Genomic DNA, 71,767 nt, shown 5'->3' on the forward strand with positions numbered 1-71,767 from the left:
GGACCCGCTCCTTTGGAGGTATCAAGAGATTTCAATTCTTTACAAACTTGTTCTAGGCTGAACTGTAAACTGTCTATTAACAACTGGTTACAACTATCGCCATCAGCCGGGCTAGCATGGGCAAGGGATAAAATTTTTATCCACCCATTATATCCACTGACTAAGGATATAAATCCACCCGTCATAGCATGACCACAAGGGAAAGACAAATTAATCCCCGATTGACATTACGCGTGGAGATCTTTTCCTCGACTATGGCATATGGAGTGGATAAAATGATATACTTTGGGACTTTTGACATTTAAACGCGATAAATTTATCCCTGTGAAGTTGATGTGGGGATAAAACTTTACTTAAAAAATTAATTATGTCTCGCATGTTTTGGTCTTTAACAATTGCTTCGCAATATGGGGTAGAGTAGGGGTAGGGTAGCGGTAGGGTAGGGGTGGGGTGGGGGTGGGGTAGGGGTGGGGGTGGTGTAGGGGTGGGGTAGGGGGGTGGGGGGGTGGGGGTGGGGTAGGGTTGGTGTAGGTGTGGGGGAGGGGTGGGGGAGGGGTAGGGGTGGGGTAGGGGTGGGGTGGGGGGGCGGGGGGGGTAGGGTTGGTGTAGGGGTGGGGGAGGGGGGAGGGGGGTAAGGGGGGAGGGGGAGGGGGGTTAGGGGCGGGGTAGGGTTGGGGTAGGGGGGGATAGGGTTGGTGTAGGGGTGGGGGAGGGGGGAGGGGGTGTTGGGGGAGGGGGAGGGGGGGGGGTTTAGGGGCGGGGTAGGGTTGGGGTAGGGGGGGGGGTAGGGTGGGGTAGGGTAGGGGTAGGGTAGGGCAGGGGTAGGGTAGGGTAGGGGTAGGGTAGGGGTAGGGCAGGGGTAGGGTAGGGGTAGGGTAGGGGTAGGGCAGGGTTAGAGGTAAAGAAGGGTAGAGTAGGGATAGAGAACAAGTGCACTTATGTCAAAACGAAGCTTGACCGGGTCCGCTAGTATGATAGATACTATAGATACCTACTACAAACCACCGCAAAAAACAATCACCAAACAAAACAATGCCAACAGAAAACAGATAAATAATATGCACAAAAAAACCAAATATTATCAAATTTACGTTTATTTCGGACTATTAATATACCTAATGCCAATTTATAAGATATATACAAATGGGTTGACAAGTCTTTCCCTCCGTTTATCCACCGGGAATATTATATCCACCGACGTGCCCATGCGCGGTGAGTGGATAAAACGAGTGTGGGGGATAAACGTTTTATCCTCTCCCCGTGGATAAATTTCTCCCTTGCCCGTGCTAGCCCTGCTGGAGGGGTCCAGTTCTCCAAGCATAGTGATGATGGTTCGTAGACGGATTGAAAGAACTCCGAGAACATATTACATATGTTATCTGGATCGCTAGATTGTGTGGACTTATACTTCATTGTAGAAGGTATTCCAGATTTACCTTTGCGGTTGGCAACATATGTGAAAAAATACTTGATATTCGAACGCACGCTATCCTCCACCGACTTTTTATAAGTGGCAAAGCATTTCGAACACTGGGTACTAAATCTTTTCCTGAAGATTGAAAATGTTTCATAGTCAGAGATATTGTTGTACTTTTTCCATTTTATCCAGGCATTGTTTTTATTTTTAAATATACGAATGAGTGAAGGAGAGAACCAAGTTGGATATTTGGCACGAGTTACTTTTAAGGGTACGTGTAATTTTATAATACTATAAATTTGTTCATAGAAAATTTCAAGTATTTTCTCGGAGTTCTTGTCTAGAAATAGTTCCTCCCATGGTATCGCTTTGATATTTTCGTTGATGGCTTCAAAATTAGCCTGTCTATAATTATAACGGGGAACATTATTCTGAATGATAGGAAGGCCTAGTTCGGCTATTTTTATTATGAGCGGTGGATGGTGAATTGATTCATTAAGTAGGGGAACGTCAGGTTTTTCAACGGTACAATCGCTAGATGATAAAACTAGGTCTAGGATTCTGCCTTGGTTATAAGAATTGCGAATAGTATTGTATTGAGCGGCGTTTAACGTTGACAAAAAATTCAACATTTCTAAGGGCATAAACTGCGTTACGCGTGTGTACGCACGTGAGCACGTCGCGGGCCACGCTTCTGGTGCACGCACGTGAGCACGTTCGCGTGCTTATGCGCGGGCATCGGCGCGTGCATCCGCGTCGCAGTTTTCTCAGTACAATTTTGACGTTGGAGGTGTACAGTCGAGTAATTATGGATAAATTAATGTTGTATTATTTATCAAGACGACGGCGACGACGAATTGCCAAAAAAAGACGCCAGCCAGTAAGCCCGTACGTTGAATCTAGGTTACTGTGCGGGGAATTCGTGGTGAAGTTTGGTATATTAAGAGAAAATGAAAGGTTTTTTTTCAAATATTTTAAAGTTTCATTACAAGTCTATGATGAATTATATTCAAAACTGGAGCCCTATTTGAAGACTAACAATCTACGATTGAAATCTACGTCAATCGTATCACCAATGGAACGATTTGCAATGACATTGCGGTAAGTAAAGACATTTCGATATTAATAATCATCTTTATTCATGTAAAAAACAGTCATTATTTAACAAAAGTTTAGAACACTCATATTTTTTTGCCAATTTATGTAAGTCACATTACTGTTTAGCCACATCAAGCAAGAAAGAAGAAGAAGTTCTTATTGTTTCGGCAGTGACACCTGAATATGGCTTAAAATGTTTTTCTTGATGTGGTTCACTCTGTTCTTAGGACCGAAACACATAACCGCACACTTATTAATCATCATATTAATCACAGTTTCTTACATTTATTAATTATATTTTGTTATTTCTAAATTACACAGTTTTATCGTTTTCGTTTTTTGTTTTATCTATACCTACTTATTCACTAATTTTTTTATATACTTAATCACAACAGTCATCACAGTGTCTTGCATAAACGCTACGTTACAATTAGTTTTTGATTAATCATTTGAAATACACTAATAAAATCACAGGTTCAAGTTTAAAATAAAAAAACACAATAACAGTTAAAACAGTACAATAAGTCTAAATGTCTTAATTATATTAATATACCTACCTTACAAAGTATTAATTATAATGACGCATATTGATTGCAAGTTTTTACATATGAATATTTCCCTTATTAATTATTCCCTTCTATTACTAGATCGGGTACTAATATTATTTTAAATTCTTATTTATCATCACAATCATAATCACAGTTTACTACATAAAAGATTAAATTTAAGAAGAGGACATATGAAGGAGCAATGTTATGAGTAGGTTCAAAAAAAAGGTCCATTAAGTAAAAAAGGGGTCTATTGATACACTTTTTTATTTGACCCCAAAATAGGGTTTAAGATAAAAGTGTCCGAATCGACCCCGTTTCTTTCCTTATGAACATTACACCTCAAGGCTTGTAAACTTTTGGCGAATGCCCTTGCATATCATAATAATTGCACGTGAGACCAGAAAAATATAAATATAAAATTGCGCTTTTTACTAACTTAAATAGTTCTTCATGTTCTTCTCTTTCTTTTGTTCTTAATAATTAAACAGTTTTAATCAAATCTTCAAAGTCTTTCTTGTTACCTATTTATTCATTGTTCGTATCTGATCTTACATTTAAGGATTCTAAATCATTCGTTACCGTATTTTGCGTTAATGAAAGGTCATCAATGGTAATAATCATTTCTTTTTCTATATCAATCAAAGCTTCTAATACTTTCGTACGAAATAATAATTTTTTAAAGGAACTCAATTTTTTTACAGTTGGTAATAATGACTTAAAAAAATTCAAGTCTTCGTCCATATTATCTGCAGTGTTATTCTTCACGCAATTTAACAACTCTAATTCGAAATCAGTTGGCGATTCGCACTTACGTTTCTTGGAAGATCGTGTTTCTTTGGTAACGCTGGAGCTGGTGCTAGGTATATTAATCAAATCTTCTTCAATAATCGTATTATTTTGTGAAGTTCTCGGTGACGCGTTTTGCTCTACTGACTGATTAAAATTGTCTGCCGATTCTTCTCCTTGAGTATTCGAGTTTGAATCTAAAAATGACAGCATGTCATAGTAAATGTATGTTTTATTTGCCCTGGAACCGGAGCCTGATTTAAGTTTTTTTTTAGTAGACCTCACTCTTATATAAGTGTCTCTTGCAGTTTTCCATCTTTGCTGCAGCTTTTTCACTGAAACAATAACACAGGTATTTTATTTTATTACAGATATTTAGTCAGTGGACATACCTTCGTCGATATTCATCTGGCGTATCATACAGGACTAACCACGGTCAGAAAAATAGTAACAGAAGTTTGTCAAATTATAATTGAAAGGTTAAAGGAAGAATGTATACCAAAATTTTCCCGTGCGCTATGGGAAGAGACTGAAAAAGGTTTTTTAACGCAAGCCCAGTTTCCTAACTGCATAGGTGCAATAGACGGAAAACATATACGCATTATAAGACCTCCACATAGTGGTTCCCTCTATTACAACTATAAGCATTACTATTCTATTGTACTGCTTGCAATGTGTAACGCCAACTATGAGTTTACCTATATAAACGTGGGAGTGCAGGGTAAAGAATCTGACTCCGCAATTTTCACACAAAGCCGATTGTACGAACAAATCAACAATGACTTAATAGATATTCCTCCTGCCAAAGCATTGCCCGTAATACACAATGATAAACCAACAAACATTGCTGCAACCGCAGCTTTGCCCTATATTATTGTAGGAGATGAAGCATTTGGGTTATCTAGCCATGTCATGCGGCCATATGCTCGAGCTCTCGATTTAAACTACAAAAAAAAAATATTCAATTATAGGTTAACGAGAGCGCGACGTTATATTGAGTGTACATTTGGTATCATGGCTAATAAATTTCGCATACTCCATCGTCCATTGAACGTTGGAAAAGACAAAGCAATTTGTTTTCTTAAAACAATTTGTATTTTGCATAATTTTATAAGATCAAGAAGTCAAATTAATGACTTTCATGATATTGTCATTATACCAGACCATATACGTTCAGTTCGGGGGTTAATTGGAAATACCCACAGAGATTCGTATACATTACGCGATAACTTCGCAGATTATTTCGTTGCAGACGGACAGCTGTCATGGCAAGATCGCAGTATTTATTGAAGATAGTTGGCTTTTTTAACCGACTTCAAAAAGGAGGAGGTTATCAATTCGTCGGAATCTTTTTTTTTTTTTTTTTATTTTTTTTTTTTAGGTATGTTCGGAGATTACTCGAAAACGGCTGAACCGATTTGGAAAATTCTTTTTTTGTTTGAAAGGGTGTCGTTTCTAGTTGGTCCCATGAAAACCAGGTTGCGATCTGATGATGGGATCCTGGGAAACTTGAGGGAATCTTTTTAATATTATAGGTACACTCGAAGCGATAACGATATTTTCTGAAGTAACTTGCATGATAATGCAATTTATGAAGATACAGAGCTGATCTGATGCTGGATCCGGAAGGTGGCCATAGGAACTCTGCAATAAAACGAGATAGCTCCAACAAATTTGGGCTCGTTTGATTCGTATTGCCGAGCACTTTTACCCTATATGGAAATCAAGGAATATTACGAAGACATAGCTGATCTGATGCTGGAGCCGAAACATGGCTATAGGAACTCTGCAATAAAACAAGATAACTCCAACATTTACGTGTACCTTTTTTATTTAGAACACTAAAAAGCAAAAAATAAATTATTTTTAAGTAAAAAAAAACCGCCTTCAAAAAACGAAGAACTAAAAAGCAAAAAATAATATTTTTTAATTATTCACTTATAAATATGATTTACAAGCATAAACCGATAAAACAAATGTACTTACTTTATACCTAGTGATAAGCACTGACACATTTTGGAGTCGGTGCCAATGGGGTGCTATTTGAACGCACTTCAATGTTTCATTTGGCACTGAATCCAAAATGTTTAAGTACATTTGTTTTATCGGTTTTTGCTTGTAAATCATATTTATAAGTGAATAATTAAAAAATAATTATTTTTTGCTTTTTAGTTCTTCGTTTTTTGAAGGCGGTTTTTTTTTTACTTAAAAATAATTTATTATAATTTATGTACATTCAATAATTGAATTTTCACGGTTTTTTACCACACATTTTTTATTAACATAACCGCGTGGCCGAAAGCAAGAACTTTGGAATCTATCGAGCAATATAAAACCATACCAATATTATGGGACATTGTTCACACGAATTTCACAATGTTCAGAAATACGCAGTATCTCTGCACTAGTTTTGAATATAAGCATGATTTTATATTTACATAGGTAAATTATTGTAAATATTCCGAGTTTTAATTTTATAGTTGGATTAATTGTTGAAAACATTTAATTGACACAAATAAAATTGAAATAACTAATTATATATAACTAATTGCATAGATTATTAAAAATAAAAATTTGGCGCAAAGAATAGTTTACCTAACCTACGTTATTATAAAATAAATAAAGAGTGTAGGTACTTACCTTGTATGTTTTTTTCTGCTTCACTCCAGTCATCATAATTTTCAAACAGTACTTTACAAATGTCTAGCCATGCTTTTGATTTAGCGTCCCGGTCTTTAAATATTTCGCTTGATTGGTCCCATATGGCAGGACGACACTGAACTTCAACAATTACCCTTTCTGTATCAAAATTTGTCATTTTTTGTTATGGGCCGGGCACGCGCGTGCGGTCGGTTCGAGATAGCGCTGTCAACTGAACAAGCACGCGCGTGCACCCGCTAGCGGGCTTCGCGCGTGGACCCGTCCAACGTGATGCGTGATCACGTCGCGTGCATGCGTGCCCCATTGCACGGAAGTATCACGCGACGGGCTCACGAGCGTGTGCACGCGCATGGGCACGCGCGGGTCGTTTTTGTATGGACACGCGAGAGGCACGCTTAACGCAGTTTATGGCCTAAGGTTACAGGAGTGACACCGTCACATAACAGCCCATTACCCTGTGAATTCGGAGTCCAAGATGCGTGAGGTAGGTTGAAGTCACCGATAATGTAAAATTTATCCACATTTACTTCATTCATTAGATTTGACAACGATTCGAAATAGTTTTTATATGCTTCTATGTAGGAACTAGGTGGAATATATACGCCTGAAAAAATAATACGAGCAAACATTCTATTACCAGGAATCTCCACGTTAATGCATTCCAAGTATCTGTGCATGACGCAACTACTCGGTACAGTAATTTCGGATGGTCTTAGGTTCTTCAACACCGCTACTAAAACGCCTCCTCCGTCCGCCTTTTTAGTAGCCGCGCGATCGCGATCACACCGAAACACTACGTACCGCTGGTCAATGAATTCACTATCATTGATCTCGGGTACCAGCCAGGTTTCGGTTAGGATTATAATGTCATACGAATTCGATAGAATATTCATGTACAGAGTCTGTAGTTTACTACGTATACCCCCACAGTTCTGATAGTACATTATTATATTTATGTTACACACTGCTATGCCGTCGGTAATAAATACACATTAGTAAAAGAATTATGCTAAAATGAGTAAAGTAAATCAATAAGTTTATATTACATAGTATATTAAAGCGGGTGTTATATTTTTTAAGATATAATATTGCAAGTATAATTACAATAGTTGTAGGTATTGAGAGATATGTACTCGTAAGGTGACATAGCTTAGGCAACAGTATTGCATGTTTACGAATACTCATGTCCGGTTGACTTAGGAAAACGAGCGTTATTGTAATACGAATAAAGCCTTTATTTGCAGTTTTGTAATAAGTAGCACATGTGACCAAATATTTATTAAAAAGTTGAGTTACCCTGAATATGTAATAGTATAAATGAAAACAAAAACAAAAGTTCACTGTTAAAAAATACATACAATACATTAAAGAAAATGAGAAAGAGTTAGTGTCAATTAGTCCATACAATAGGTTTTTAAGTTTCCATTCGGGTGAGAGAACATTTAAATTTAACAAAGTCATTACAAGATCGTACAGCAAACGCTGGAGAATTGTCGTTTTGTCTGACGAGTATTGTGGCATTCTTAACCCACACGTATTTATAATTACATTTTTTAGCTTCCTCACGGCACTGACGAAAAAGAGTTTTATTTTTTAACGTGAGGTGTTCGTTTAGGTATATATCTTGCGAGTGTCCCGAGATTCCTATTTGATCGCTTCTTACCTTCTTCATTTTACGATATGCGCTTAACACATTATCTCTAACGGAGCGAGCTGAAAATTTGACGATTACGTTTTTTGGTTTATTGTTTTGCTGATGAGCGTGGGGTACCCGGTGGATAGAGACGACATCTTTTTGTTGGATAGGGTATTTAATAACAGAGCCTATCGCATCTAGTATTGTTATGAGGTTTTCATTTCTCTTCTCGGGGACGTTGACGATCTCGACGTTGCACTGCCTGGCTTGCTGTTCCAGGCAGTCGATTTTATACTCGAGGGTTGAGACAAGGCTATGAGATTCCTGCGCGTCTTTTTTGTGACCTTCGAGGCTGTGAACTTTTTTTTCTAGGTCGTCGTTTTGCTTTGATAAGTATTGAGTAGATGATTTCAGCTCGGCAACTTCTTGAGATAGATTGGTGAAGCCGCTCTTCAAGTTGTTTTGATCTGTCCTCAAAGTCTGAATTTCATGCTTCATATCGGATAAGGCGCTTTTGATGTCGTTACTAATTTGACTTAAAGAACTATCAATTTCATTACGCCACCCATTAAGCATTAATTGGAGCTCTTGCGTGAAAGCACGCCAGTCTTGGTCTGCATTAGTACGATTTTGTTGTGGTAGTGAGGCGGTTTCTTCCTCAGAGGGGATTACAGAACTGCGCACAGGGGTATTTTCTCGGTTCCCTCTGTGACGATTTGAAACATTGGAGCAAGCAGGGCACTGCCAAGAGGCCAGGTACTCCTTAGACATTGTTGCGAATTGGTGCAAATTTATATTGAGACATTCACAGTGGTACGAGGATTTACAGAGATGACACTGCATGAGGGATTGCCTGGTCACGGGACGTCCGCACCCACTGCCGCACTCAATATTTCGAGGCATTTTCGGCCCTTTTGTGTGTAATAAATGTTGAAAACGCAGGAACAAAATACGAATAAACTGGCGGTTGAACAACAAATCACTTGAAGACAGTTCACGCGAAATTGACCCGGCACACTGTAGTTATTAAGTCGCTAATCGCGTAGCAAGATCACTAATGACAGACAAACTTGCCACAACAGCTGATTCACTTAATTGCAAGCGGTTTTTATCACGATTACTTCTTAATAATATGTTAAGTTTCAGTCGATATAACACTTTCAACTACGAATTTACACATTTAACTCTGAGGATAACACTGTGAATTGCGAATATTTCTAATATTTCAATTATAATTCGATTTTAAATACGGAGACAATGTAAGTATGTTTTGTTGACGCCAGCGCCTCTGACAAGATGTCATGAAATAGACACTACATTATTATATTTGGGCAAATCACTGGATTTCGCACCAAACACGCCTTAATTCAAATACTTAAAATCCCGCTGAATGTCTCACGACAGATTGCCGGAATATTTAGAGACTAAATAAAAAAAAAAAATATTTGTAATCACTTTTGACTGCCTATAATAAAACCAACCTTTAAATGCTTCAGGAAATTGGTAGCAGAAGTAACACTACCCTTTATCGCTTTCGAACATACATTGCATACTGCAGATACATTCACATCACTTTCATCCTTGTTACGAAAAAAATATTAAAAAATATGAAATTTTATCATGGCAGTGACGAAATAACGGGCCAGTAGTAGTAGTCATAGTAAGCTATTATGGCATTCTCATCATTCTTCATTTTCATTAATCATTCTATTAGGTTAACATATGTTCAATTTGACTCTGATTCGGTTGAAACTTATAAATTGTATATTAATCAATTTACTGACAATACTCAATTTTTCTTTACAATGTAAAGAATAAAAAAAAGAATAAAATTTAAATTATAACAGCGCACCATTTCATAAAATTCTCGAATTTGAGGACAATGATCGAGACAACGGTTATGGGTCACTTAAAAACTTGAAACTTTGCAAGCACCCGCAGTATTATTAGTAACTTGATCAAGTAATTTGATCTAGTAATTTGATCAAGGACACGAACGTAACTGATTGATTCAATTCAATAATTTAAAAAAAAGCCGCCCTCGCCCCTCCTACCGAAACCGTTTGTTGTCGGCAAGACGAAAAGGTGCGATAATTTTTTTTACACGTGGGACAGTACCTAGTTACTAGTTTTGACTAGAGACAGTTACCTACCTACCGACCGCTTCCTTGCGATCGTGAGGTATCTTTACGCGGCTGGATTTTGCAGTAATACACTGTGTCTATACATTGTGTATTTTCATGGAAAATTTATTTCAATAAATGTCAAAACTAAGGAGGGCGTAGATTATCGATTCTAAACTATTTCTGAAATTATTGCCAGTTTACGAAAATTAACCCTGTATTATTGAACAAGCATAATACCACATTTATTAAGTCTTCTTTCGATTAGCCACTCATTTTTGCACATATTTTAATTCTAAATTGCACTTCCGAGAGCTCATTTGGATATCCTTTATTTTGCTCTCCAAAACTGCAATGTCCAAAAACTCAACTGCAAAACTCCAAATTGTCTTTTTTGACTGGATCTCGAGTAATTCGATCTTGTTTTTGAAAAACTCATTAGAAAAGCAATGGACCTCTCAATACTGGAGTTTGTTTCACGAATTTCTGTCATTACCAAGCTGATTTTTTAAATTTCTCTTTCCTAGTTTTGCAATAGAGAAAAAATAAAACTTTTCATATCTGAGGTGTCTTCTTCATCATTTCTTTTGCGGTTGTTACGAGCACCACTAAAATTTGGCGGCAGTTTATACATGACGGCACTTAGATTTAAGTCAGATTGATATCAAGGTTACCATACAAAAAGTCTTTCCGTCCAATATAAGTTGGTCCCTCAGATTAGATTAGTGCTATCTTCTTTTACTTAGAGGGTTATTGATGCGAGTGAGCGAGACGAGAGTCAGATCACGTAACATTGGTGTGTAAGGTAATAATTGTATGTCACCATGCTTGTGGTTGTAATACTTGACCAATGCAGCAAGTCACACTCTTGATATCCTATGCACTCCCATTATTTTGTTTCACTTTTTGTTTAATTTTTTAAATAGTTTTAAATTGGAAGCAATAGTGGTTTTAGACACGTTTACTCTTGACAGATATCCGGGGGATGAGGATTATATCTGGCAAAGTTTAGTTTTCCCTGAATTGACTGACCATTTACCCATTCTTGTCTATCGAAAATCCAGAAAAATCTAAATTTAACCATAATATGTTAGCTAAATCCAATACGAACAATATATGACTATGATGTTATTAGTAAGGACTTGGTTAGGACGTTTGTTCTTAACGATGTCCGCATTCTGGCGGATATGCTAGTAAGCAAATTGCAGTCGATAATTGACAACAATACTATTCTAAAAACCATATCACACAGGAGTCAAGCCTCTAATCCTTGGCTCACATATGGAATTGTCAAATGGCTTTGATTGTTCAGGCTCGAACCCCAGGATGCATAGTTCGTCTTCAATGTCTGAGGTTTTTGTGTTCACTGGGATTCTCCTAATCGCCACCTTCAGACTCCTGTCTTAGGGCAGCGAATAGAATAAGAATAGTTTATTTGAAAAAACTCAGTACACTTTCAAATGACGTCCTGGCCCTTAGGCCGGGACTCCACCAAAGCAGAGATGTGTGCGGTGTGCTGTGTGCTGTGCGAGAAGAGATGTTTTTCAGCTCGCGGGACTCCACCAAAGCGGAGATGTGTGCGGTGTGCTGTGTGCTGTGCGAGAAGAGATGTTTTTCAGCTCGGGTGCGGGGCGTTGAGTGCTCAGTACGCATTCTGACACGAAAGGTAGACGATGTCGCTATTATTACAAAAAAAGTATCTTCTTTTACTTGAAGAAGAACTACAGTCTGAAGAAGCAGAATTGATAGCTTTATACTACCTAAACAAAAGAAAACATCGGTTTTGGAAAAGAAGTCACTTGTATTACCATACCAGTCATGGAGAATTTTTTACTCTGTTTAATGAGTTAGATGATGAAAGTTTTACCAAGTCCTACAGACTACCGAGGAATATATTCTACGAACTACATAACTTAATTAAACCACATATATTTAAGCAAGATACTAACTACAGGAGATCTATCTGTACCCAAGAGCGGCTAGCAGTATGTTTGAAGTAAGTACCTACCTAATTATGTTTTTGTTAATGTGTGTTTGTGTTTATGTGTGTTATCTGCGTTTGAATGTGATCAGTCTTTTTTGAGTGTTTGTTTTTTTTTGTGTAAAAGGGCTAAGTGAGAAGTACTCAAAACGAGAATCAAGAAGTACGAGAATACATGAAAAATATTATGTAAACTGAGGTATGTAAGGATTACGAGAAATCGAGATCCGTTGTCTCTTTCTACCCCTCCGGGAGACTGGAGTGATGCATATTATGTAAAAACCAAATATATTTTTATATTATCTTATTTATTCATAAAGAAAACAAAAAAACCAACTGCCTTTCTGGCAGTAGCAAAAAAAACGTAAGGTTATATTAGAAACATAACGTACAAAAAAATTATAACAGTAAATCACATGAGACATATTGCTTTCTTTTCCATATAGTTACAAATTATCATATGTGTCTTCTTCGTTTCTGAATGCTTCTATCTGTTCATCGGTCATGTGCGTATCTTCCAAGCTTGGAACAGGTGCCTGTGTCGAACTTGGACCCGGTATTTGTGTTGAGCTAGGAACCGGTGCCTGTGTTGAGTTAGGACCACCGGCCTGTGTTGATGTAAGAACCGGTGCCTGTGTTGAGCTAGGACCCGGTGTCGAACTTGGACCCGGTGCTGAAGTGTAACCGGGGGAATACCAATTATTTTCATTTGTGTTATACCATGTGTTTTGTAGCTCAAGTTCTTCCAATTCTAAAAGAACATTGAAAATTTTACGTTTAGCCTGAAGCTGCATATATTGAGAAAGTTTTTTTACACTTTTTGATATCGACAGAAAAAAAGTGTCCATTTCGTCAAGGGTATTATTTTTCTCTATCAATGATTGTATTTCTAGTTTTTCTTGGCGTATTCTTTCACGGTTTGCATGGTGCTGTATAAGTAAATTACTTATTTCATCCGATTTTCTTGTTGCATTTCTGCATGTCGAGGCTGAGACGCTTGATGTCGGTGACGGCGAATGTTGTACAGATGGACGATCTTCTGGAGTGCTTCTTGTATGATTGCTTGATGTTTCAAAAAACTCATCGGTTACATTACTTTCCAATGAATTTGTTTCCTGTTCATTTATATTTGTTTGTGAGGTATAATTTGTAGTCCTGTTTCTATTCGTCATATATGGTATCAAAAATTCCATTACCTTCTCATATTTCCATTCACGAATTTGTTTACCACTCTGTCCACTTCTAGTGGCATTCTTCCTTTTTAATGCGTCCCGGTGGCTGTCTCTCAACTTTTTCCACTTAGATTTAGCCGTTTTTACTGAAATAAAAATAATTGAAATCATTATAAATATTAAATGTTGACATTGCCATAGTCAAAATATACTTACCGCATTATCACTCATGCAGAATTTATAACCATTATAAATATTTAAAAAATACCAGAGTTTCAAGGGAAACCAATTTATTAAAAAAAATATCTGAAATCAAACAAACAAAACGGATTGTATCTCTCGTACGTGGTCGCGGCAGACGGCGGCGTCGAAATTTGAAATGTTAATAAATAACGAGTGATAAATCCATTTTATTTGTTTGATTTCAATGTATTGTGCTAGTGTGAATCTTAGACTTTTAATTGTTTCTTTTCTATTATTTAAAAATGGCTATAACTTTTGAACGAGTGAAAATTCTGTAAATACATAATTTCAGTAATGCCTAATCTTTTATAGTTCCGGAAACAACACGACACTGATTAAGATATTATTTTGAAATGACCCTTCTATTCTAACTGAAACCACGACACATAAATATAAATCTATATTATAATTATTACAGGTATTTGGCGACTGGTTCAAAATTTTCACAAATAGCTGAAAATTTTAGGATTGGAAAATCGACTGTTCCAAGAATTATAGAAGATGTCTGCGATGCCTTGTGGACAGTATTACAACCTTTGGTTATGCCAGAACTTAACGAAAATGATTGGAAAAAAATTTCAAAGCAATTTGAAGAAATCTGGCAATTCAAAAACTGCGTCGGGGCCATTGATGGCAAGCATGTGTACATGTTTGCACCCCCAAAATCTGGGTCCTCATATTACTGTTATAAACACAGGTTTTCAACTGTAATGATGTGCGTAGCCGACGCTACCCGAAGAATAATTATGGTAGATATAGGTTCAATGGGAAGGTTCAGCGATGGTGGTATTTTTGCTGATAGTATATTCGGAATTCGTTTGAGAGAAAACAGACTAAATCTACCACAGCCACAACCCTTGTACCAAAATGGAGAACCTGTACCGTTTGTTTTTATTGGAGACGAAGCTTTCCCTTTGATGACTAACTTAATGAGACCATATCCACGCGATAATTTAAATAACGAAAAACGAACATACAATTATAGACTTTCAAGAGCTCGTCGTATTGTGGAAGCTACATTTGGTGTATTATCACGGAAATGGTACGTATACCGTAAAGAATTTGAATGTAAAATAGAAACAGTGGAAAAAGTGATAAAAGCAACGTGTGTTCTACACAACTTTTTAATTGACAAGATGCCTGGCTATCTAGATAATAATGAAACGGGTTTGGCCACGACTATGTTTAACGACACAAACGTGGAAAATCTATTATCGAATGACAATATGGATGCCTATCAAGTTCGAGAAAAATTCTGTAGTTATTTCAACAACGAGGGCGCCGTTCCATGGCAAGACACTCGTATTACAATATTACTTGAACGAAATACTTAATATAATAAATTGCACTTACCGTCAGATAATTGAGTTTCTTTCAAAACGTTCTCCCAAGCTGCATCTTTGACGTCAGTAAGTTTATAGGTATCTATTGATGTGTTCCATAGACATGGATATTTTTTTACTGATTCAATAAATTGTTCATCCATTACGTTTTATTTAAATTAACTAATTGTTTACGTTGAAAAATACAAACTGCACAAATTATTCACGATAAAAGCGTGTGCTCGCGCGCACGGTACTAGCAAGATGACCGGCCGGCGCGCGCGCGGGGTTCTGCGGGTTGCTAGCGGGCGAGAGGGGGGAGGGTGACATCGCTCACTGCACGCCGCTCACGTCTCTCGTCTCCACTGCGCGTCGTCCGCGCACAGCTCACATCTCCGCTTCCATCGCGACATACAAATATTAAACATCTCCGCACAGCGATCTCCACTGAAGCTGAGCGGAGAGGAGACGTGTCAATAACTCAATTCTATTGGTTGTTTAAAAAACATCTCCTCTCCGCTCGTCTCGTCTCCGCTTTGGTGGAGTCCCGGCCTTAGACTAGGTAAGTCCCTGTCTTAGGGGCTAGTGACTTCCCTAGGTACATATGCATAGGTACAATGACACAATAGATGTAATTAACATAAAATATCCAAATAGTTAGAATTATTAAAATAATCTAAAATACAATACTTAATAAAAAAACATTTTAGTTAGATATTTTGTGTGCATGTGCGTGTGTGTGTGTACCAGCGGCGAAGAGTCCATACAGGCCGATTCCCGCCGGGTTACCTTTTATAAATCAAATACATATATATTCATTATTGTAATGAATATACATACTCCTATTAGAAACCGGAGTTTAAATCAAGAGGTTGTACCGAAATGGTACCACATATTTAAAAATTGCAAGTAAATAACATAGAAGCGAGTAACGTTACAATCCTGCGTGAACGCAGCGATTGCGTCATCCGCTCCTTCCCCGCGCGGGCTCTGCTCGATGCCCGTCGGGTTTTGAACGACGAGCAGTGTGTCGCTCGCTATTAGAGTGGACGCACGTTCCGAATTATAAAAATTAAAACCCCGAATTATAAAAATTAAAACCTTTAAAGTGAACTCAAATTGTTCCTTAGTAAGTGCAGTGCGATTCCCCGCATTAGGGTAAGTTTTGAATGGCACATTAAAATACTTTATGCAACGTAATATCTCAATGTCACCTTCATCACGGCTTCTTTGTTCATTACTTCTTTGTGTGTGTATTTTATTTTTCTCTTACTTTTAGCTTACTTACATTATACTAGAAGAATTGTATCTTTTTTATCATAATATTAGTGCAATAACCATGAACATTCGGTAAAATTAATTATTAGTCACATATTCTAGAATGTTCATACAACTTTTTCTTTGCTGACCCGCAATTCGAATAAATCTTCAATTTATTCGAATCATTTAACCTTCAGCTTATTATATACTATTTTGTTTTAAATATTACTTCGTTCTGGTTGTTACCACCACACCGGCATTTCTTCTATGTGTAAGTACAAACCTGTTTCGCACATCCGCCGGTCAGTGGTCACCAGGACGAATTGATATAGCTACCGCTAATTAGGTACTGTATCGATTCCAGGGTTCGTCGCCTTCGTCGCCTTCGTCGCCTTCGACGCCTTCGACGCCTTCGACGCCTCCGTCGTCATTCTTCGTCGTCGTCGTCTTCGTCGTCGTCGCCGTTGCTCTTATTCTTCGAGGCACGGATTATACATCAGGATAATCAACGAATCGAATCATCTACGTGTACACGTGTCTACGCATCCGACGTGCCCTGAACCAAATGCCCGTCGGGTTCTCCGCGTCCTGGTGCCACCTTACATCTCGGCATCACAACAGGGGAGTACTTCATACAGCAACATCAAAGATTAGCAGATAAAATACGGACTACCACGACCCTACAAATTTCGTGTGCCTACCGCGAGCTGGTATTTTAGATTAAATTATTGAATACAAATTATATTTTTATCTCACCGGATTTTATTTAATAATATCTCCGCCCAGCTCTTACCCGGTCCCGGTGCAAGGTGTGAATTTTTTTTCTTTGGGACGGCTTTCCTTTGCCAAAATTTCGTCCTTCGCCACTGGTGTGTACCTATGCGTGTGAGTTATAACAATACTTCTTTAATCTTACCTTTACTTTTATTAATTATATACTGGTACTAGTTTCACAAACTTAATTTTATTTGTGGACTAAATATGTATTCATTAGATTTTCCTTACTATCGTAATTGAGTGTGGTTAATGTGAATTTTAACCACTGTTTTAATGTGTGTCTAGAAATTTCCGAGATACTTTCCTTTCTGTTCATGTACCTATACAGGTATGGAGCTAGGTAATTGAACTGACTTTTGGAAGTAGTTTATGTTAGGAGTAGTGGAAAGCACGTTTATAGGAGAACCAGGATATGCTCTCCAATTTCTCCAACTCGGTCAGGTACCCTTCCCAAACGGCCGGCAATTTAGAGCTCTGTTGAGTTTGTTTTTGAGCTGTTTGAGGTGATGGGCCCAGTTCGGCAGCTGCTCTACCAAAAGAGGTAACGTTTGTGCGCTGGTTGTGCCGGCGGAGCTGGGCCGCCATTAGTAGAGCTGGTAGAACCGGCTTGTTCTTGGGCTCTACCTTTTCCTCCATTTTGTGATCGCGCTGCGTCCGCGAACCTCCTCCTTCCTCGGTATCCATCTCTATCGTCTGAGTCGCGCGGCTTCTGAGGCGCGGTCATCTCGCTCGCAAATCCGAATCCGTTCGCTGTCTTTTGAGAGTCGTGATGGGTATTGGAGTTTGGTCCGCAAGTTGGTAGACCTCCATTTCCTCATCTGTTGGTGTCTGGACTCCTACGTTATCCACTCACGTTGTCGGTCGTTGAGGTGGATGGCCAGGACTGCTTTGCGTTCGGCCGACCCCAGGCCCGACTTGTTTAATCGGTGTACTAGTTAGCGGTCGACTTCCAGTCTTGATTTTGGCCGTTGGCTTTCTTCTTTAGTTTCGATACTCAGAGCAGGCTTAGTGGCGGGCGTGTTCCTCTCTATCGTTTTTTTTTTTTTTAAATTTATTTAGTACCAATATTAGTAAAAAGAAAAACAGTGGACAAGGAAACACTTATCTCTATAAGAGATCTCTGCCAGTGACCCTTGACAGTGGGAGAGATTTTAAACAAAAGAAATGGATAAGTACAACAAAAAAAAAGTGAGGAAGCATATTATACTTAATACTTAAATAATAAAAGTAAATAATATTAAATATATCAAAAATAACACTAATAAATAAATTAAAATAAATATATAAATTATAACATACACATATATAATATAACGAATCTATGATGATAAAGAAAGATAGTGTTCATGAAGTCGATGTTTAAAGGTATCAACTGATGGTTTTTTTTTTGAAAATGGTGTCGTCCGCGTCGGGCGGCTTCGGAGGCGCGAGTCGAGCTGTGGCAGCGCGCCTAGCGGAGGTCCGTTGAAGTTTCGGATCGGGGTGCAAATCCGTAGACGTAATAGCCCAGTGGATATGACCTCTGCCTCCAATTCCGGAGGGTGTGGGTTCGAATCCAGTCCGGGGCATGCACCTCCAACTTTTCAGTTGTGTGCATTTTAAGAAATTAAATATCACGTGTCTCAATCGGTGAAGGAAAACATCGTGAGGAAACCTGCATACCAGAGAATTTCTTAATTCTCTGCGTGTGTGAAGTCTGCCAATCCGCATTGGGCCAGCGTGGTGGACTATTGCCCTAACCCCTCTCATTCTGAGAGGAGACTCGAGCTCAGCAGTGAGCCGTATATGGGTTGATAACGACGTAACGACGTGCAAATCCGTTTCCGTTGGCTGTCTCTTAATAGATGTGATGGGTATTGGAGTTTTACCACACATTACATTATATTTTATTTATTTATTTTTTATTCATTTATTTAGGAAGACCAACCGCAGAACATTGTATCGTGTATACATATTTATTACATACGTTGTGCCCAATGGTGAATGTTCAACTTATTACAGATCTTCACAACGTTTACAATATTTAAAAATATAATACATAGTTTATGTTAACTAACTACAATGTATACTTTAATTCTAAAAATTAAAAAATATTACAAACTATTTACAATACTACAAATTAAATTAAATTAAAAACATAAATACAAAAATACAAAAATACAAATTGAATTAAAACAAACAAAAAATAAAAAATACTGTAACGCAAAGACTAGTTCCCGCATCGCATACTAGATGGCGCTGCTAGTGTTTTAGCCCGCGCTAGCGTTTGTCCGACACATAAAGCATATATGGACTGGAGACTTATGTACTTTTGTATTTAGTCGTACCTCGGTGTGCACGGACTACTGGGCCACCAAGGATATCGGCAGTGTCCGTAGACGTGGACTATATGTGAATGTGCAGAATATTCTAACAAAACGATTAAAAACGGAGCTTGGCAGGAGCTGGTGGAGATTTTTGGAGAAAATGAGGATTCTTTGGAAAAGAAGGTTCTTTTTGGTCAGTAGACATTTAATTATACATTTTACCAGGGTAGTTTACATGTTTTGTAATAGACAGCCCACCCCAAATAACTGAAATGTGTATTACGTTGTTTGGCGGTACGTAACGAGCGCGGGAAAACTATCACGTTACCACAGTAACGTATAGCTATTAACTGTAATATGTACAACCCACCAACGCGACGCGCCATCTTGAGTTTAGTTATTTGGCGCGAACTGTAACAATTTTAATTTCATATTTTCGTGTCTTGCCATTCTACACGACCCTCATTCACAAAGTAATTAGCATATTTGTCTCTAATGTTTAATGATGATGGTGTACCCCTTCCTGCATGTAATGTAATAAGATTACTCATTGGCGCAGTATGTAAAGTATCTTCATACTGTATACCATCTCTAGTTCTAACAAAATTGTGTAGCACGCAACAGGCCTTTATTATGTCTTCGGCAAAGTCTATATTCACGTTTATAGGCCTATGAAAAATGCGCCACTTGTTTGCCAGAATTCCAAAAGTGCATTCAATAAAACGTCGAGCTCTTGATAACCTGTAATTAAATATTTTTTTTTCGTATGATAGCCCTTTACCTGCATAGGGTCGCATTACATTTTCGGATAAACCAAACGCTTCATCGCCAACTATGACGTATGGCAATGGTTTAGGATCTGTTTCAGATATTGGTTTAGGTTTTGGTATGTGTAATGACTTTTCTATTAACCTTTTATAAAATGCTGAATTTTTAAAAATTGCAGAATCACTACTTTTTCCGTAAGATCCGATATCTATGAAAGTAAAACAATAGTTACTATCACAAAGTGCCAACAGTACTATGGAAAAAAAAGTTTTGTAATTATAATACAAAGAACCCGAATCTTTGGGTTTTGTAATCCTTATATGCTTGCCATCTATGGCGCCTATGCAATTGGGAAAATTTGCATATTTTTCAAAATCTTTAGCTATTTTCTTCCATATATCTTCGCTGGGTTCAGGCATGACGTTTTTTGTGACTTTTTCCCACAGAGCTTCACATACTTCACGGACAATTCCTGTGATTGTAGATTTGCCAAGACGAAAGTTGTAATGTAGTTCTCCAAAGGAACAACCAGTACCCAGATATCTGAAAAATAAAATATTAATCTGTATCGTTTTGAAAGTCTGCCGGGTCCGCTAGTTAAAGCATAATGAGTGTCTTGAATTACCTAACCGCTACTGTATTTATATTTGTTAAAGATAGTGATTTCTGTTCCAGGTGTATCATTACAAAAAAAATGGAAGAACATCCGTGATGCTTATAATAAGGAATTCAAGAAAGGCAAATCAATTCCTTCTGGTTCTGGTGCATGTAAAGGTTCAAAATACATGTATTTCGACCGGCTTTCTTTTCTTCAGAAGACGATAGAAAACAAAGAAACTATCACAAACATAGATGAAGCCAAAAATGAAGAAATTCGGAACATTGACCAAAAGCTAGATAATTTTGTAAATGCACGTGAAATACAACCGGTACCCAATAAAAGGAAGAAAACTAAAATTACTTCAGAAGAGCGATTGGCTGACATATTAGAAAATAGTATTGAATCAAGAGATAAAATACAAAGACAAATACAAGAAAGTATGTCAAAGCAAGATGATGATGATAAACTTTTTTGCATGTCATTGTATAAAGAGTTAAAGAAAGTTCCAGAAAATAAACGATTGGCTACTAAAATTGAATTGCTCCAGGTAATACAGAAAGGGCAGAAATTACCATCGCCTATTCATATCACGAGCCAGCAAAACACGCCTAATGCAGTATTTTGGCAAAACCAACAATATTCAAACCCACAAGGATATTTCACTGGATATTCTACAATAGTACCAGGAGAGTCTCCATCGCCTTTATCATGCAATAGCACTGACGATTCACAGTCTTCTATAGTACAAAATATATATTCTGACGTATAAATTAAATATCTTACCTTAATGTGATCACGAGTTTTTCTTCTGGGGACACGCTTGACCTCATATGGGTATCATTAGATTCAATTTGTTTACTCATCATTTCTAATAATTCATCAAATGAATTTATCGACATTCTCAAATAATTGAAGAATTTTGGTTCAAAACTTCTTAATTTTGGATATAAAGTCTGAAACTGACCATGAGTAAACCGATCGCGTAATATTGGATGCACCCAATACTGCCGTTTCTTCTTTCTTTCTTTTTTACGGAGCAACAAGTACACACATATTGCTTCTTCGACTTCCATGATTGGACTGTCACCCTATGCGAATAACGGCACTCCGCATGTACATCCGCGCCTGTCTGAACACTTGCGTTTAGAACCGCGCGATTTGCATCCGCGCGGAATCCGCCATGTCTGAACTACCACTAATTGTTAAGTAAAACACAATGGCGGTTGAACTCAGACTGACTTTATTGAGTTGCTTGCATACATTTATTATTGAACTACCTACAATACATTACACTTCCCCTCTAAGAAAAAAAATATTTTGAGGTAGGTAGTATTTCTTGACTAACATAAAATTTTAGTTACACACTATTAGCCCTACTTATTTCAAGCAATTATCTAAATACATGTTCGTTGTTTTGTACGCCCGTACCACCTATATATCGCTTAATTTAAACAAAATTTACATTTCCATTTAGTTTTCATTTTAATTTTACATTGCTTTCCGAATCAAATAAACCAAATCAAAAATTTAGATAATTTTACATTTTTGCTAGGTAGGTAGATAATTTTGAAATTGTAGTGAGTATCTTATTTGACCAATTTTATTTAATTTAGGTATGGATAGACCACCATAATGGCTGACCACTGTTACATCATGGACCAAATGATTAACGACACAACACATTATATAATTGATTTCGTTTCAATAACATATTATTGGTATAGCGGATCGCGACCAATCTATCTAGCCTAGCGATTACCTGAACAAATTTTCACATTTTATTTTGAATTCTTCTTTACTAAACTTTCTAATTTAAGAAAATCCCTGTAGGTACTACCATGAGTAAACAATCCTTGTCTTTTCTTTTATTCGCTACTGTTACTTTTAAATATTGACCTACTCACTGACTCCACTTTTGCAAACTGAAGACAACCGTTGGAGGCAAGTCATAAACACATAGTATTAATCAATCAATAATTTATCAATTTATTTAGTAGTAGTTAGGTACAACATTCCCTTGGTCAGGAATTCCATGAAATGCCTTGCCTTCTTATAATACCAAAATCCTAAGTAAAATGCTTTGCAATTGGTGTATTAGGCATATTATATCTGCCATACTATGTGTAATACATTATGTATAATGTACACGTTATAAACAATAAAAAATAACCACATTCTAACACAATTGCAATACATTCCTACCTAAGTACATAAGATAATTATTATAATCATTATTAGCCTATTTTCACGACGAGACAGGACCCAAAGCCTAGTCTCGCTACGATGCTCATAAGTAAGTTGGCGGGCCCAATACCTACCTTATTATATTTTATCTATTAGTATAGTTAGGTATAGGAATATTGATTTACTCAAATCATTGGTTTACACGGTTCCCAGTAATTTTAGTAAGTACTGAGTAGGTAGACCTGATAGAAATATCATCACTACGCTAAGCTAAGCCACACAACCTACCTATTAATTCCCTACAATACTTCCCATTAATTTACATTTATGTGATGATGCTTTTATACCTAGTTCAAAGCGACTTTAAACTTGCATCCAACTAGGGACCTATGTACCTTTTTTAATGCCATCAGTGCTTACCCTACAACAAAACATCAAACAGTGCTATCTCGCTTCCACGCACTAGTTACACGTTGGAGTAATAGAGAGAGATAATGCATAATAAATATTAATTTATATTTACCTACGCAACAATGGATCGATGCATGGCATAAAAAATCAAACCTTATTTAGGCATTAACGTAACACCACTTAAACTTGTCTTATTTTATAATAACAACATTTTTACAATAATAAAACTAACTTATACCTAGTATTACTTATCTATCTACCCATTTCATTAGCATTTACCTACATTGATGAGCCAGATCATAATAAACACATTTTTGACATTAATGCCAGATTCCACATTTCTTATCTCTCGACGGAATAGTTATTATTATGATGTATTAAAAGTAATTACTAAAGTTTGAATTTATTACCCTCTGATTAAATTATTTTCAACAACTAAACAAATAGGTAGTAATAGGTACCTTCAACAAAAGTAAAACTTTACAGTAAGTATGGGTAGATATGCAACCAAGGTAAACCTATTATATAAATAATAGTCAAATAACTAAATCAATCAGTAGATCTTTTAAATAAGTTTAATTAATAATAATTATATTGCTAACCTTATGTACAAGTATGAACGATCCTTATAGTTTTATTTCATTGCCAAATCTTATATCATTTTACCATAGTGGTATTCTACTTAATTACCGATTTTCGTAACTTACTAGTAATACCTACTAAAACACACATTGAACACAATTTACTTTACGATACACTTTATATTTTCTTTCATTTATCTATTTACTTTTTTGACATAATTTCTCAGGTAGGTAATGAGCATTCCTTATTAAGTAAGTTAATAAATAAATTATTACTAACACTGTACCTTAAAAGTAAGGATCTTCCTTATTTACCTACTTGTTTCACTAACACATGTGATGCTTCGGATGTCTCATTTTAACAACATCATTATATCTTCACATAGCTAACTTGTCTTGTAATTCACAAAAACATTTATTAAATTCAATTTCAATTAGCTCAATAGTAGGTACACTTTTTCTATTTTCACTACCTCTTTCGCTTTTTACATTTAAAACACTTTTCGCTTTTTACATTTCAATCATTTTTCGCTTTTTACATTTGAAACACTTTTCGCCTTTTACATTTTAAACACTTTTCGCTTTTTACATTTTAAACACTTTTCGCTTTTTACATTTCAATCATTTTTCGCTTTTTACATTTGAAACACTTCGCTTTTTACATTTGAAACACTTTTCTCTTTTCACATTTGCAACACTTTTTGCTTTTTACACTAGCGACTCTTTTCGCTTTATACATTTGCAATACTATCTACACCATCACTTCTCCGACAAGCAGACAACTGCCCTCGCGCGCTTGCCCGTGGTGACCACCACAGCTGCGCTGCGATGCAGTCTGTCTTCGCCCTGCCGTAGTCCATGGTTACACCTCCGACCAGCAGACTGCTGCCCTCGCGTGCTTGCCCGTGGTGACTACCACAGCTGCACTACGATGCAGTCCTTCTTCGCCCTGCCGGAGTCCTTTGTTACACCTTCGACAGAGTACTGCACTCGTGCACTTGCCCGTGGTAACCACCACAGCTGCGCCGCGATGCAGTCCTTCTTCGCCCTGCCGGAGTCTTTTGTTACACCTCAAGCAAGCAAACAACTGCAATCGCACGCTGCCCGAGGTGCCTACCACAGCTGCCGCGCGGTTCAGTCCGTCTTCGCCCTGCCCGAGTCCTATGTAACATGTCCTGCAAGTGGACTTCCGCACTCGCGCGTTGCCGGCAGATACAACTGCAGCTGCCCCGCGATGCAGACTGTATTCCACTTGCCTGAGTCTTGAGTCAAATGAGCCCGGCGTTCCACAGGTACTAACACACGCCAGCTCCACCGCCATCTTGTTGTTTTGCGTAGATTCCGCGACAGAGCCTGAACTTAAGTCTTTATAAATCTTTACCCGTCGCCGCTGTCGAAATCTGTACAGCCGAGAGACTTGTGTTTGTAGTATGTAATGCATTCAAAATGCTTTGATAAACTCGAGTCGCGACCACATAAGTATGTCATGTCACCGACTTGTCCCGCCAACGTGGCTGCTCGCAACGCACCGCCGTGAGATCAGAAGTGCTGTTGGCCTCCCAAATTACCAACATAATATTTACTGCCCATAACATCAATAGGCAGAAAGTGAAAGGAATAAGCACTAATATGCAAACGAAAGCAAGCTTGACCGATTATAAGGTTCACTTCCTAGGGCACGATTATTCAATCAAGAGGGCCGACGTTGATGCAATGTGGCTTGCAGTGACCAAAGGTTATGGTCTGGAATACAAGAACTTCCAGATGGACAATGAGGAAAATTGGTACGGTACCATGGGACCCTATTTAGACATGTTCGCTGCCTTCAAGCTGAGAATGGATGAGTTAAGACTGGGTCACGGTACAATGCCAATAAGAAAGAAAGACGGAACACACACTGCTTTTCAGGTGTCCAAGTATGGCTTAACTGGTGCGCATCACATCCTACTAGAGGGGAGCAGCTTCCCACCAGAGAGGAGATCTTCAATTGTGCAGAGTTTAGGACCGATGACTGCATTCCTATGCATGATCAGGACTGAAGGAGTATACAGGAACAAGTTTTCTGCTGCGGTGAAGAGAGCAATGGCTCACATCCCTGCTATTGATGACATAATAGAGATTACTAAGAATGTAAAAATGTCATTTGAATTGTCCACACTAATAAGCTTGTTGGCAGAGATATTATTGATAACCACATCAAGACAGGCAACAAGGATGTGTTTTCCTCTAAATTTCTTCGCAGTAATTGTGGAAGAAATGAAAAAGGAGGAGAGAGAAGATTTCTTGGAGTTTTTCAACACTACAGGATCAGGAGGATGGCTATTGTACAAAAAGTGTGCAGAGAAAGTATGGGCTATGCAAGGATCAATGACTGAAGAAGTTGCATCCCAGATATTGTACCATTGCATTTTTGGTACATACAAGGAAGATTTGAGCATTTTAGCACAAATCACTAAGACTGGCAATTGGTACACGAGAGAAGAGATAGGAAGCTCATTCCGAAACATGACAGGTGGCAATGTAGTGAACTTAAGACCACCAATTCAGAAGCTCTATGCAAAAATGTCTTGTGCCAATCAAACCGGATTATTGTCAGGGGTATACAATCAAGTGAGTTGTTCTCCTTGTTTTAGTGGGCCTAGGATTCAAACTTTTGGAGAAGATTTCTTCGAGCACATAGAGAGGAAGAGGATCACTGGCTCCGGAGGAAAGAACCTGCAACAAATAATATCAGGATTGACTGCAACTTTGGAAGAACTACCTACAATACATTACACTCCGATAAACCTTAAAGAGTTGAGAACCTATCTGCAGACTTGCTCTTGGTTTCGGAAGTTTATTTCTCAGTTCTCTGAGGTTGCACGTCCACTTACTAATCTTACAAAGAAAAAACGACGTTGGCACTGGGGGGAGGATAAGTCGAATGCTTTTGAGCAGTTAAAGGTACGACTTACTTCTAGCCCGATCCTCAGACAACCGGATTATAACGAGCCTTTTACTCTCCGTACGGACGCGAGTGCCTTTGCTTTGGGTGCCGACTTGCCTCACAAGTCGCCTGATAAAATTAGAGCCACCCAGCTCGCAGATCCGGAAATTAAGATAATGATTCAGGATTTTGATAATGATGCTGTTCGTCTGCCAAAGGTAGCTGATCGAGTGAAGAGGCAACAGGAAAGACGCAAGGCTATAGCTGATAAACATTGCCGTGAAGAGCCTTCATACCAGGTAGGTGATCTGGTCTTATTAGAGAACCACCGACTTAGCTCTGCCGCTCAAGGGTATACGGCAAAGTTCGGTCCCCGTCGGGATGGACCATATCGCATTCGTCGTCTTGTTAGCCCTACATCATTTGAAGTGGAAGATAAGAATGGGGTATTGTTAGGGAACCTGCCTGCTGACATTTTCACCACCAAAGCCTCTTCCTCACCGAACTACCTTCACCAGACCAGTCAGTCTCATCCCGGATTCCATGCCAGACGGTTGTTTAAAATTAATTCATCTATTATTTCTTTTTTAAAAAGGTCTAACCAGGTTCCTTCTAACATTTGGTGGCAGCGTAAAGGGATTTCCTGGGAAGTCCCCGGTATAGTCTTCGTATCCGTATATCGTTTTGTGTTGTAAAAGTAAAAGTGAAAAATCTGTGAAACAAAATTGTGTTTTGTGAGTGAAATTCCTGCAAGATCCTGTGCTTTGCCAAAGGCCCTTTCTGCGCACTGCTCGTGCTGTAGCCGGCCTTCTCCATTGCAGCTGGTATAGCGCCGATTAGCAACAAACACTGACTTCCTTTTTTTTCTGTCTGTCTGTCTGAGTAGGTGCCGATAGCTCCCTGCGGAACCACTATGGCGTCACTGGGGGGATTGGGCGAGCGCAGAAGCATCGCCTGATGTGACCCGAAGGCTGAAAGAAAGATAGAGGACGGAACGGCTCTCTATGGACGTCCCCAAGATCGTGAGTTAGAAAACCCACGTCCGGATGACTTTAGGTATCGGGGACCTCATCTTCGCCGAAGACGCTGAGTTGCTTGTGATTGTGTTGCGTGGGAAGCATTGTCGGTTGTTATGTCATCGTCTGGATCGTAATGGACGTTCTTGGGACGCCTCTGCTTGCAGTTAGCGTTTAGGCTGGGAGTGTAATTGCAGGCCTCAACTACTAGTTGGTTGGGATGGATGGCAGCTCTGTCAAAATAGTTTTGAGAGAGCTGTTTCATGTACTTAGCTATTGTCGGTAAATCTAGATCTTTATGGAGGTCATTATTGCGTAAGAACCACGGCGCGCCCGTGATTTGACGCAGAAAACGATTCTGTAAGGTTTGAAACGGCCTAAGGGTCGCTTTGGGACGGTGGGCAAACACTACACTAGCGTAAATTAAGATCGGACGGAGCACAGACTCCGTGAAACGTCTCGCACACCGTGTACGATGATAATTCTAGTTTTGTCAGCACTCATGATACTGGCCCAAGGACAACAATATGTTCATCCTATCAACGCAAGCGCCGGTATTTCAATCCTATGGGCGCATTCAAAATTAATAATGGCCATCTAGATGTGGTCACTCCTTTCGATATCTCACACATCGAGCCTCGTTTAAAAAATATTAACTCTGTCTTGGGTACAACACGTTTCTTGTAATCAGAATATCAAGACAGGGAGCCGCAGCAGAAAAAGCTGAAACCGGTAAGTGGCTCAAGTATGCCTCTCTGATAAAAAAAACAGAATATTGGACTGGCTTGTAATTTTCATAATTCTAACTGGCTTGTAGTTAAGATCTTAACAACAAGCCAGTTAGAATGCCATAATGCATTAGAACCACTGACTGTCAGGTATAATGATATATCATACATGTATTCTTCCATTGCTCATCTTATGGGTAATAATAAATATAAACGTAGTGCCTGGATTGGTGGAATAGGTTTATCCAAAACTATTTTCGGAACTTTAGATGAAGATGATGCTGTTATGTACGATAACGACATACAAAATTTGGTAATAAATATGGTAATAATGAAACTTGGTACTTTATAAAAAATAGACTTATATTCAATATATTGAGAGCACGAGTACAAAAGAAAAAAAAATATTGAACTTAGAGGACACTGTGTGTCGCTATGAGTACGCAGGCAAAATGACAGAGGTCAAGGGCAGTTGCACAGAACTATATTGGATGTTCTATCAAATAATACAGAGTAATGTGTAGACAGAGGCGTTGTTTATACATTTCTTAACAACAATGAAAAGAAAATAAGCTCATTGGTAAAGGAAAACATCCTAGTCACAGCCTCTATCTTTTCCAAATTCAAAAATTCAATTCGATCAATAACAATTAACGAAGCCAGGCGCAACGAAGGCCTAGACGTACTTTCATTTAAATAAAAAAATGTAACAAATAATTATAACAACTTATTAGTAAAATCAAATGTTGACGCTATCCTCCACAGTTTGGAAACCTCAGTCCTAACTGTATCATTTCATTTAGAGGATATAATGAACGCTATCATGCTTAGTAGTCAAAACATTCTACACCCGTCCATTTTAACTCCTACGCAACTGTATCAAGAACTTGTTGATAATTTTAATTATAATTTTATAAATTGATGGTCTTGCCTTAAATTACCCGTAGCCTTAGAATTAAGTCGTATCCATTTATTAATGAATGTATCGAATGTTATTTGTTATAGTCTAAATAATAAGATCATTTTTGTATTAAGAATACCTTTAGTATCTTCTAAAGAATATAGCTTGTATCATATATAGCATTACCTACACCCCATATTAGTTTTAAGCCAGATACGTTTATTTTCATTGTACCTAGTAGTAAGTATATCGCATTGACAAAGTATAAAAGCGAATATTGTAACCTCGAAACTTTGAAAGAGTGCAAAGTAATAACCCCCCAGGAATTTTTATTGTGACGTCAAGACAGTTTATTCAACAAGTGCAAATCCGAGTTATGAAAGTGAACTTATTTCTAGTGTTGTTAGCACATTACCCAATCATTGTCAAACCGACCTCCTATATGGACATTTAGACATTTGGACTTTATAATAACAATTGGATTTATGTACAATCGGAGAGTAATAAATTATACACAGAGTTATTTCTAAAAGAATTTAATATAATTGGTACAGGAATTGTAAAACTACCTAATAAGCAAAAGCACTAGATTAATACCTAAGTTTAATATTATAAGAATTAATGTATCTAATTTCCATAGTGATTTCATTATTATAAATGACTCTTGTTGTAACCTTAATAAATTTAAGGATCAATTGAATAGCCGCGTACTGACTGAGCGAGCAGCCTCGCGAGGCAGCCGCGCGAGGCAAATCCTCGGTCGGTCAAGACGCGCCTCGGCCGAGGCAAACGCACGCGCTGCCTCGCCCGAGCGTGCCGCGACCCGAGCCAAACGTTGTCGGTTTTTGTCCATGCTCAAAGGCGCCTCAGTACGTTTGCCGCGCGCACTCAAGACGGTCGTGTTTTGCCTCGCTTGTTCGACGAATACGGAATAGAGAACATAAGTATAATTATATTATCATGAATAGAGAACAGTGTCTCAAATTAATACATTTATATGGAGAATATAAACTACTTTGGGATGCGCAATGTCCTAATTATACCAACAGAGGACTAAGAGAAGATGCGTGGAATAACATAAATCGTGAAATGAACATTCCAATAATGGATTTAAAAAAAAAGATGGAGTCTTTGCTAGGATCCTATAGGAGGGAAAGGTCACGTGAAAAGAAAAGCCGTATCACAGGATCAGGTATGTTTATGTTTATTATTATGTTTTCGTACAGTCATTACATATTTATAGTCAGTCGTACAAATTTAATTAATTTATTATTTATTACAGGTCGTGGTGACATATATAAATCAAATTGGTACGCCTATGAAGCTTTCAGCTTCCTGGGCGATAGAAACCATCCAGGAAATACTCAAGATACTTTACCTGAAGACGTGAGTATTTACTGATAATTATTCTGCCAAGCAATTGCTCCATTTGTAATAAAATGTCTCCCTAAATGTGAACGTATTTCTTTTAAATCTGTTGGCCCTCGCCGTGGCATAGCTCGAATAGGTAGCATTGATGACATTTCTGTATCCTGCCGCCATCGCCCGGGTATTATTGTTCCTTCAGCTTCGACATCAAATGATCCCGGGGCAGTAAACCTTTGAGAGGCCTCTTGATCCCTTCGCAAGTAGTTATATAAGTATATAGTAGTTAACACGACTTTTGTAGCTTTTTCTGGTTCCAATAGTATGGGCTTCCTCAATACTCTGAACACAGAACTTAAAATGCCAAAAGCATTTTCCACAACTCTCCTTGCTCTGGACAGTCGGTAATTAAAGATCCTTTCCATTGAACCTCGATTTGGAGTACCTTCATAAGGTTTCATTGTGTACTCATCCAATGCAAATGCTTTATCGGCCAAAATAAAATACGGCACTGCAGTTTCATAAGGTATTTGTAAGATTTCTGGCGGAGGAATATTAAGTTCCCTTCTTTCAAGTTTTTTATATAAATTGGTATTTTTAAACACACCGCCATCTGATATACGACCTTTGCTACCAACATCTACATACAGGAATTTATAATTGGCGTCAACTAAAGCAAATAGGACTATACTGGGAAACAATTTGTAACAATCGAAATCATTGCCACTATTTATAGGCGATTGTAATATAACATGTTTCCCATCCATTGCTGCAATAGCATGCGGAAAATTCCATTTTGTCTCAAATTCTCTTGCTATAGTAAGCCACTCTTCTTCGGATGATGGTATCTGTAATTAAAATTATGATTTTTCACCCTACAGAATGCATGTCACAGTGAAATTCAAAATGATGGAAGTCAAAGTAAAACTCGAAATGATGGCAGTGAAAATGAAACTCAAAATAGTGGCAGTCAAAGTGAAACTCAAAATCAAGTCGGTAATGAAAATACAGTTAAAGAAACCAGAAATGAATATACGAGAGCAAAGAAGAGAACTAAAAGAACTGAGCCAAATGATTTAACTGATAATGCTATATCAGAAGCCTTAACACTATTACAACAGTGTGCAAGTGATAGTGCTGCTTCGGAAAAACATGACTCCTACGATGTTTATGGGCAATATGTCGCAAATGAGTTGCGAAAATATGACGCTTTTACTTTAGCACATGTAAAGCATGCTATAAATAAAATTATTTTCGAAGCGGACATGGGAGCATACCCATCATACACTGGTTATTATACTCAATCATACAGTGGGCTAAACAGTTCCAATAATACGTCTTGTCTTTCTTCCTCACCGATGCCTCCTCAATCACCGATGCCTCCTCAATCACAGATGCCTCCTACCTCACCGATGCCTCCTACCTCACCGATGCCTCCTACCCCACCGATCCCTCCTACCTCACCGATGCCCCCTCCGCCTCCTCATCCTCATTGTTAGATAAGTACTTGTTTAATTAAGCGTTTCATATTAATTGTCTTTTTGTCTATTTGTCATGTTGTAATAATTAATAAAAATGTACGAAAAATGGAATAAAATTATTTTATTTTACCTTAACATAATCCCTTAGCACATCGATTAACGCATCACAAACTTCATGAACGATTACTGATATTCTTTGTTTTGATATACGAAACAGATACTGCAAACTGGTATAAGAATCTCCCGTGGCCAAAAATCTTAACGTAACCAACAATCTTTCCCTTGCGGTTATTGCTTCTCGAAAATTTGTGTCCTTCTTGCTTATTTTGGCGTTTATAAGAGAGTACAGATGTTCAAATTCAATTTTATTCATTCTAGTGAAATTGCTTTCTGCGTCATCAAAGCACAGCTCTTCAAATATTCTGTTTCCAGCTTGAAATCTGTTTTTGTATAACGTTTTTATCCAAAAATGTTTAGATTTTTTTCTTTTCTTTTTTTGTACAAGTTGATGAATCAGTATAAAGGCAGTGGTGGCGATAGCCTTCCGAACGCACGGCCTCATGATAATCTTAATCTAAACTGAATATGCGCTACTCGCGCGTGGCTTCTGTTCGACTTGTGAGTAACTACTGAGCGTTCGAGTCTTTTGCTCAGCCTCGGTCTGGCTCGGCTTTGCCGCGCGCGGCAGTCTCATGTGTATTAAATTACAGAATGAGGCTGCCTCGCGCGGCAAACGTTGCGAGGCAAACGTCCGAGGCTGCCTCGCGAAGCTGCTCGCTCAGTCAGTACGCGGCCAATAATGAACCTCGTATAAAATTACAAAACTTTGACTTAGACATTTTCACCCCTGAAACTAAATCGAAACTAAAATCAATATCCGCTGAAGCGGACAAAATAATAAACAAACACTCTTTCATCAATTACGAGGCCCACTATTCCATCGTTTTAATTTTAATAATATGTAAAATTTTCTTGTTCATTATAGTTAAGTTGTCTTTTATATATAGAAAAAATTATCATTCTTTGAATGTATTTTGTAAGTTCAAGTATTAAAAAAAAGCATTGTGTCGAAGCATTACTCTGTGATTTTTATAGCTCTGTGCATTGTGTCATTTTTAAAAACCTCAAAAAGAAATTATCTGTCAATGTCATTGTAACAAATTTTTCATAACCTAAAGCCATGCGTTCAAAGTAACATCGCTTTGTAAAATTGTATTTAAATTCACAAAATCAAAGTAAAGCTGAGTCTACGTTTATTCCGGTCTTTTATTTCTTCGTCATCAAGAGCCACGGCCGGAACACATTGTACCTCCTTTTATTTGAACAATAACTTATTAATTTATTGTCTATTAATATTCTAATTAATAAACTTATATCTATAATCTATTAACATTTACAGATTTACGGAAAAATTTGGATTTCCTGGGGTAATAGGGTGCATTGATAGCACTCATGTGGCTATAGTTCGACCTACTAGCCAAGACGAGGCATTTTTTAATAGAAAAAATTATAATTCATTGAACGTATTTTGTAAGTTTTTTGAATAAAAACATAGTACCTCCTTTTATTGCAACAAAAACTTATTTATTTATGTGATGCAAACTTACAAATTATATATGTGGATGATCGATTTGGTGGTGCATCACATGACTCTTATGTCTGGGACCAGTGTGCTATAAAACCACTAATGGTGAACCTACCTACCTACCTACCACTAGAGAGCGCTGTTGGTTGTTAGGTAAGCTGTTGCTTGGGTAAAAAAAAAATCAACACCATCAGTACAGTCAGCCAACTCTCACAGAAGCAGTGTCGTGGGCTAAGTTCCAAATTATTATTAATAGGGTAGTTAACTCAATGCACCCTGCATTGATGGCACAATGGCTATAGTTCGGCCGACTAGCCAAGACGAGGTATTTTTTAACAGAAAAAATTATAATTCATTGAACGTATTTTCTAAGTTTTTTTAATAAAAACATAGTACCTCCTTTTATTGGAACAAAAACTTATTTATTTAGTCTTTTATTAATATACAATTGATTTGTGATACAAACTTACAAATTATATATGTGGATGATCGATTTGGTGGTGCATCACATGACTATATGTCTGGAACCAGTATGCTATAAAACCACTAGTGGTGAACCTGCTGCTGTACCTGGCAGCAGTATTGGAGGGGATATCTAGTCAGTGGCGATCACAATAGATCGGTAACGGTCAACGTGATACAGGACCTCAAGAAGACCTGCAGAGCCACGACATCAAGAAAAAGAAGAAGGTTAATATTCAGTGAGTTGATACTATGCTAGAAAGCTGTAAGGTAAAATAAGGAAGTAAAATATGTTGTGTATTCATTATTAAGGAAGTAAAATATAGTGCGCAAATGTTATAAGTGTTTCATTTCACTTATATATATTTTAAATTGATTTATTTCTTCCAGCACCCAGCACTTCAAGGTAAAATGTTCAAGATTCTTAAACTGTTAAAAGAAAACATATGCTGGCTAGAAGACTAACAAAAACTGACGCATTTAAAATTATTTCTAAACACATGTGAAGAACAGCAACAATATTTTGCAGAATGCAAACCTTTCAAAGTAGTATATAGAAAAAAGGGAGGAGATTCTCTCTAGATGAAAAAATATTCTTGAGAATTAGAATTCCTAAAGATTACTCAACGAACGCCTGTGTTTTGGCTTCACAGACTGAATGAATGAAAACACAGACGTTAACCACAAGCCACGGAATCATAATGGAGTACCAAATTAGAATTGTTTCACCAGGACATCAAGTAGACACGCACTAAAATACCTGGGATATGAATACGATCGACCGCAACCTCACCATGAAACCTCATATAAAAAGTGAAAGCCACAAAAATAAATAGTTTTGCTTTAGACCACTAAACTTCAAAACCGGTCAATAGACCCCTCTCCGTCTTTCTACAGTTAAAAGACCATAGTTTGGTAAATGATGAATGAATAAACAGGATACCACGAAGTGTCAATATGAATAAACGATTTAGTGAATTAAGTGATAACCAAGAATTTAAACGGGAGACAAAGTCATTTCGAGCCTCTAAATGCTGTCTCTTCTGACAGAAACGAGTTATAAGTGCAGGTAACCTAACTATTTACGCGTGTACCAAATTCTTTAAGCTCGAAGCTATTACGAAGAGCATATTAAAAACGGGTCATTGAACGGTCGACTTTATTGAAATATACAAGGAATCTACACTATATCCCAACGATCATGCTTCATGACTTCTGACGGGAAAAATACAATCTCGTCATGTCTGTAACCGAAAATTATTTGGTGTACATTTTAACGGCTTTGTCCAGCGTGTCAAGGGGTACGATTATGTGAAAAAGCTCGTGGCAATTCCGCTAGTAAAAATTACGAATTGATTTAAAACAGGATATATAACGAGTTAATAAATAATAAGTCATCATCAATCATGATGCAATGTGTTTTTTTTATAATTTTCCATCTTACCCCCAAAAATGACCATTATATTAATAAAACGATCGTGCCATGAATGATGCCATATTAGAACATTATTGTTTATGTATCCTTGCAAAACGGACTCCGGGGTGTTGTTCCCACGTTATGGCCATTATATGGTATTTAAGATGGGGGCGATATCAACAAAACCTTCCCCAGTGCAGTTTCTCGATTCAACAATAATCAGACATAAAGTTGAAAATAAAGCTCCACTTTGTTTATGTAATACAAAATATAATGCAAAACTATTAAAAATGTATAAAAAAATTTTTTAACTATATAATGAAAATGATTGTATCTGGTAGCTACTCGTATATTACTTTGTTTTATAAAATGTTACAGATTGCACTTATTTTTGGGATAATGGGTGCTTGCCGAAAACAAGAATTGTAAAATTGAAAAATAAAGAAGTTTCAGAAGGTACAGTTTTAGTTAAAATTTACAACGCAAAAACCAACTTGGACTGCACATTTATTATAACAGGCAAATATTACAAAATATGCAAACAATACATAGAATTACCTCCACGCTCTTGCAGGAATTCTTGTTTTTTGTTTCATTACATTTCCGGGAAATATACTCAACAGAGTCGACATTATTAGATATGGTATATTAGACGAAACAGTCGCAAAGTATTTACAACTTCCTAACCCATGTTCACAGGAAATTTTTTTTAGGAGAACATCAACTACGCTATTAGTGGACGCTGGAGGTGACATTACAACTTTAGACAACAGTGGAAAATGGAAGTCTACTTCTGTAGCTGAAGGCTATATCAATCATTTAAAAAATAAAATCACAAATTTTAATTCCATATTAAAAAGAATTGAAAATAATACCGCGTACCTCAAATACAACAGCCAGCCTGGTAGTGAATAGCCGCGTACTGACTGAGCGAGCAGCCTCGCGAGGCAAATCCTCGGTCGGTCAAGACGCGCCTCGACCGAGGCAAACGCACGCGCTGCCTCGCCCGAGCGTGCCGCGACCCGAGCCAAACGTTGTCGGTTTTTGTCCATGCTCAAAGGCGCCTCAGTACGTTTGCCGCGCGCACTCAAGACGGTCGTGTTTTGCCTCGCTTGTTCGACGAATACGGAATAGAGAACATAAGTATAATTATATTATCATGAATAGAGAACAGTGTCTCAAATTAATACATTTATATGGAGAATATAAACTACTTTGGGATGCGCAATGTCCTAATTATACCAACAGAGGACTAAGAGAAGATGCGTGGAATAACATAAATCGTGAAATGAACATTCCAATAATGGATTTAAAAAAAAAGATGGAGTCTTTGCTAGGATCCTATAGGAGGGAAAGGTCACGTGAAAAGAAAAGCCGTATCACAGGATCAGGTATGTTTATGTTTATTATTATGTTTTCGTACAGTCATTACATATTTATAGTCAGTCGTACAAATTTAATTAATTTATTATTTATTACAGGTCGTGGTGACATATATAAATCAAATTGGTACGCCTATGAAGCTTTCAGCTTCCTGGGCGATAGAAACCATCCAGGAAATACTCAAGATACTTTACCTGAAGACGTGAGTATTTACTGATAATTATTCTGCCAAGCAATTGCTCCATTTGTAATAAAATGTCTCCCTAAATGTGAACGTATTTCTTTTAAATCTGTTGGCCCTCGCCGTGGCATAGCTCGAATAGGTAGCATTGATGACATTTCTGTATCCTGCCGCCATCGCCCGGGTATTATTGTTCCTTCAGCTTCGACATCAAATGATCCCGGGGCAGTAAACCTTTGAGAGGCCTCTTGATCCCTTCGCAAGTAGTTATATAAGTATATAGTAGTTAACACGACTTTTGTAGCTTTTTCTGGTTCCAATAGTATGGGCTTCCTCAATACTCTGAACACAGAACTTAAAATGCCAAAAGCATTTTCCACAACTCTCCTTGCTCTGGACAGTCGGTAATTAAAGATCCTTTCCATTGAACCTCGATTTGGAGTACCTTCATAAGGTTTCATTGTGTACTCATCCAATGCAAATGCTTTATCGGCCAAAATAAAATACGGCACTGCAGTTTCATAAGGTATTTGTAAGATTTCTGGCGGAGGAATATTAAGTTCCCTTCTTTCAAGTTTTTTATATAAATTGGTATTTTTAAACACACCGCCATCTGATATACGACCTTTGCTACCAACATCTACATACAGGAATTTATAATTGGCGTCAACTAAAGCAAATAGGACTATACTGGGAAACAATTTGTAACAATCGAAATCATTGCCACTATTTATAGGCGATTGTAATATAACATGTTTCCCATCCATTGCTGCAATAGCATGCGGAAAATTCCATTTTGTCTCAAATTCTCTTGCTATAGTAAGCCACTCTTCTTCGGATGATGGTATCTGTAATTAAAATTATGATTTTTCACCCTACAGAATGCATGTCACAGTGAAATTCAAAATGATGGAAGTCAAAGTAAAACTCGAAATGATGGCAGTGAAAATGAAACTCAAAATAGTGGCAGTCAAAGTGAAACTCAAAATCAAGTCGGTAATGAAAATACAGTTAAAGAAACCAGAAATGAATATACGAGAGCAAAGAAGAGAACTAAAAGAACTGAGCCAAATGATTTAACTGATAATGCTATATCAGAAGCCTTAACACTATTACAACAGTGTGCAAGTGATAGTGCTGCTTCGGAAAAACATGACTCCTACGATGTTTATGGGCAATATGTCGCAAATGAGTTGCGAAAATATGACGCTTTTACTTTAGCACATGTAAAGCATGCTATAAATAAAATTATTTTCGAAGCGGACATGGGAGCATACCCATCATACACTGGTTATTATACTCAATCATACAGTGGGCTAAACAGTTCCAATAATACGTCTTGTCTTTCTTCCTCACCGATGCCTCCTCAATCACCGATGCCTCCTCAATCACAGATGCCTCCTACCTCACCGATGCCTCCTACCTCACCGATGCCTCCTACCCCACCGATCCCTCCTACCTCACCGATGCCCCCTCCGCCTCCTCATCCTCATTGTTAGATAAGTACTTGTTTAATTAAGCGTTTCATATTAATTGTCTTTTTGTCTATTTGTCATGTTGTAATAATTAATAAAAATGTACGAAAAATGGAATAAAATTATTTTATTTTACCTTAACATAATCCCTTAGCACATCGATTAACGCATCACAAACTTCATGAACGATTACTGATATTCTTTGTTTTGATATACGAAACAGATACTGCAAACTGGTATAAGAATCTCCCGTGGCCAAAAATCTTAACGTAACCAACAATCTTTCCCTTGCGGTTATTGCTTCTCGAAAATTTGTGTCCTTCTTGCTTATTTTGGCGTTTATAAGAGAGTACAGATGTTCAAATTCAATTTTATTCATTCTAGTGAAATTGCTTTCTGCGTCATCAAAGCACAGCTCTTCAAATATTCTGTTTCCAGCTTGAAATCTGTTTTTGTATAACGTTTTTATCCAAAAATGTTTAGATTTTTTTCTTTTCTTTTTTTGTACAAGTTGATGAATCAGTATAAAGGCAGTGGTGGCGATAGCCTTCCGAACGCACGGCCTCATGATAATCTTAATCTAAACTGAATATGCGCTACTCGCGCGTGGCTTCTGTTCGACTTGTGAGTAACTACTGAGCGTTCGAGTCTTTTGCTCAGCCTCGGTCTGGCTCGGCTTTGCCGCGCGCGGCAGTCTCATGTGTATTAAATTACAGAATGAGGCTGCCTCGCGCGGCAAACGTTGCGAGGCAAACGTCCGAGGCTGCCTCGCGAAGCTGCTCGCTCAGTCAGTACGCGGCCAATTGAATTCCATAACTGTGTTATGCGAGGCAATCCTACCGATGATATGCGAGGCAATCTTAACGAGAGAACAGTACATTTGGGAACATTCGATTTGCACGTCATGGCATCTGACCTAAAACTCTCTCACAATAGTTGATTATTATCGTATTTTTCATATTTATAATTTCGGCACTCTAACTCCTCACTTCGGAGTAACCGGCCAAACCCTATAATTGTAACTTACCTGCAATTTTCTATTTTTTTAGTAGAAACTTCAAATTAGGGGTCTTTTTCAAGATTCTCGGTACAAATATATTTTTGGCGCAGTCGGTAGGATTGCTTAGTGAATTAGGAAACTGTGGCACCTGTTTCTGTCATCAGAGAATCTACATTTTAGTTGTAGCCGAGAAGAATCCGGACATAGATTCATTTAATTTTTTTTTTAAGATTTTTCATCTACGGTAACAACGTAATAGGAATAGTAATAGGTTTAATACAATAGACGAAAGTAGAAAGATAGACATGTCGAACGAAACTGATATTATTTTCAAGTCACTTGAAAGTCAAGGGAATGCCCATCAAATTTGGGCAATAATGTCTTAATGCGATTTATTAATCTGTGTGATCAGTTAGTATTAACGCATTTTAAATCAGAGCCGGGTGATGAGTTATCCAATTTAGCATTATTTAACGGCATCCTTAATAAAGTAACAGAGCCGGCCGTTAGGCTTATAAAATCGTATGGCGTTTCAGATAACTGGCGAGGTATCCACAACGCACTAATTAATAATTTTGCGGATCAACGAGAAGAGACCGCGCTTTATAATGACCTATCTGCAGTGTCAAGGCAATAATAGCCCCCAAGAATTCTATGAAATATGCCAAAACTTATTCAGTACAATAATGACCTTTTTTAGTCTGCATGAAACCATACCAACCACAGTCGAGGCTAAAAGGGTATTATATTAGAAAGTGACGCTACAAGCATATCTATGGGGATTAACATACACACTAGGGTCTAGGATTCATTGCATACGACCGAATTCGATGGAGAAAGCTCTTCAATTCGTACAAGAGGAATTGAACACCTTCTATATTCAACAACGCAATGTAGGGGGACCGCAAAAGTATGACTGGACAGACAGACAATTACCACCACTTTGTATGAATTTTAGAATTCCCCTTAATAATTTTAACAATGTTCCACAGGTAAAATCTTTTAACCCTCCAATGACACCGGGTTATATACATGCCTGGACCATTTCGTCAGCAAGGTATGACGATCCAAGGTTCACAAGGTTGGAGACCTGGCCCGAGCCCGGTACAACCACGGGGTATATAACACGTATGCAAAAAAATTATCCGAGCACCACCACCTAATTTTATACCAGGAAGTAAAGTGTTCAGAATGCCTCCGAGATCTTTTGTCCAGAGACAATAGCCAATGACTGCACATTCAAAATATATCAAGTAAGCTTAGTCTACAAGCACTTTTGAAACGTCAGTTGATTATTTGTAAATATTTTACCGGCAAGAAACACAACAGTTGCTCTTTCTAAAAAAAGTACTCAAAATAACGGACATAACTTCAGAGGTATCACCGCAGTCGCAAGCATCAACTTCAATCGAGTTAAACAAGATCAATCTTAATCATCTACAGGAGATCAACACTAAAATTTCTGGCAAGCATCCAATAAACATAAAATTACAAGCGACCGAGAGCAGCATCTACCATACAACCATACCACGATATCTTATAATCGTGGGAATTGGCGTATCCTGTATTACGTTCCTGATATACAAGAAATAATGGCGTCTTCAAGAACCTATTTAAGGAGCACCAACGAAAACATACACCATTCCTGAAGTCAGAAGAGTTGACCCTCATCAAACCCCAGCTTCCATCACATCGAAGGTGTTCAGGCGCTGTTAAACGGGGGATGTTATGCGAGGCAACTTTACTGAAACTGCATGATCGCACGTCTTTTGTTTGGGGCCAATCCATATGCACGTCACCGCCGCTGACCCGAACTCTATCGCAATAATTCAACGTATTTTTGCATTCTTTTAATTACGTCACTCTTAACTCTTCACTTCGGAGTAACCGGCCAATTTTTCTAATTGTAACTTAGCTGTAATTTTCTTTCTAATAAATTAATCATAAGTTATAATTGCTATGTCGGCGACTTTGGTTCTACTGCAGATCTCCTCATTTCTGATTCGATCTACAAAGTATCAAAAATGTAAAGCACAAAACGACCATAATTATTCTGTAAATAGTAAGGAAGCAAACTAACAATCATATAGAAAAACAATTTTCACGAAGCTGAAAACACCTTCAAAAATTGGAAAAGGTCACTTTGCCCATGCAGAAATAATTATCATATAATGACTCGTATAATTTAATTCTAAGATTCTATCAGACTTAGACCATAGTTTGGTATCTCATTGTTTTGAACTTCCCTACACCCTACTACTTCTTGCATAGTAGAGCTAAGTTTAGCTGAGCTGACCTTAGCCCTGTGAGCTGAAAGAAAACACGACGTTAAAGTCGAAGATCCAAGAAATGACCAACAAACTAAAAACAATAAGAGAGGCAGCAAAAATCAGCGGGAGCCAAAACCCGCAGAGCTCAATGAGTGGAAGCTGTATACTAAATTTTCAATTTACTGATATTATTTTTTAAGTATCGTACTATATTATTGAAGTACTTTTTTATGCACGTGATAGATCATTTATAAAGCAGTGAAAAATAAATATAGCTCAAAGTTGATCTGATAAGCTGATACCTAAATCAAATTATTAGTAATAATAATACAATTGAAAATAATTTAAAATTCAGTTATTGTCACAATCTAACAATTTTGTTTCACAGTTCCACAATGCCAGTCAATGCTGCTTTACATTCAAAATATTTGTAATGGATATCAAAACCACGGATATGGATATAAACTTACGGAAAATAGAGATTCAATATGTTCAAGGAACATGTGTTCTATAAAAAAATTTCATAAAAAAATTTAACTGACTTCAAAATCTGAAAGTAAACTAAAAAGCGAAAAATAACATTGCTTCTTTGACGCCGCTGACCCGAACTCTATCGCAATAATTCAACGTATTTTTAATAAATCACAAAAGGACCATAATTATTCTGTAAATAGTAAGGAAGCAAACTAACAATCATATAGAAAAACAATTTTCACAAAGCTGAAAACATCTTCAAAGATGGGAAAAGACTTTGAAAGAAATGATCAACAAACTAAAAACATTTAGAGAGGCAGCAAAATCAGCGGGAGCCAAACCCCGCAGAGCTCAATGAGTGGAAGCTGTATACTAAATTTTCAACTTACTGATATTATTTTTTAAGTATCGTACTATATTGAAAAAGTACTTTTTTATGCACGTGATAGATTATTTATAAAGCAGTGAAAAATAAATATAGCTCAAAGTTGATCTGATGAGCTGATACCTAAATCAAATTATTAGTAATAATAATACAATTGAAAATAATATGAAAATTTCTGACATTATTAAAGTTGTTATTCAGTTATTGTCACAATCTAACAATTTCGTTTCACCGTTCGATGTTGCCACAGTAATTAATGCTTTACATCAAATTCAAAATATTTGTAATGGATATCAAAGCCAGAGAGATTCAGTGGAAACGCCAGAGCCTCAACACTAAGAAACATGAATACATTTTTTAAAAAAACATGATTCCTTTCTCCTGTCTCCAAGAGACTTGGCTTAGAAAAGAGAGATTGTTCAAAATACCAGGTTATTTTTGTCTCAGACCTGATGGGCATGGTGAAGTTGCCGTACTCATCAAAAATATTCTTTCAATATACACCACTACACACTACCTGTACATAGTGTTAACTTATCTGTATGACAGTTTTAATACTTTTGAAGAACCAGTTAAATTCTGATTACTATTTATAATAACTTTATTATTTCTTAATTAATATTTAAATAACATCTTAAGTTTCTCATACTTCACAATTTTAATTTTGGGAAAGATCAAAGAAGGAAGATACCCTTTACTACTTACAACTTACGTAAAATAGAGATTCAAAATGTTCAAGGAACATGTGTGAATAAAAAAATTTCATAAAAAAAATTGACCCAACTACAAAACCAGAAAGTAGACTAAAAAGCGAAAAATAACATTGTATGTGCTACCTTCTGATCACTTTGAAGGTAATGCCAACACAGTGACACATTAATTGAATTCTTAAATAAATTAAAATAATGATTAAGGAAGAAGTAATTAAGACAATCTGCGGGAATGATGTTCAGTATCAAAGGAACCATGACATAGTCCTTATTACGATTAACAATCAATGCATCGTAGAAATAGCTGGCAGGAGTCTACAAACTCATTTAACTTTAACTCACTCACTCTTTAAAAATGATCAAGGAAAGCATCCCATTGCCACAAACAAGCTCTGCAATGGAAATTAACCCACCAATAATATTACATCTGAAAGACATCCATGACATGCGTTTTCTACCTTCATTTCTAATTTATTTTTTGATAAACAGTATTCATCTAGAAAGGCGGTAGTATAGCTAAATGAACTATTAATAGCCTCAATAGCTCAACCAGACTCAACAATGAGGGGTGGTGATTTGATCCCCACCCCGTTGGTCTATTGTCATACCCACTCCTAATACAGTCTTTCCCTGACTAGTTGGAGGGAAATGAAAAGGAAGATGCATACCAATCAGCAAATGAAGAAATACCAACAATAAATATAACACCCAGCTGGGCTACTCTTTGTTTGTATATCATTGTGACCCTTTTTGTCGTAGCCTTCATCTTAAGGTGGTACTTTCGTCCTCACCGAGGACTACCAGCCACAACAGACAACCATCAGCAGCTGCAGTTGCAAGAACCTCTACAACAGCAGCATCCTTCTTCTTCATCGTGCTTTAAGCTTAAGGGGGGAAGAGTTACATCAGCTTAACCCCTGATGAAGACAGGCATCTGCTTCAGTTTAGCTATGAGCTGTTAAGGTAAGGATCTAAATGTAATTCTTATGAACGATAATTACCTTAAGCTAATATCCCATAATGCATAGCAAGCTTAATGTTTACTTTTTAGTCACAGTTAGGACAATTTTGTAACAATATTTCGTGATGACTTTTTTGTTACATACTTGATACTTATTTTGAGAAATACCTATAAAAGCTTGGTTACTTGGACTACAACTACAATGATGCTCAAATGTTAAATTTTAATTATTATAATATGATTTTGTAATTATACAGTAATTTCAATTTGCTTGCCTTAGTAATATTTTTGTAAAATGAAATATTTTGTAAAATTTGCATGCCCTTGAAGGCGAAAGCATTGTGCTTAAATCTATATTTGTTTGTCAAAATCTTTTGTTTTAAACCACATGTTTTCTGCAAAATGATGATTTAATATTTGATTTTATTTAGAAGATGCCTATAAACTCGACTCAAAGATACCCATTTACCAATGTTGTAGACATCAGGAAACATCCATGGGGTTTAGGTACTATTTTTTTCAGAAACTACCACAAAAATGGATTACACAAAGCTTTTAATAGCATATAAACTTTGTCTCATACTATTTATAAATTATTTCTAGTTTGTTTACATCTTGGAATGTGCTAGTCTAGAAGATGCCTAATAACTCAACTCAGATAAACCTATGTTGTAGATGTAGAAATCAGGAAACATACTTCTGAGATAATGTTGCGAAGGTCCTGATATTCCTGATTTTTACATATTTTTTTTATGAAAATACAAGCATGAAAACTAGAGTTTAGACATTAGACAAAGCTTGTGTTACAACCTGTTTAATTATTTCAACTAGCCTAAGAGTAATACAACCTCAAGAACCAAATTCTGAAGATGTGAAAAATAGCAGACAAAAATACCAAAAACAGCAAGTATTCAAGAAATAGTGCACACTGACAAAGAACTTTTGAAGATTTTTACCATTTCAATAGTGAATAGACCAACTAACAACACTTTATAACATGAAGTATCGAAAATAGTAAAATGTCTCTTTTGAAATTATAAATTCCCAAATTGACGCCGTCCCGACTACCATAAACTAAATACTAATGCAACTAGCCCAAAGCATTTTAATGCTCAGGACTTAAGTGCCTGCCAGCCACTGTAAATGGTACTCATTTGTTGTCCTTGCCAGATGCAGCTCAGTCATTTGAAAAGTTCTCCAAAAAGAGCTCTCGGCCACGACGCTTGTATTTTAAACTAACTTGTAACTTCCGTATCATGAACTCACAAGTAAGTCAACCTATACCAATTCGAATTTCGAACCCTTGCTTACATCTTGCTATTTTATAGAACTTATCCGAAATCATTATTTTAGTTATGCTTGCAAATCCATATAAATCCACAAAAAATATTTTAAGTCACTGAAAATACAATCCAGAAATTCACAAAACAATTTAACGGCGCACGGCAACTGGCATGGCAATGGCAAGCATGAACTTGAATTGAAGCAGAAAAGAGAAAAGAAACCACAGACGTCAGACGTGGCAAAATGCAAAAGTTGAAAAGAAAAAAATCAATTTCATAAATCATAGACAATTTAGACATAGACCATCCCATCACACTAGATCAAAGAATATATATTCCAACTCTAGACTCTATGGTAAAGAAAGACCCTCAGACGAATTACACTTAATTACTCTATGCACAGACCTAAAAGATGTGCAAAAATGTGTATTATAAACGCGCTATAAACTCGCGGCGCGAACGGTCGCGCAAGCCACCCTTAGGCCATTAATAACTGGACATGGTTCGCACCCAAATTCACCAACAAAAAAGTCTGTCATTATGTGTTTTCTAAAACACACAGCGTTAGATGAAGAAAGCTGATGTAAATTTGCCTTAATTTAGGTTGTCTATGGTTAAAAACTTACCGAATTGTCTGCAATTGTATACCTTTCTCTTTCTTTCACCAGCAGGCATCCTCTTCTAACATATAAGGATGCTTGAAACCTTTGGTGTCAATGTCATAGCGTTTGTAAAATTTTGCCGGTAAAACGTCGCAAAAATTTTCCAAGTTAAAAAAAGTGTTGAAATATTAAATATAGATTTAAAATTGTTAACACACAGTGTAATATCCTTAAATGGATGCTTAAGAGGAGGTGCAGCTCCTTTAGGAGTATTATAGTGTTCTGTGAGGTGCAGTGTGCATGTGCATTGTGCACTCAGGTGAATCAGGTTCGAAGGTGAACGCTTCGTACGAGAGTCGACATTGAGGCTGAGGAGAGCAGATTCTTCAGCCTCCAGGAATATCACCTCCACTTACAATGTAAGTACAAAATCAAATCGTATCAGACTTACTCGGATCCGAGAGTTGGTGCTGAAAGTATATTTACTTGAATCTATAAACTACATTGCCGACGCTACTGTCGAATGGTATTCTATTCCTGAAGTGATGAGACCTTCTACATCTAATTTCTTAAATAATCCAACCTCTAATTAAAAAAAAAAAAAAAAAAAAAATATTTTTCATTGCTTGCGCACGGTACAGAGTGTTATGAGAAATACACTATCCCATCAGTGGATTAGGGGCGTTTACAATAACCTGCGGAAGGATTATTAACGTACCACGTACCGTACGCATACCGAACTAGCGCGCTGTACAGCAGCCTGTCGCGTCGCGTGTTTGCTTTTTAAACCTTAAAATTTTGACAGTCAGGCTCAGAATGGGGTATTCGATTTTTTTTTTTTTTTTTACAATCTGGTATTGCTAGTCCTGGGTTTGTAGACCGTAAGCTGAACGAACAGCTGTGTCAATGTAAAATAAAGATTATTTAAGTAGCTTCAATTGAGAATTTAACAGCTGGACTATCTAACACTAAAATATAGCTATTGAAGTCAGGGTTGCAGGATTTGCTTGACTGAACATCAACTAATTCAACTGCTAATTGAATATTTGTAAAGAGGTTTAGTATTTCTAAAAGAAGGTAGGTACAAACTCACATGTATTTATTTAATTTTATAAACTGAAATAAATGATATTTATTTTATATGTTGGGTTGTTCAATTCTGAGACTACAATGTAAATTGTGTGTAATCATATAGTATGGTTACTTACCATATTATATGATTATGGTGAGTGGGCATTTAGAGTTCTACCAAGTCAGAAATTTGACAGGGAGGCTTTGCATCCATAGGTGGATCACAGAGGTGGCTTAGCGCTCTACCTTATATTACAGAGAAGAGTCTTTTTAATGATTGCTTAGGAGACCATGCTCACCAGTGAAAACAGCAGGGCGCTAACAGTTTAGTTATGAGCTTAATAACTGGTGCAACAGAGATGACAAATGTGATGTACAATTTAAAATAACAGAAAATATTAGAGAAATTGGAAAATTACACATAAGAATAAAGAAGTTACTCAATCCAGGATGCCTACGTTGCATAGTCTTGATAAAAAACAGAAAGAGGATTACTCCCAATTCTTGACCTCACAGGTCTGAGTTCATATGTCTCAGTGAAACATTTCCTATTAATTTCACAGACAGATGATGGGAATTTTTTATAGACAGATGATTGTTTAATGAAAGACAAGATTCATGAGGCTTATTATCATTAGCTTATTTTAGCATTTACCAATGATAGGGCAAAATAATGATAATTTTAGAACAATGAAGTTCTACAATTGACAGTTCTACCATTTTTCCTGACATCAATCTCAAAGGAGGTTCTCTATAGTTATTAATTGGATTGCAGAGATCCTATATGCAGAGGGTTTCCAGATAATTGTATATTTAGATGATTTTTTCCTAGTCAATCAGGATCATACAATATTAGTTTTCTCAGGTTGCGGAAACACTGAGAATAGTGAGAATCTTAGGTTGGCAGATAAATTATTACAAGTCTACTCTGGAATCTTCTCAAGAAGTAGAATATCTTGATCTAGTATTTCCATACCATACCTATTTTAACAAAACTCAAAGAAGACAATAAAAAATAAACACATCATAACCGAGAGGGTCAGAGATAGAGACAGTTGTCTTCGAGAAGCTCTAACTTTATTAGATTTGTTAAACTTTGCAAATTACACAGCTTAGAGGGTCCTCTGCGGTGTTGCAGGACCCAGCTGTTTCTAAGAGTGGTCAAGCAAGATGGGCCAAGAGCAAGAAAAGGTCTACCACTACTTGTCCAACAGGATCTAAATTTATGGTTAGAAACTGTTGTAAACAGTTCAACATCAATAGTCACACACAGTGTGACTCATTTTTACTTCTATAATGACAGATGCAGCAAGCTCTCGAGCCCACATGAATGGAACTTACCTATCAGAAAAGTGGGGTCCACGGCAGTCAAAGAGAAGGGAGATGTATGTTGTGTTCACAGCCTTAAACAGTCAGGGGTTGACTCTACAAGGTGCACACATATTAATTCAACAATCCGACAATCAGACCCTTGGGGGATTCCTCGGGAAAGAGGGTGGCACACATTCTCCTGCATTGCTAGGACTCACAACTACAGTCCTAAAACTTGCAAAGCAGTTGCAGCCAACACTCACGGCAACCAATCTCTCGGAGAGTAACAGAATTGCAGATAGCCTATCGCAATGTATCGCAAAGGTATCGCAAAGTACCGGAGTGGAATCTTCTGCCCCAAGCCTCGGAGGTAATATTTCAAGTATGGGGTGTCCCAGACATAAACTTGCTCACGTCAAGAGCAGTCAACAGCTGTCGTATCTAGGATAAGTCACCTTTAGTGGTGTGCACTTCATAGATGCAATAATGCTATGCCTACCCAGAGGTCTGTGATAATGAGGATGGTACTTTTTGTAAGTACATTGCGTACCCTAGTTAAAGACCTTGTGCACGCCACTAGTTACTTTAGATTGCAAAGATTGTTCTGCAATTTTCTTTGACATTTACAGCTGACTATGGGACTATCAGCTGGGCTGGGCATTCCCCCACCCAGCTTAATACCAAGAGTTATAGCTCCCTTGATTAATTCAAAGGGAACATACATTCTAAAAGCACCAGTTGCCAGAGCTGCGAACGAGGACTCTATCAGAGCCTCTTCCAGTAAAGAACCTGCGGAAGGTTTTAATTGATTGGACCACAGGCAATTGCCCCGCAAAAGTGGACAATTTCAGTGTTCTGGCCTTGAAAGTTGCGGGGTGGGCCCCAACCAAGGTGCTCACTGGTTCCTGTAAGAACAAAACTTGTTAAAAAGTTATTGGCAGACATCTACTAACAAAATATAATGCTGCAATTAAGAGATGGTTAACTTGGTGTGAGACCAATAAGATTAACCCAATAGCACCTGAAGGCCAGCAAGTGGCTAGATTTCTAGCAAAAATTGTTTTTAGAAGAGCTTTTAGCTTATAGAACCATTCTTATATCATCAGCTATTTCAACTTACTGTACAGTTTCAGAGGCAGGTATCTCTAAACATTTTTAATATCATTATTATTTTCTTTTTTATTTTTTCTTATTCATCAAGTTCTAAAAACCATTTCACTTACTCGGCCAGTGATAAAACACTATTTGAGTGTTTAAAGGTTTCAAATAACTCTGACTCTCCATCTGAAATAGCTTGGTGGACAATGTCAATACTCTTGCTAGCCTCAAGTCATAGAATCCATGATCACTTCAATGGACAACAGTCTGGAGAAACTCAGTCTTTCTAAGGAAGGGATTATTCTCCGGCCAAGGTTTGGTTCAAGGACTAATTTAGATAGACTAGATGTTGCGGAGACATCCAGACCGACGGGTCTGCCCTGCACATTACTAGAAGATCTGAATTCTGGACATAGATGAGACATACAACTGTCACAAGTCTATTTATCTCTCTAACATAGAAATTGATACCTGTTTCCATAACAATGATGGTTAAGAAGCATTTTTTAAATAAGCTAATATTGATGCTCCACCAGGTAGTATTTGCTTGGCAATAGCCTCTAGAATAGGGGAAACTGGAGGAGTATTACAACTTTCTAGAAATTTTACTGTAAGCCTGTAAGCAAACTTAACGATTCTAAAGTTAATTTATTACTCATGTTTTTTTCTTATAATAGTTAGAATGATTTATACATACATATAGTTAATTATGTTTTGATATTTTGTTTTTGTTTGAATTTAGTTTTGGTTTATAATATGTAATAATAAGAAACTAATTATTTAATTTTTTATTTTTCATCATAGCATTTGATATTTATCACCAGCAGATAACAAACAGGTCTTCATCTAACGCTGTGTGTTTTAGAAAACACATAATAGGACTGTTTTGCATTCCAACAAAACAGGTATTATGTGTTGAATAAAACACACAGCGTTGCAGCAATCCTCTTGCTGGAGATTTAAAGACTATGACATTGACACCAAAGGTTTCAAGCATCCTTATATGTTAGAAGAGGATGCCTGCTGGTGAAAGAAAGAGAAAGGTATACAATTGCAGACAATTCGGTAAGTTTTTAACCATAGACAACCTAAATTAAGGCAAATTTACATCAGCTTTCTTCATCTAACGCTGTGTGTTTTATTCAACACATAATACCTGTTTTGTTGGAATGCAAAACAGTCCTATTTTTTGAGGGGGACAAGGTAAACTCACACATCGAAAACTTTTAACACCATTAAGTATATTCTGTGTCCACACACTACACACAACTATAAATTTGACTCGCAATACACACACGCGTAATTTTTACACACACTAACAAACACATTGCTACTGTAAAAATATATACAAGCAGTATTGTAACTCGGCCGTATTTTTGAAATAAATACCTACAGCCGCGCGGTACTTAAACATGCAATAGCGCTGCCCGCTTCGGCATTTTAATTACATTTGCCAACTTTGTATTTCCATTTAGTTTTGTGATTGTAAATATACTTTTTTTATGTAAACAAATAAAATACTTTGAAAATTGTAGTAAAATAGGAAGTATACAATAAAATGCGAGTTGTTTTTTGATTGGTAGATTTAAACAAGGCTGATACTAATCAATGACCTTGAAGGATCGTATTCGTATGTTTATTTAAGTGATGCCATCTAAGTATTACCTCCACACTACTTGACCAAATAATAAAAAACCGGTCAAGTGCGTGTCGGGCCACGCGCAGTGTAGGGTTCCGTAGATTATGTTAGCCCTTTAATCCCTTATGTAATGCACAAAAATACCGATAACGATACCCCACACTATAGAATAGACGATAAAAAATTCATCGTGACTTGGCATGTAGGGAAGGAACCCCAAAAAATTTTTTTTAATTATCTTTTTACCACTTTATAGATGTATATTAAATACATACTCTTACTAAATCTCATCTTTCTAGTTTTAACAGCCTCTGAGTAATCGTACTGACAACTTTATCTTTTTAACTAACAACGGAATTAGTATGCTATTTTCGATTTCCAATTACGTTTTTTAAGTTGGTCGACTATTTTTCGATAAATAGCAATTGCTTATTAGCCGTTAACTAATAGGCTTAATAGCCTATGAATAACCATTTAGCCGGTAGAGGGACACTTGACTCTAACAAAAATTAGCTCTTAAAAACTTAATATTTTACAAACGGATCCCTAAATCAAAATACGTTAATGGCCCCTTACAACTTTCAAAGACCTATCCAACGATACCCCACACTGTGAAATAAAAAAAACAAAAAAAAATTCATCCCCACTTTACATGTAGTGGGAAACCCTAAAAAAATGTTTTTCAAGATTTTATTGTACGACTTTGTTTACATTTATATATTACATATTCATGCTAATTTACAGCTTTCTATTATTAATAGCCACTGCGCTAAACTGCGGACGGACGGACAGACGGACATGACGAAACTATAAGGGTTCCTTGTGGACTACGGAACCCTAAAAAAGATAAAGCTAAAAAATATACACTTCCATTAGGTAGTTATTTGATTATACAATATTTTTTCTATACAAGTAATATATTAATAATAATAAATCATTATTTAATAATATTATATTACCGTTTTCGTCATTTACCTATTTACACAATTTTATTATTTAAGCATTTTTCTTTTATTATGCTTTTAGAATACAAAATGTTAAACAAACTTAATAAATATAATAGCCCACCATTTGCAAGGCTATTTTTCCTAGTCGTCATAATTAAAAAATCCAATGCACCGTGCGTTCGTCACTGCGGCACAGTCGTGACTGTCTGCACCCCACGCACGCCCTGAGTTCGAGGTGCGTAGGTATAGTTCGCGTTTCGACCTCTAGTATGAAGTCAAACTACTGGTTGTATATATATTTACTGCGACATTGCTTAGACTATCCACAGATTAAATATTCGATTACTGATCGATGTTTGGCTGTTTCGTCAAAAGAATCGATTCTTTTTATAAATTGTTTTTATTAAAAATTTAATAAAATTAAGGTTTAAATACTTTCAAATGAAACGTTACTCCATCTTTTACTAAACTACAAGTTTTTGGCCGTTTTTTATGCCATTTAACTACACAAACTGGCTTTTTTAGGGAGCTCCTTACACGACGAAAACGATTACAACAATGAAGCATCGATTCTGTAGCAACAGTTTTTATAAACGCATTAGATCATAGATTTTTGATCTTTGCCAAAGGGGTAACGGTTAGCGAACCACGTCCAGTTATTAATGGTCTAAGTTTTAATATTATGTCTGTGTTCTTTGCCGCCTGTGTAATTTAAAAACAAACCATAGTCATTTCGAAATTCGAACACCGCCATCTTGTTCAGGATGTGGCATAGTGATCTGTGGATGTGGCGCTGTGGTCGCCTAAAATACGTTTGTGATTAAAATTATGCGCTTCTGAATTTTTGTAGTTTATTACAAAGATTACAATGTATTATTGGAAATAGATAGGCAACTCTAACTTTTTTCGGAACGCTTGTGATAGCGCCATCTAGTGACTAGCTACGGTATTTTTAGTATAGAATCCATTGTTATAAAAATAATAATGCATATTTTTTGTAAAGGAGAGATTTTTGATTTTGTAATAGTTGAAGAAACCAATTGAGAAAAACAAAAAAAAAAAAGACAAAAAGTTTTCTACTGTTACCCCCAGGCTCGAACTCAGTATTATTCAATCGCACCTTTGTTATGCACCACTAGGCCATATAACTATATGGAACAACGTTGAAATACGGTTACTGTCTTTCTTTAATAATCCCTTTGTTTCAGAAATACAAACACATTCTTCCTATTACGCGTCAAAATTAAAAGGATAAATAATTCTTTTTTTTTTTGGTTTTTTTTTCCATACTTACAGGGTTTAAATCTCTAAAAACGTTATAATACATACACACCATAAGTAATTGAATTTACTATCCTGGAATCTTAAATCTAGGATGTAGATGGCGCTGCTTCATAAAGATTTCACGTTCTTCTAAGTTGCCATGGCATGGTTTATTATTAATTTCAAAATAAACTAGGTAATTATAGTGAACAAAGTATCCATCCATTTAGTCATTGGTGCTATTATTATGTCGTTTACCGTAGAACGAATAAAAAGAAAATCTTTTCAAGATTCTTCCAGAAGTATTTGTGTTCCTCCAATGCCTCCGTGAATCTAAAGTAAGTTTAAAGTATGACATACTAAACACCCTGAGTCAGCCAACTATCAATCAGTGGTGGTGCGATAAGCAGTTTTTAAGCAGCATTATACACGCCTAGAAGCGAGTAAACGCTGAGTAGAGAGTAGTTCTTAGGATTTCCAGTTATGTTGTTTTCAAAACATCCTACAGAAAGCATTAGGTGTTTGTGGAGGTGTTTTTAATAAAGTGGACATTCAAAGCCTTATGCCGTGCCGTATATTAACTTAAATTCTAGTAGTAGCAGTCACTGATTTTACCCAAGTAGATTCAGTTCATGTGGGCATACGGATATAAAATATAAAAAAGTGCATTTGGTAATTACAAGGTATCTGTTATAGAATTTTCATTATTGATTCACTAGATTGGGAGTTTACCTCATCATCATTATCAACTCATATTCAGCTCACAGCTGAGCTCGAGTCTCCTCTCAGAATGAGTGGGGTTAGGAAAATAGTCCACCATGCTGGCTCAATGTGGATCGGCAGACTTCACACTAAACAGAGAATTAAGAAAATTCTCTTCACCGTTTGAGACAAGTGATATTTAATAACTTAAAATGCACACAACAGAAAAGTTGTAGGTGCATGCCCCAGATCTGATTCGAACCTACGCCCTCCGGAATCTGAGGCATAGGTTATATCCACTGGGTTATCACAGCTCCTTATTTTAGTAGTTGTGTTAACCTCATACAAACACACATCAACTCAACAACAAACACACAAACTCAAAAACTTTACCTCTACTATTAATGGCACTAGATTATAACACAATTCTTTTACATTTTCAGTTCCTGAAGATTGTGTCATCACTGCAATTTTGAGAGGGAACCTCAACAACACAGCAATCCAAGAAACTATTTATGAGCTCTGGTTTCTGCATAACAGTAAAGCACCATTATGAATATCAGTAATAAGACGAAGTTTGAATCTCACTTGTATAATCACAAATGTATATAAAACTATGAAGATTTGGGAACAGGCAGGATGTAATCAATAAAACAAACCATTATTTAAAAACTTGAATATGTATAAAACATGTATCAGCTGAGATATTGCTGTAGCCACTAACGTGGTTGAAAACTCAATGTCTTGCAGTCTCAAGATAAAGTGGTGGCACGATTTAAGATCAAATAGGGCCTGTGCATCTTCTATGATATGGCAAATTGCTCATAGGCAATAAGCCATTTATGTATCTGATATCATTGTGGCGAATGAACTCTTTCGTTCGCCCACTTTAGGTTAGGCCATCTACATTCACATTCCAGATTCATTTCATATTTAGAATTCCCCCGAACGTACATGCGTGGATATATTGTGTCTGTGCACAGTCTGTAATATATTCTGTAGAATACTGAAATATTTGCAACTATCCAGCAATGGTTTTTAAGCTTTTAAGTTTTGCCAGAAGAGCATCTTTGTGAAATGCTGTAACTCAGAACAGAAACCAATATTTGAAGAGAAATTTAGTTAATTCGTGATCATTACATATAGAGAATGATTATAATGATACAAAATTGTTGAAAAGAAGAACATGGATGATTTGGTTTCATTATTATCACTGGATGTTTCTTGTACTGAATGCTGTGTAAGATGTCTATGTCTCATCATATTCAACATTTGACAGCCTCTGTGGTGCACTGGTATATGCTGTGGATTTACAAGGCTCTGGGTGGAGGTCTCGGGTTGGCTTCTGCTGGGCCAATTGAGTTTTACTTAATTGGTCCAGGTCTGCCTAGTGGGAGGCTTCGGGCTTGGCTAGTTACCACCCTACCTTCAAAGACATCAATAGATTTAGCATTCCGGTCCAATGTTGTGTAGAAACTGAAAGAGGTGTGGATTTACATGTTACTCCTGACAAGTTAGCCTGCTTCCATCTTGAGTGCATCATCACTTACTATCTGGTGACATTGTGGTCAAGGGCTAACTTGTTAAGGAAAAAAATTATATCTTTGTGTCAAATCTGACCAACAAGATACATCTGGTGGAGATAAATAGACTAAATTCAACCAATGGAGGTGCAACTGGAAATAACGCTGTCTCTTACACTGCGTTGGTACGAAAAAGATGGGACCAGGACAGCTGCCATTGGAAAACATTCTTTCTATTTTCTCTTCACTTGGTAGTTTGTTAGGTTCACTGGTCAGCCTGTCATTGTCAGAAGCTTACAGCCCTGTCTTCTTCAATACAGCTCTGTCTCGATCGATTCGATTTGATGAAGCTGATTATAATACAAAAGCATTTATCAGCCTTTTGCAGTTGTCAAACCGACAACTGCAATACTTTTGTCTAACTCTAAACTAGAATGTTCCACTTTGATTCATCTCTGCAAACTGGTGGCTACGATGAAAATTTTGTATTGTATGATCTTTTCCATCAAGGCATTTCTGCCTCTACTTTGTTGAATGACTGCTTCGCGCAATGGGTTTAAAATGCGCTGTAGTTGCGCCTTGGTTTCTTCAGCCATATTATGGTTTTGCCTCTGGAAATAAACAGTCCTGATATAGATTTTTAAATAATTGTTAATACTTTCCATCAAGGCATTTCGGCCTCTACTCTGTTTAATGACTGCTTCATGCAATGGGTTTAAAATGCGCCGTAGTTGCGCCTTGGTTTCTTCAGCCATATTATGGTTAATGCCTCTGGAAATAAACAGTCCTGATATGCAGATTTTTATAAAATGTGAATACTTTCAATCAAGGCATTTCTGCCTCTACTCTGTTTAATGCTTCATGCAATGGGTTTAAAATGCGCCGTAGTTGCGCCTTGGTTTCTTCAGCCATAGTATGGTTGCTTGCCTCTGGAAAATATCTTAAAAATATCTGCAGTTATGCAGGCTCAGTAAATTACTGTGGCATTTAAAATTTATTATTGTTGACATCAATATAATTTCTTATTAACAAAATATACAGTGTTAATGTTAATCCATAAATACTCATACTATTCTTGGGTTTTAACAAAATTGCTGCCAGTGCAAAAATGGTCATTTTGTATGTGTTTTTCTAAAATTACTTATTAATTACACTTGTAAAGCACAATAAATTAAACATTTAAGTGAAGCATAGACATAAAAGAGATATATTCCAATTTGAGTGAATTGAAACAAGTTTTCAATTCACTTTATTTTTCAGAACTTTCCATCATTAATTATTTTTGAAATTTTCATCATTCTCTGTTAAACAGTGCTTAACGCAATGAGTATAAAATGCACCATAGTTGTGCCTTGGTTTCTTCAGCCATATTAAGGTTTTTTGCCTCTGGAAATAATCTTTATAACATCTGAAGTCCTGGTATGCAGATTTTTATAAATTGTTGGAACTTTTCCATCGGGGCATTTCTGCCTCAACTCTGTTGAATGACTGCTTCGTGGTTTAAAATGCGCCGTAGTGGCGCCTTGGTTTCTTCAGCCATATTATGGTTGCTTGCTTCTGGAAAATATCTTAAAAATATCTGCAGTCCTGATAAGCAGGCTCTGTAAATGACTGTGGCATTTAATATTTCTTAATGTTGACATCAATATAATTTCTTATTAACAAAATATACAGTGTTAATGTTAATCCATAAATACTCAAACTAATCTTGGGTTTTAACAAAATTGCTGCCAGTGCAAAAATGGTCATCTTGTATGTGTGTTCCTAAAACTCTTTCTTATTAATTACACTTGTAAAGCACAAAAAAATTAAACATTTTAGTGAAGCATAGACACAAACGAGGGATTCAAATTTGAGTGAAAATTGAATTGAAGTTTTCAATTCACTTCATCTTTTTCAACTTTCCATAATTGTCGCTTACTCTGTGTACAGTGGGTTTAAAATGCACCTTAGTTGTGCCTTGGTTTATTTAACCATATTATGGTTGCTTGTCTCTGAAAAATATCTGTGGTCCTGTTATGCAGATTCCGTAAATGAATGTGGCATTTCATATTTATTAATAATAACATTGGTAGTTCTTCTTTAATTATGTGTTAAGGTAAATTTTAAAAAATCTATGGTCTAAAAAAAATGCTGTGTGCTGCCAGGGCAACGAAGATGCTTGTCCTTCTGCATGTCTACATTAATTTTTTTTTTTAATATTCACATGATCTTCCCGGATCCACGAATGATCTGTCAATTTTGGTTTTCGTGTTGTTATATTAATTAATAGCAACTTATCAGAATGCTGTTCGATATTATTTATAGTGAGATTTAAAAGTTCACTTGTGCGACATGCTCCACTAATTCCAATAGTAAATGCAACCTGTAACAAAAATAATATAGATTTAGATAATGTACTGTACTGCAGCTAATGTGTAGGAGAAAAGATTTTATATAAATGACATGCTTAGGTATGTATGTACATTTACTTTTACAGCGAGAAAGTTATCGTCTGGTGCTTTATTTAGGAATTTTTCGAAATCATGAGCGGAAAATATTTTGGATTTTTCGGCCTTGTGCCTTCTGACTTTCTTTTCAAAAATGCTGTAAGTTTGGAATAGGTCTTTACGTGGATGTCGCGTTTAGACTTTATTTTTTGACTGGGCTCGTACTCATTTCATCTGAGTTTGAGAAGTGTCATTCTTTGGGAAACAATCATTATTACTTTAAACAATAGGGATGATGACAGATTTTTAAATTGTATATAAATTAGGAGTATCATAATAGTAAAGCAATTTTGTAAAAGTAACAGGGTATGTGCGATCATTACTTTCGGAGTTACAGGGATTTGCGTAAAGGGTCAGATTTTCGGTGCTGCGACATAAAGCACTCTTCCACCATTCCGTCTTTGGCTCGCACAAGTAGTCGAACCACGCTCGCCCTGCGACTTCAATGTAATAAGGCTTTTTACTGAATGCTCAATAGTTTTTAAATCTGTCATAAATTATTATATTGAACTTGTATGTGAAAGTTTCGAAAATTTTAAATTTAGAACACTTGCTGGTATGTAGAAGATGTAATATCACAACATTTTTAACACAATGACTCTTTTAAATATATTAAAAACTCAATCTCAAAATACAGAACTTTAAAAACGCAACTATCTTTTTTGTACACATACCCGCGAAAAAACGTTAGTTTGTTGGGCACACGACACGATTATATTTTCTTTTGCCAAACTTGGATTCTTCTTGGTTTTGATAAAATCTCTTGTGTGTGAGGTCAAAGATTAGCTTTGCTCGAAGATCGCCATTGTGCAGAAAATAGTCGTTTCATACATCATTACTTTGTTGTATTAATTTTTAAACTCTTACTCTCACAACATCACCACAATCATTGGGTTCGCATTTGCTAGCGTATTTGGCAAAATTATAAGCGACTGCTGTTATATTTGCTCCGGCTCCTCCACTTCTACCAGGCAGTGCCGACGCGATCATTCGAGGCCTGTATCGCCTGGACGAGGACCAGCATCATCAGGGTGTTGGTTTAGTGGTGTTCAACGCTTGGACAACGCCCATTTATGTGTACATATTAAACATACTAATGATGGGATTTTTAAGAGGCTGATTTTCTTTGGATCCTGATTTCTAGACAGGTGAATCTTTTCTGGTGCAGTATATACTCGATTTTTTGTTGTGGTTATTGAATACAACCCTATGTCAGACCCTGCGCTTCGTGCGCCGTGAGAACGCGTAAAATGCCCTTCTCGGTCGCTGTTTGAAGTAAAATAGCGTAAAACTGCTGCTTGATTTCTTTTACGCATTCTTGTATTATCACGTAATTTAATAAATCTAGAATCCTCGTTATCATGGTCTCCTAACTGGTTGTCAGAGTCATCATCAGTCCAACATGCATTTGAAACGGTTTCGTAATGAATTGCGAATTCAGCCAAGCGTATATCTTCTAGATTGTTTGGTATTTCTTGGTCGAATATATTTTGGAAAATTCATGTGACATCGTCACAAATCATAACATTCTGAAGCTTTGATCTGGATGACAGCTATTTACGAAGACAGATTTTGTTGTAGATATATTTAAGGGTAAGTGACGAAGATGATATTCCGCTTCAGGAGCACTAACTAATCTTTGACCGAGGATCGCCATTGAAACAGAAAAAATACCGTTTCCATACATCATTACTTTGATGTTTTGATTTTTAAACTGCTTCTCACAACATCAGCACAATCATTGGGTTCGCATTTGCTAACGTGTTTGGCAAAATAATAAGCGACTGCTGTTATATTTACTCGCGCGGGGAGGCCATAATTCTTTTCTGGCATTTACCTAGGTAGAAACTGACCGGAATCCGCATTCCGTTTCTTTATCCAACCTAACTTTCAGCAAACAAACCAATTCATCATGAAAAAAATAAAAAAATATATCATTATATATATTTTTTTTCATTTACGCGTTCATTTTGTCGGACTAAGTGTTATATTATGCCCAGAGTACATTCATTCGGTTATTTATGTCACACAACTTATATGTTTGAGATTCTGGGTTTGATTCCTATATTCTAAGAGCCGTCTCTATAATGAGATTAACCTTTACCTCCATCATTGCCTCCTTCGGCTCCTCTACCTCCATCTTTTCCGCCTCGTCCACCAGTCACCAGGCAGTGCCGACGCGATCATTCGAGGCCTGTATCGCTTGGACGACGACCAGCATCATCAGGGTGTTTACTTTGATGTATTAATTTTTAAACTCTTACTCTCACAACATCACCACAATCATTGGGTTCGCAGTTGCTAGCGTATTTGGCAAAATAATAAGGCTCCTCCACCTCTACCAGGCAGTGCCGACGCGATCATTCGAGGCCTGTATCGCCTGGACGAGGACCAGCATCATCAGGGTGTTGGTTTGGTGGTGTTTAATGCTTGGACGGCGCCCATTTATATGTGTACATATTATACATACTAATGATGGGATTTTTAGGAGACTGATTTTCTTTGGATCCTGATTTCTAGACAGGTGGATCTTTTCTGGTGCTGAATACACTCGATTTTTTGTTGTGGTTATTGAATACAACCCTATGTCTGACCCTGCGCTTCGTGCACCGTAAGTACGCGTAAAATGCCCTTCTCGGAGGGTGATTGAAGTAAAATAGCGTGCTGGATTTCTAATTCGCATTTTTGTATTATCACGTAATTTAATAAATCTAGAATCCTCGTTATCATGGTCTCCTAACTGGTTGTCAGAGTCATCATCAGTCCAACATGCATCTGAAACGGTTTCGTAGTGAACTGCGAATTCAGCCAAGCGTATATCTTCTAGATTGTTTGGTCTTTCTTGGTCGAATATATTTTGGAAAATTCATGTGACATCGTCACATGAATTCGCATTTGCTAGCGTATTTGGCAATATACTAAGCGAGTGCTGATATATTTCCACAGGCTGTGTATCCATGTATAGAATCTATTTAAATATCACACAATATGTACTTCATTATAAGTATTTCATGTGCAGTAAATGGTCGTCCATACTGTGGATGTTATGTAAGTCCAATAATCTTGTACCTATTAAAATTAGATCTGTTACCTGCTGCCGGTATGCGGTACCTTCGTATGGAGGCACTATTACACTCGGACCATGAACTGTGGTAATTGTCCGTTAGAAGCCATTCCCGTGGTTTCAAGCCGCACTACCTTCTTCTGAAGTTCGGTGAGGTCAGTCTTCAGGATCCGAGGCACGTGACCCTTTCTTCAATAAAGTCCACATCCTTGCGGATTGTAGACACCCTGCTGCTTATTACGTTTACAGACAGCACCGTTTGCTGAACCTCCGAATGCTTGCGGTCTTGACCAAAGGGAGTTGTTTTTTACACAAATCGATCTGATTTCGAAATGAAAGTATAATATGCTACAAAACTCGTCTGTCTTGAGAGAGGTTATAAAAATCGTCTCTTCATAAAAAGAGAGCTACATTTTTAATAACTTTTTAGCTCTTTTAATTGTTGATGTTGGTGGTTCACTATTTTATCTTATTCTTCAACAAGGCTAAAGGAGAAAGAGTCGGTTCATCACAATGCGCTTCCAATGTTTCGTCAATCAATGATGATTTATTTCGATATTTGCAGAGATAACTCGTCTTGTTTGAGATGGAAATCTTCAAAACCATCATTTTTTGTCGGGCAACGAGTTATTTTATGCCCAGAGTACATTCATTCGGTTATTTATGTCACACAACTTATATGTTTGAGATTCTGGGTTTGATTCCTATATTCTAAGAGCCGTCTCTATAATGAGATTAACCTTTACCTCCATCATTGCCTCCTCCGGCTCCTCTACCTCCATGTTTTCCGCCTCGTCCACCAGTCACCAGGCAGTGCCGACGCGATCATTCGAAGCCTGTATCGCCTGGACGACGACCAGCATCAGGGTGTTGGTTTGGTGGTGTTCAACGCTGGGACGGCGCTCATTTATATGTGTACATATTATACATACTAATGATGGATTTTTTAGGAGGCTGTGTTCTTTTCGATTTTTCCTTGGATCCTTGGATCCTGATTTCTAGGCAGGTGGATCTTTTCTGGTGCTCAATATACTCAATTTAAACTCTGCAGCGCGTTTTAATATGTTTTTTGAAATTACAACAATATGTAGGTATGTATCTACATGTACTGGCTCAAACAATCGCGGGTTAGAATTTTTCATTTTTGATGTCGGAGAACAGTCTTCATAATCACAAAAGTCTTGAACTTCCATCTTTTTTACCATGGCGCAAGAGCCCCGTGGCGCAGTGGTATGCGCGGTGGATTTACATAACGGAGGTCCTGGGTTCGATCCCCGGCTGGGTCGATTGTGATTTTCTTAATTGGTCCAGGTCTAGCTGGTGAGAGGCTTCGTCCGTGGCTAGTTACCACCCTACCGACAAAGACGTACCGCCAAGCGATTTAGCGTTCCGGTACGATGTCGTGTAGAAACCGAAAAGGGGTATGGATTTACATACTCCTCCTAACAAGTTAGCCCGCTTCCATCTTAGACTGCATCATCACTTACCATCAGGTGAGATTGTAGTCAAGGGCTAACTTGTAAAGAATAAAAAAAAAAAAAAAAAAAAGAGCCAGTATCAGATACAGCTTTACAGAAGTCTTTAAAGTTATAGACATGTTTGTTTTGAGGATTTCTACGATGTGGGACATTCGTCTGCAGCCATGAATGTGTGAACGGTTTTCAGGTAGCGTAATGTGTAGGAGAAACCAGGAAAGATATTGGACGACCTCGTCTTGCTTTCGCGGTCTTCTTTCCGGGGTACCCCTCGTTTGTAGGTAGATGCAGGTCTCTTTTGGATATTGGGTAGCAACTTGATGCAATTGATTGTATGGATGGATGAGAATATAATGATATGAACACCGACTTCTTGTTTAGAGCGTTTGAGGTAGAATAGGCTCTCGGTTCTTCTTGTGTTGTCTGACAGGTGACAGTTGACAACTGACAGCTGATAACGTGAGGAAACGTCTAAACAAATTTCCTGATTTATGTCTAATACCCTATACATTTTGTCGATACTTGTGATGCCATTAGAAAGACTACGGAACATAATGGTTTCAAAGTTAACTTCTGTAGAATTACTAATTATAACCCAAAACTTAAAAGAAGTTATTTCAGACATAATTTCAACAATTCGTATTTTTTTTTCCACTTTTCACCTCTTCCACCAACCCGTATATTATGGTCACTGCACGACTTTCGCTGGCATTTAATGTCGTGATTTGTTATTTTTCTTATCCCTCTGTGACAGACCAAGGCATTATTTATGTTGTACATCCCGCCTCATTCATATGTGTATATAGGATCAGGGGCCGCCATATTTAAATAAAAGTAATTATTGATTCACTTTTTCTGATTATTTTATTTGTAACGAAATACACCACTTTAAATTTTACTCAAACTAAATTAATTACTTTAAACACTTAACTTTTAACCAATCAAGATTACAAGCACTGCCAAATAATTAAAACAATAGATCAATACTAGACAAACACGGCCGTGGTGCACCAAGCAACCGCTTGCTAGCAAAATGCCTCTAAACTATTTTTTGGGAGCATTTTGCTAGCGTGAGTTAGAATAGAAAACCCACGTCCGGGTGACGTTAGATATCGGAGTCCTCGCCTTCGCCAGCGAATACGCTGTGTAGCTTTTAATTGTGTTGCCCGGAAAGCGTCGGTCGTTATGTCATCGTCAGGGTCGTAAAGGACGTTTTTATTTATTTATTTAAACATGCCAACGACATTTATGCACACAAAATAATTTACATAATATGATATAAAATAGATATACTGGAAATACAGATTTAAAACATGAACATCAATAACTGGCTTGTTCAGTAAACACAGAAATACTTAGGATATAAGCAGAAAAAAAAAACCGTTTTTGGGACGTCTCTGCTTAAAGTTTGCATTAAGGTTGGGAGTGTAGTTGCAATCCTAAACCACTTGTTGGTTGGAATGAATGACAGCTCTGTCAAAATAGTTTTGAGAGAGCTGTTTCATGTATTTAGCTATTGTCGGTAAGTCTAGATCTCTATGGAGATAGTTATTGCGTACAAACCACGGCGCGCCCGTGATTTGGCGCAGAAAACGATTTTGTAAGCGGCCTATTAGGGACGGTAGACAAACAACTACACTAGCGTAGGTTAAGATCGGACGGATCGTGGTTTTGTAAAGCGTTAGCTTTGAGCGGAGGGGCAACATTTTACGTCAATCATCGCATAAAAGCGGGGCATTACGTATGCAGCCTTTTTTCTCGTTTTCCTAATGTGCATGGAGAAGCTCATTCGGTTATCGAAAGTAACGCCTAGGTATTTGGCAGTACGTTGCCAGGGGATGGGAGCTCCGTAGAGTGAGACTTTGAATCCGGGTTTGTTCTGGGGTTCCTGTTTAAAGTAAAATAAAACTGCTGCTTAATTTCTTTTACGCATTCTTGTATTATCACGCAAATAGATCTAAAACTCTCGTGTTTATGGTCTCCTAACTCGATGTCATCGTCATCATCAGTCAGATGCATGTTGCATCTGAAACGGTTTGGTAACGAACTGCAAATTCAGTCAAGCTTATATCTTCTAGATTATTTGGTCTTTCTTGGTCGAATATATTGTGGAAAATTTATGTGACATCGTCACAAAATCGTAACATTCTGAAGCGTTGATCTGGATGACAGCTAGTCACTAAGACAGATTTTCTTGTAGATATATTTAAGAGTAGGTGACAAAGATGATATTCCGCTTCAGGAGCACTAACTAATCTTTGCTCGAAGATCGCCATTGATACAGAAAATAGCCGTTTCCATACATCGTTACTTTGATGTATTCATTTTTAACTTACTCTCCCAACATCACCACAATCATTGGGCTCGTTGCTAGCGTTTTTGGCAAAATAATAAGCGACTGCTGTTATATTTGCTCCGGCTCCTCCACCTCCATCAGTCAGTGCCGACGCGATCATTCGAGGCCTGTATCGCTTGGACGAGGACCAGCATCATCAGGGTGTTGGTTTGGTGGTGTTTAACGCTTGGACGGCGCCCGTTTATTTGTGTACATATTATACACACTAATGATGGGATTTTTAGGAGACTGATTTTCTTTGGATCCTGATTTCTAGACAGGTGGATCTTTTCTGGTGCTGAATACACTCGATTTTTTGTTGTGGTTATTGAATACAACCCTATGTTAGACCCTGCGCTTCGTGCGCCGTGAGTACGCGTAAAATGCCCTTCTCGGTCGCTGTTTGAAGTAAAATAGCATGTGCGTAAAACTGCTGCTTGATTTAGTTTTCGCATTTTTGTATTATTACGTAATTTAATAAATCTAGAATCCTCGTTTTCATGGTCTCCTAACTCGCTGTCAGCGTCATTATCAGTCCAACATGCATCTGTAATGGTTTCGTAACGAAGTGCAAATTCAGCCAAGCTTATATATACCTTCAGGCATGTTTTATTGTGATTTTAATACAAGTATCAACCTATTTCAATGTTATCTACTTATACAAGCACACACACACCACATACATTAACACCTATTTACACCTATTGTAAAAACTTGCAATCTCATATACTTACAAACACCCGAAATGGTCTATGATAATAAAAGTTCAAGAAATGGTTTTAGAAAGTAAGTATCTATTACTACAGTTTTATTTACATTTTACATTTTTTTACATTTATTTAAATGTAGCTTCTACTACATTTAAATAAATGTAAAAACAAATAAAAATAAATGTAAAAATAAATGTATAAACTTGCAAATGTTATTTTGTAGGTTGGTCTATCTATATCTTACACTTATTGTTAAAAGTTCAACATTGATTTAGAAAGCTCCAATAGAATAAGGTCTAGGCCTAAAATTACTTACTACTTACTTGACAAGTGCAGCATAATATTTTAGTTCTCTTCTCTTTCTTCTTTGTGCTACAGAAACGACATCTTTTGTAGGTATTGCCTTCCTCGGGAAGATGGATCCCAACATTGAGGAGGCGCATCTTATCTGGTACGCCGCAGTCAAAATCCTTCTTATCTTTAAACACAATTACCCGATTTTTCTCGCTTGAGTAGTTTGAAATCAGCTCACGAGCGAGTCGCAATCTAAAATCTCAAAAATCAGGATCTATTGTTTTCAATGCACTCACGACGTCATCAAGGTCTCTTTCCTCTTTTTTACTCCCTTTTCTCAGAATTTTCGTTGCCCAGATGGCGATGATTCAATCATCAGTGTCTTTGATTTACTAATCTCGGCGCTAGTAGACGCTGTTACACAAACTTTTAAGTGTTTCTTCATCAATTCATTCATTCAATGAATAAGTGATGTTGTTGAATTGTGTTTGATTAATACATTTTTACAATTATCTCATGAGATAGTTTGAGAGATAATCTCATGAAAGAGAATTATCACATTTTTTGGCTAAGAATTCACACACATTAGTTATTGGTCTACAACACTAGAAGGTTTTTAATACCATGAGTGGATCTATAATATGATGGACCTGATTAATTTCCCATGGAATAAAGAATTATTGTGTGGGAATTAATCTCAGGTCCATCATGTTGTATATCCACTCATGGTTGGTACCCGAATGCACCTGTGGTCACAAGTTGTCCTCCCAGAACATCGCGACATTGACACAGCGGGCGATCGTGGGAATGCCGCGAGCTTCTTTCCACATCTTTTTCACGGAAATTTTGCCCTTTGCTTGGGCCAAAAATGGGCACCGGTCAAACCACTGGGCATGTTGTGCCCAGGGTTGGTTCCCCCTCTTCCACCCTTTTAACCCCCCATTGCAGTGGAAGCACAAAACTGCGTCCTCCTTTCCAGTATAAAAAAAGCCTGCCTCAGCAAGCTCTCCGGCGTCTGGCGCATGTTTTGCGGCCAGCCTTCGAAGCTCCTGAGGCGGGCATTTTCATTTTGGTAGTTTGCATGTTTGGGCGGGAGCGCGACGGGCCGACCGATGTCGCGCTCATCTATATGTATATTGCGCGTTATATATTGGTCATAACTCATAATGCGTTTGAAACAACATATAAAGTGGTTTTCGTGTGGTAAAATAATTTCAAAAACCGGTGTAATAGATCCAGTGATCACCCCTACAAATACTAACTACAAATAATAACTTTACCTCTTTCACGGCTCTAGAGCCGTGATAGCCCAGTGGATATGACCTCTGCCTCCGATTCCGGAGGGCGTGGGTACGTATCCAGCCTGGTGCATGCACCTCCAACTTTTCAGTTGTGTGCATTTTAAGAAATTAAATATCACGTGTCTCAAACGGTGAAGGAAAACATCGTGAGGAAACCTGCATACCTGAGAATTTTCATAATTCTCTGCGTGTGTGAAGTCTGCCAATCCGCATTGGGCCAGCGTGGTGGACTATTGGCCTAACCCCTCTCATTCTGAGAGGAGACTCGAGCTCAGCAGTGAGCCGAATATGGGTTGAATGGTTATTATTATTATTATTACCTCTTTTACACTACACAAGATTTAGTTTATTTTTTATTCGATTCGAGTGTGTTAACATGCCAAAATACTACAACAACAATCACGATATCTCAGATCGGTTTAAATATATTTCAATCTGAAATTTTAACAACTAAATAATGTGATTTAAGAAATTTTAAAATTCAAACTCAAAACGGGGTTTGTGTTTTCTTCATTCTATTCTATTATTGCTATCGATATCGATATCGCTATCCGCCGAATCCTGCTCGGCACACTAGTTAAAAATATTCTTTTTTCGATTTTTTGTATGTTTGTCAATTAATGGTCTGGTATGACAGACAGACTGGTAAAATTTGTAGATCAGCTGTGGCGAGACATTCTTTTGGCAAAAGATTGTGATCTGCAAAAAATACATACATTATATTTTTGCCTTTGAGAGACATCTTTTTATAGGTATTTTATGTATTTAATGTGGCAGGTATAGACAATAAAAGGCAATAAAGATACATACTTGCTAAAAACCTTAAAGCTGCAGATACACGTTGGTTAACAGTGAGTTTTACTTTCGTCTTCGGTACTTTTTCCTTATTTGCGCGTGACTCATATTATAGGACTTAAAAGTGATTACAAATATAAGAAAACTAATGTCGAACAGAGGTTATGATTCACAACACTTGTCAGGATAACTTAATTAACAAATCAAACTGTTACCAAAATAAGTCCCTAGAATGGCAGAGAATGATCTTGAGTGGAGTCACGTACTTGTGAACGATGTGTGTAGGGTTAAAGGTACCTTTGACTGTTAACAAACACTCCCCTTTTCCACTCAAGTCACTCTCCCCGCCTATCCCAAGTAACCCATAAAGAATTACACAACAAGAGATGTGGACGGCTCGAACGCCACGAGCACACTGAATCCAACACGAGATCGAGCGACGTCATATCCGTCACAGACTACTATTTCCAACACTAAACGGCGATAACACTCAGTAAGTTTTTTTCCTAATCGAATATCATGTTCACCCACATCAATATCCAATAACATTTGTAAATGTTCCAATTATGCAATCTTCGTTTCTCCATTTTGTACGAATTTTTTTGTCATCAGATTGTTTCTAAATCATTTAAGAAGATGTGGCGTATTTGAGATTAGAAAAATTTTGCTATTATTTATTTCAAATGCCATGCAAAATTTCAAATCCTATAAAAGCTTATAATTGATCCTATTCCGCCGGTATTTTTCTTTCGTTTCCGAGACGAGTTCCGTTTTTGATTACCTTCATTGTTTGTGATTGGTTATAAACCAAACCACAAAATAAATGAAATAGAGTTAGATATATGAATGGCAGTAAAATATTGCATCTATCTTACTATTAATAGTAATTATAATGATACAAATGCGGTAAGTTGAAAATTACAGACAAGGCGACATTGCTGGCAAGGCGATAATATAATATGGGCGAGAGTAGCCCACAGACGGAACAGCTCTCTAAGGGCGTCTCATATGAGACCCGGGCCTCGGCTTAGAGGGTCATTCGGGAGGGTGTGACCGTGACCTGTAACTACAAGTCAGATACCACTTTATTTTTATTTTTTATTTTTTTTTATTTTGTATAAGCAAGCGCTTAGCTGCAATCACGCCTGATGGTAAGCAGTGATGCAGCCTATGGTGGAACGCGCTTGCCTAGAAGATGCCTATTCACTCTTGACTTGAAGGTACCCATGTTGTAGGAGGTGGGGAAAACGGAAGCTGGAAGAGCATTCCACATCTTTGCAGTGCGTATAAGAAACGAGGAACTAAACCGCTTAGTACGCGTCCGAGGAATATTGATGACGTAGCGGTGCAGATCTTTGCGATGCCTAGCAGTCCTGTGGTAGAACGGCGAAGGTGGCACAAGATCAAATAGTTCCTGAGCTTTTACTTTAGCTTGGCAACACGTAGTTATGTCAGTTACTTTAGTTCTTCTATGAATCTTCTTATTTCTTTCTCCTTTCTTCCTCTCTTATTTCCTTCAAATGCACTTAAAAAAATCGATGTGTAAATCTGAAAAGGAAAAAATTAGTTGACACATAATGTACAGCGTTGTTAACAGTAATGTTTTACAGGTGATTCGGGTTATGCACTGGAACCGTGGTTGATGACTCCAGATTTAGATGCGGCACCTAACAGTCCTGCCGAAAAATACACAAACTGGCATTGCCAAGTGCGAAATTGTGTTGAGAGGACGAACGGGTACCTGAAAGGTACATTTAGAAGTCTGGGTATTGATCGAGTACTTCACTACCAACCAGAGAAGGCTTCACAGCTAATATATGCCTGTGCAACCTTGTACAATATTATGCTGCATTACAGATGTGTTATATTTATTCATCTCTGTGTGTTTTGTGGATATTGTTTATTATAAAATTGTATATTGTTATATCTTGTAGCCACGGTTATATACAGGAAGAAAATTTTTTTAGTGCGGATATTTTTATATTTAGTACATAAACAAAATTTAATGATCACGTATTTTTTCTTTTTTTTTTTAACTCAAAAATAACAAAATTGTCGTTAGCTAAAGTTATTTACTTTTGAACAGAATTTTAGGGTCACCCTATTGTGCGTTTATTTTATTTTCGTTTGATACCTAAAGGACGTCACCAGATCACTTTTAAGCTGAATATATCTTGTTTAGTAATAATATGTACATTATTTTGTTATTTTAGAGACATAAATTAAAAAAAAATTACATAAAATGTATCGAACTGTTTGTAGATTTATATTCTATTAATGATACAGAACCACGAAAAAAAATATCCGCACTAAAAACCGAATCACCCTGTATATTTACTATGAGGTTTTTCCTTAGAAGCTAAGGAATTTTAAATGAATATTTTTTTATATTTCAGAATTCCTATGTTGGAGCATACAATATATGGTACAGATGTTGCAAGGGAACAAAGAACCATTACAAATGCTGAAACAAGATTATTAAATGTTGCCAGACAAAAAACACAAACTATTATCAATACATATTTTACTTAGTCCTTTTTGTAGTACTAAGACTGTATAATTGCAGATAATTTGCTTGTACTTCTCAGTAACATCCTATTGTAAATTAAGTATTATTACAGATTAAAGGTATTTATTCAGAGAATTTGAGAATGTACAAAATAATTCTCGTAATTAATCAGCCGTCCACGTCTGCGGACACTGCCGATATCCTTGGTGGCCCAGTAGTCCGTGCACACCGAGGTACGACTAAATACAAAAATACATAAGTCTCCAGTCCATATATGCTTTATGTGTCGGACAAACGCTAGCGCGGGCTAAAACACTAGCAGCGCCATCTAGTATGCGATGCGGGAACTAGTCTTTGCGTTACAGTATTAATAAATTTTAAAATTTGATTTGATTGTTGTTATTGTAAAAACTTAATTTTCCAATATTTAATTAAAAAACAACTACTATGTCATTCACCTGTTTGTTCTTTTAATTTTATTTCTGCTACGCAAATGTGTATTTTGCTCAGAGAGCAGTTCGTTTCTTTGTTTCAGCCTTTCATCTATACTCTGGAAAATAATATGGTCAGATCAATATTATCTATACCAGAACAGGGATTTTCACAATATGTATATCTAACATATAATAAATTAGTAGAGGTCAAATTTCTATACAATAAAAAAAAAACTTAGTAAGAAGTGTAAAAGAATTAAAGTTTTTTTTGTTTCTCTGTTAGTCTGTCTGTTTGTAAAGGCCAATCTCTATAACAACTGGTCA

General features: G+C 37.1%; 8 protein-coding genes and 1 long non-coding RNA gene across 10 annotated transcripts; 6 read left to right on the top strand and 3 right to left on the bottom strand.

Annotated features, from left to right (window-relative positions):
• The first annotated feature begins 824 nt into the window (after positions 1-824).
• On the top strand, positions 825-5,212 carry LOC112055801 (uncharacterized). The gene is made up of 2 exons (XM_052889540.1): positions 825-2,518; positions 4,224-5,212. The coding sequence occupies exons 1-2, from the start codon at positions 2,145-2,147 to the stop codon at positions 5,140-5,142; spliced, it is 1,293 nt and encodes a 430-aa protein (XP_052745500.1). The 5' UTR covers positions 825-2,144; the 3' UTR covers positions 5,143-5,212.
• Positions 5,213-8,747: 3,535 nt separating this feature from the next.
• Positions 8,748-15,031, top strand: LOC128199539 (uncharacterized). Its single transcript, XM_052889546.1, has 2 exons — positions 8,748-12,268; positions 14,087-15,031. Exons 1-2 carry the CDS (start codon positions 11,946-11,948, stop codon positions 15,000-15,002), a joined length of 1,239 nt encoding a protein of 412 aa, XP_052745506.1. The 5' UTR covers positions 8,748-11,945; the 3' UTR covers positions 15,003-15,031.
• On the bottom strand, positions 12,543-15,321 carry LOC128199542 (uncharacterized). Its single transcript, XM_052889551.1, has 2 exons — positions 15,022-15,321; positions 12,543-13,571 (listed from the first exon to the last, which is right to left on the bottom strand). The coding sequence occupies exons 1-2, from the start codon at positions 15,152-15,154 to the stop codon at positions 12,700-12,702; spliced, it is 1,005 nt and encodes a 334-aa protein (XP_052745511.1). The 5' UTR covers positions 15,155-15,321; the 3' UTR covers positions 12,543-12,699.
• Positions 15,322-16,007: 686 nt separating this feature from the next.
• Positions 16,008-17,005, top strand: LOC128199545 (uncharacterized). The gene is made up of 2 exons (XR_008252154.1): positions 16,008-16,148; positions 16,615-17,005. It is a non-coding gene; the product is annotated as an uncharacterized LOC128199545 (long non-coding RNA).
• Positions 17,006-20,733: 3,728 nt separating this feature from the next.
• Positions 20,734-21,479, top strand: LOC128199635 (uncharacterized; the record flags this gene model as incomplete). The annotated part of the gene is made up of 1 exon (XM_052889877.1): positions 20,734-21,479. A coding segment is annotated over one exon (738 nt), but the record flags the coding sequence as incomplete, so codon positions are not given.
• Positions 21,480-29,250: 7,771 nt separating this feature from the next.
• Positions 29,251-32,411, top strand: LOC128199543 (leukocyte receptor cluster member 8 homolog). The gene is made up of 3 exons (XM_052889552.1): positions 29,251-30,641; positions 30,732-30,835; positions 31,696-32,411. The coding sequence occupies exons 1-3, from the start codon at positions 30,410-30,412 to the stop codon at positions 32,311-32,313; spliced, it is 954 nt and encodes a 317-aa protein (XP_052745512.1). The 5' UTR covers positions 29,251-30,409; the 3' UTR covers positions 32,314-32,411.
• LOC128199536 (uncharacterized) lies at positions 30,630-32,857 on the bottom strand. Its single transcript, XM_052889543.1, has 2 exons — positions 32,426-32,857; positions 30,630-31,662 (listed from the first exon to the last, which is right to left on the bottom strand). The coding sequence occupies exons 1-2, from the start codon at positions 32,855-32,857 to the stop codon at positions 30,844-30,846; spliced, it is 1,251 nt and encodes a 416-aa protein (XP_052745503.1). The 3' UTR covers positions 30,630-30,843.
• Positions 32,858-32,932: 75 nt separating this feature from the next.
• LOC128199535 (uncharacterized) lies at positions 32,933-38,920 on the top strand. 2 transcript variants are annotated; one of them, XM_052889539.1, is made up of 4 exons: positions 32,933-33,064; positions 36,707-37,150; positions 37,241-37,344; positions 38,205-38,920. In XM_052889539.1, the coding sequence occupies exons 1-4, from the start codon at positions 33,007-33,009 to the stop codon at positions 38,820-38,822; spliced, it is 1,224 nt and encodes a 407-aa protein (XP_052745499.1). In that variant the 5' UTR covers positions 32,933-33,006; the 3' UTR covers positions 38,823-38,920. The 2 variants fall into 2 exon arrangements, with proteins under 2 accessions (XP_052745499.1, XP_052745498.1); XM_052889538.1 differs by having other exon boundaries at positions 36,707-37,344.
• Positions 37,139-46,067, bottom strand: LOC128199537 (uncharacterized). Its single transcript, XM_052889544.1, has 2 exons — positions 38,935-46,067; positions 37,139-38,171 (listed from the first exon to the last, which is right to left on the bottom strand). The coding sequence occupies exons 1-2, from the start codon at positions 39,364-39,366 to the stop codon at positions 37,353-37,355; spliced, it is 1,251 nt and encodes a 416-aa protein (XP_052745504.1). The 5' UTR covers positions 39,367-46,067; the 3' UTR covers positions 37,139-37,352.
• Between the last annotated feature and the right edge of the window lie 25,700 nt (positions 46,068-71,767).

This window comes from Bicyclus anynana, chromosome 26, assembly GCF_947172395.1.
Source record: "Bicyclus anynana chromosome 26, ilBicAnyn1.1, whole genome shotgun sequence".
NCBI classification, from domain to species: domain Eukaryota; kingdom Metazoa; phylum Arthropoda; class Insecta; order Lepidoptera; family Nymphalidae; genus Bicyclus; species Bicyclus anynana.

Coding starts and splice junctions, on each gene's coding strand:
- LOC128199542 (XM_052889551.1), bottom strand. CDS start 15,154: ATGGATGAACAATTTATTGAATCAGTAAAAAAATATCCATGTCTATGG. Junction 13,572..15,021: donor AGAAACTCAATTATCTGACG/GTAAGTGCAATT, acceptor TTTTTATTTCAG/TAAAAACGGCTAAATCTAAG.
- LOC128199535 (XM_052889538.1), top strand. CDS start 33,007: ATGAGGCTGCCTCGCGCGGCAAACGTTGCGAGGCAAACGTCCGAGGCT. Junction 33,065..36,706: donor GTCCGAGGCTGCCTCGCGAA/GCTGCTCGCTCA, acceptor CAGCCTCGCGAG/GCAAATCCTCGGTCGGTCAA. Junction 37,345..38,204: donor AAGATACTTTACCTGAAGAC/GTGAGTATTTAC, acceptor TTCACCCTACAG/AATGCATGTCACAGTGAAAT.
- LOC128199543 (XM_052889552.1), top strand. CDS start 30,410: ATGAATAGAGAACAGTGTCTCAAATTAATACATTTATATGGAGAATAT. Junction 30,642..30,731: donor AAGCCGTATCACAGGATCAG/GTATGTTTATGT, acceptor TATTTATTACAG/GTCGTGGTGACATATATAAA. Junction 30,836..31,695: donor AAGATACTTTACCTGAAGAC/GTGAGTATTTAC, acceptor TTCACCCTACAG/AATGCATGTCACAGTGAAAT.
- LOC112055801 (XM_052889540.1), top strand. CDS start 2,145: ATGCGCGGGCATCGGCGCGTGCATCCGCGTCGCAGTTTTCTCAGTACA. Junction 2,519..4,223: donor CGATTTGCAATGACATTGCG/GTAAGTAAAGAC, acceptor ATTTTATTACAG/ATATTTAGTCAGTGGACATA.
- LOC128199536 (XM_052889543.1), bottom strand. CDS start 32,857: ATGAGGCCGTGCGTTCGGAAGGCTATCGCCACCACTGCCTTTATACTG. Junction 31,663..32,425: donor TGCTAAGGGATTATGTTAAG/GTAAAATAAAAT, acceptor TTTTAATTACAG/ATACCATCATCCGAAGAAGA.
- LOC128199537 (XM_052889544.1), bottom strand. CDS start 39,366: ATGAGGCCGTGCGTTCGGAAGGCTATCGCCACCACTGCCTTTATACTG. Junction 38,172..38,934: donor TGCTAAGGGATTATGTTAAG/GTAAAATAAAAT, acceptor TTTTAATTACAG/ATACCATCATCCGAAGAAGA.
- LOC128199539 (XM_052889546.1), top strand. CDS start 11,946: ATGTCGCTATTATTACAAAAAAAGTATCTTCTTTTACTTGAAGAAGAA. Junction 12,269..14,086: donor CGGCTAGCAGTATGTTTGAA/GTAAGTACCTAC, acceptor TAATTATTACAG/GTATTTGGCGACTGGTTCAA.